Consider the following 72,089-nt stretch of genomic DNA (forward strand, 5'->3'; position numbering starts at 1 on the left):
TTTTCCCACTGCAACGGGCGTATAATTGTTTTCAAATTTCTATCATTAAGGATAATTACCGTAGCTCTTCGATTTTAAGATGAATGCTTTGATGCCTACAATATACGATAAAAAAAGAAGCTATGCACAGCTGTAAAGTGGAAATAGAAATCAATTTATGTGAATGATTATCCACTTATTAAAATATAGGCTTTATAGTTAAATTGCAAGTTAGAAAAACTAGTAATACGGGGGACTATGGTATTCTAAAGTACCTCCGTTCTCACTGACTTCATGTAAAATGTACATCTTAAATTTCAGAAATCTGATTTATACCCCTGCATCTCCATGTCTAAGGCACAGAGAGCTGAATTCGACACATAATGACATTCTTCTAAACACACACAGTGCTCTTAAGAGCGATAACACATCATGAATCATTTACATAATAAGATATGATCGGGTAATCGTACATAAAGTTTTCCATTTTGTTTTAATATATAGGATAAATGAGCTGCTTGTAAAATTTTGCATTTCATTAGAAACACTAATCTACCTTTTGTCTGTCTGATTATACAGGGTGATTCTAAATAGTGTTTACAAATTAGGAGGGATTATAGTACTCATCCAGATGAGCAATAATTACCATAGAACTTTGGGTCGCATTCCGCTCTGAGAGGCAGAAAAGAGGAATATTGGAATTCCAACCTGATCTTACAACAGTATTGGAATACGGAATACGGAATTCACCGTATACGGAATGAATGTACAGTTTTACAAGCAGAACTTCTGTGCATTTATCTTGCCGTCAAATGGATCCAGGATCATGGGACAACATCCTCAAAGTACCTTATTTGTTCTGATTCTCTTTCTTCTCTTCAACTTTTGAACAGTATTACCAGCTGCGATAAATTGGTTATCGAAACCCTAGTAACTGTTAGTTCACTTAGAATTAGAGGTATTGGTATCTGCTTTGCTTATGTGCGTGCTCATCATGGTTTCTACGGAAATGAAAGAGCTAATTTCTTAGCTAAAGATGCCTTAAACTTACCCACTGATATCAACATTAGCATTCCAAAGAGCTATTGGAAGTCCTTTCATTATAAAAAGCTTTTAGCTATGTGTAATTAGGAATACATTTCATCCTGTAATGCTGAAGTCACCAAAAAGTTCCGTCCTTCTATTTACCATAGACTGAATTCCGAGTCTTTCCTCTCGTTAAATTTTAAAGTGTCTCAGTTTGTATCTGGTCACGGTAAATTTGCAAGTTATATGTTTCGTTTTAATCTACGATCAAACAATTTATGTGAATGTACAAAAAGAGTTCCTCAGGATGTGGAGCATTCGATTTTCTCGTGCCCTACATTTGATAGCCCTAGATTATGCTTACAGAACGATTTGAAAATGTTCGGAGTGACTTGGCCAGTGAACTGATCTGTTTTCGTGAAGTCCAGACTGCTGTTCTCTGCTTTTGTTCGCTTTATTTATGCATGTAATTTTTAATGTTTATTTATACATGTAACCTTTAATGTTCTAATTAACTTACATCTGTAAGCCCCGTGTTGTACATATGTGGTGCACGGGGAGTCTGTGTGTTCTCAAAGTAAGAAAAAAAAAAAAAAAAAAAAAAAAAAAACAGTATTGAAAAGCGAATGAATGAGACCAAAAGGTGCTCAGTAAGTTTAATGAAAAACTCACAGAAAGTGCACAAAAAGGAAAAAACCGAAAACTTGGCATTCCAGTGTTACTTCGTGCTCACTTTGAAGGCAAACAATCAAATGCACAGCTTTGATTCGCAAGATGTCAACCTCGTAAACGATCGCAACAAGTTAATTATCTAATGAATGGCTGAATACATTGATATCAAAGTATCAAGCCCACCAGCGGCCGAGCGGTAAAGACTCTGAACACTGGTAGTTCGGTCCGAGGTTCGAATCTTGCGAACGGGCTGGCTGCATGGGCGTTTTCGTGGTTTTCCCCATGTGTAACGTGTATACGAGCCAGTTCGCTTAGAAAGTCCTTCACGAAGGCATCCCACCCTTTAGGCAGATAGCCCTCGTGTGCTTTGCCATAATTAAATAATCCAATCCAATCAAAGTATCAATTTTTCCCCTTTGCCATCTTCTATCCTGCCCTCCTGGACATAATGTTCTGCGCTCATTCTACTTGAAGCACCCTTCTATGGGACACGAAGTTCTGACTGCCGGAACACAGCATGAACGTTTCCAGATGACCTGAATGCAACGCTGAATGCCGAGATTAGCATGAACGTTTCATGCTAATCTCGGCATTCAGCGTTGCCGTTGGAGTAGGTTGATAATATTCACTTAGTAATATTATTCTTTATTTGTAACAATTTAGAATCACCCTGTATAGAAAACTGGGCTCTTATGATCCAAGACCTTACAATTCGCAATTATTAACTTACAATATAGCGGAGCTGTAATCTAAATTAATGTCCATTTTGATAATATATAGTTGAGCAGCTGTTAAGAGTCTGGCAACACGACACTGAACTAGTTATTTCTGTATAGTGTACAAGTGATAAAGCTTTGACTTCAAATATTGAACCTTGATGAATGCTCCAAATGAAAGGCCCATTTTAATTACGCAAATGTCTCTAATTTCTAAAAAGAAATGTTATGCCCTAAATGAAGCTTTTAATTTGTGAATACTTAAATATTTGAAGAAAACTGTTATACTGTATTGCTATTTTTAATGTCTTGCGAGACAAAAAATGTTAAACTGTCCAAAAACTCAAGAATTTAATTGTTCATAAATATTACACACCAAAGAAACTAAATTATCACTTAATTGAAAGAAATTAGTCCTAACTCGGACATTATTAGTATTGGAACTGGAAAAATACGGTTTCCTTTCTATTTGTTTTAGTATTTTTGTAGTTATATTTAGTTTTCACTCATTACAAAAAATGTTAAATTAAATAATTTGTTATTATTAAGTAAGTATATAAAATGAATTAAACATTCGTTTAATTCCTTTTGTATACACAGACATTGCTAGCACAGTTACTTAAATATTCCGACTAACCGTTTGATTTATTTCAAAAAATAAAACTGTGTCTTTCTACAGCAAATGAAATACTCTGAAATCAAAGCTATTATTTTTTTGGCATATGGGACATTTTCTCCCCTGGTTAAAGATTTCGAGACTATTTGATGTTGAAAGTGATGTCGAGAGGTAAATTTTGTGTAAAATATTTATGCTTGCTTTTAGCTTTATTTGAAGTGCTAGTCTAGAAAATTTGAATACTATTGAAGATTCTTGGCATTGCCAATCATCATTTCAATAAAAATTAGCATTTCTCAAATAAAATGGTGAATTTGGCACGCAAAGTAAATATATAAAATTCTATTTGAAATCCCAATTTATACTTGGAAGAGTTGAATAATAATCTGTAGTGCTATAAAAGAGAATTTATTGAGTAATCATTCCATTTAGCATTAAATAAATTCCTGAATGAAACGAAGCTCTGTTTTATGTCTAGCTTAACTTCATTTTCGTAAAAAGCTTCCAAAACTCTTGAATTGCTAGTTGAATGTCAATTGAAACTCCATGTTGGTTTAAGCACGCCTATTTTTTAGAAGGGGAAAAAATTCGAGGTAAGTTTTTAAATTTTCTTAAACTGTCTCCAAATCCTAAGTTAAGTGTAGTGTCTTCACTTATAACACAAATCAAAGTTCCGAAAAAAACCGGAAACGCACTTGGCAGCGAAGAAAAATCTAATTGACAAATATCTAACACATACTTAAAAGCCACCGCTTTGCTTCAAAGAGACAACGCAGTTATATTAAAAGGAATTCCTTTACATTACTAGATTTTTCGTTAAAACGATTTCCAAAATTTTATACTACAGAAAGTGACGAAAAAATTGGTGGTCAGTAATTTGACAATAAATTTTGTTAAGCATTTAGTGTCGGTTTATATTTCATTTTAAATACCATTATTTCTTCGAATCAAAGCTTGTTTCTAAAATTCGTTTTCATATTTCACCCAATCTGAAAATGTATATTTTGACTTAAAGAAAAATTTACCCAGCTTTTCTTTCAGTAAACAGAGTATGTTTGCTTCTCTTTCGTTAAATAATTATCAGTGAAATACATATCCTGCATGTGTTATTCATTTTAATAAATTAAAATTTCTTTCTAAACATCTGGTATAGTTATTAAAATATCTATGGTAATCTGTAGCGCGACGAAAATGCTCTTTTTTTCTCTTTTCCTCCTTTTTTTGTTATTGCTCGATACATAATGTGCAACGTACTTTAATATTCATGCTCACATTTCAGTTAAAGAATTATTCGCACATCATAAGATTGCCATCTTCAGTCATCTTTCTACAGTCCTAGAAAAATGTTTTGCATGGTTCCTCAAAAGAAAGTCAATAATACATCTACGTATTACAAGGCCACTTCTATGTATGTTTGTACAGCCTGGCTGTCGGACTCAAATGCAGAAATCCACAAACTTCATGTAGCGCAGAAGTAATATGAGAGAAACGAACTGATAAATGAGGACTTAAAACTCGACCGATTATTTATGTGGAATACTTAACTAAGCAAGCATTTCTTCAAAACTGGACTTGCTGTAATGATGCAAATTTTTTAGAAGTTCTTAGTTACCAAATCATTCCACAAGATGATTGGATCGGATCTTTTCCTTCTCATGTGCTTAAAGATCGCAACTTCGTAATCTAATTTTGACTGCTGAATGTTTTTATATTTTATTTTACATTATATTTTTTTCTTTTTTGCACGGTATGACTTTTATCTCTCGTCACTTTTCATCTGATTGGCACACATGCAGTACAGGAGACAATGGGGTCTCCACTTTTACCTTATTTCTTCAACGCTCTCGCAGTTTCAACATCTAAATCAATTTTTGTATTTTTGTATTTTAAGTTAAAAACTGTTGTCACTCTATTAAAGTTTATAAATTAAATTAAGAGTTTCGGTGGATTCTTTTATTTGGAGTTAGGGAATAGGGTCTTGAAGGACTATCGAAAGGGGCTAGAACAGTCTTTAGAATGAAAATATATATATTACGTATGTTTTCATTCTAGGATATTGTCAATCATATAATATGATGTGTGTTCATAATAATCTGTTCACAACACAGCTGGTGTGAGCAGTTACCAGTGACGACAAACCATCTAGAGAAATATTTGGAAACCAGACTCCCCCTGATGTCTATTTTCCTCCAGATCTATTTTTCTGTTTGTCATCTAGATTGATACACTTTTTTTTACAAAGATATCGCACCACCTAGACGTTTTTCCTTAGTTTTTAATGTAAAGTCAACATTTATTTTCATTTCTTTTAATTGCAGTAAAATTTAATAACAATTTACATTTTTTTTTATTTGTGATATGTAGTAATACAATAATAGTTTGTAATATTTCAAGTGCTTGTACAGAATTCTGCAGATATCAATGAATTTGAAAGTTTTTTTCAGGGTTCTAATATCTTCTATGGGCAGCTTATCGGGCAACAAAAAGCGGTCTTTACTGTACAGCCTTCGTGATCATTCGAAGGATTAATACATTATTTGGACTTAAACAAAACAGTCAAATTTCGCTGGTTTTTCTTCCATTTGAAGATTAACTTTGCTTTTTGAGGAACGAGTTAAAAATTCCCCTTACGAATTATAAAAATGAAGTAAAATTTCCACCGAGAATGGAAAATTATGAAATGAGTTTAATAACAGCAGTTGCAGCAGATGATAATGCAATCTTAATGATAGGAACTATTCACGTAATGTTATCGTACGTGAGCAAGTTAACCATCCATAACATTGAATATTGCTAAATCAACTATTATTAACTATACTAAAATACTAAAACAATTGGTAAATCCTAAAAATATTCTAAGCACATTTATCTGTTGATACCCATCGATACCTCTAGAAATCCTAGACTAATAATAATAATAATAATAATAATAATAATAAATAAAAAATAAAAGAATAAAAAACATTGTTCTTTTTTGTTTTGAAATGTATCCTTATTTTCTACATTGATTTAGATTACATAACGAAATTAACTTACGCTCGGGAAAAAACTGATTAAAAATCCAGTGTTATAGTAATTATATTGCCTTAATTATAACATAGTTTATTCTGTTAATTATAATATGTTCTGTGCGCTATCAAGATGCTGTTCGGTTAATTCCGATTTTTAATTAACAGCAGATGTCTTCTGTGTTCTGTCTGCAATCTGTGTCGATTTTAATTCTCCGTATTTTTTAAGTAGTGTTAAAAGCGATAATACTGAGTGTTATTACATACACTTAAACAGTGTTCGTTCCGGATGTATAAAATAGAAAATGAATTTGCAACTGTATTTTCTCCCTTAAACTATTCCCGTATTTCAAGGGTTCATAGAGAGCCATTCTGAGAAACAGTGTTGCTTTGTTCCATAATACACATAACATACAATATCACGGTCCTGTAATCTGAATTGATATTAAAGTTATTCTCATTCGCCAGATGTAAGAGGATCATTAGGAAACTCATGTATAGGCTGTGTTAACTAATAACGATATTATTGTGTTAACTAGTAACGACTGAAAAAAAGCTAGATCTTAAAAGCAAATGTGTGAGAATCAAAGAAACAAATTATATTTTCCCACGACAAAGTATTTTTTGGGTAAGAAACAGAAGCTCACAAACATATTATGTGGGTTTGATAAATAGATAATTTTCTCTAGACACAGGAACGCGATCTAGCAAATGAGAGCACTTTCCTGGTTATGGTAAAATTTTCTTCACGTCTCCTAGCTCTGAATTCCTAATCATACAACCGACGAGGAAACAGTGCCGGATTTCCAAAAGACGTGCACAGCAATCGGGTCATTTATGTCCGAGCCGTCGGTGAAAGTTAAAATTGTGTATTCGTTTCACATGCACGCTAGATCATAATTTTAATTACACTGCAGAAACATATTGCGACTGATTATACTATACTGAAATGAAGACTTATACAAAAAACTGAGTACAATGACCTAAAATACATTCCAAAGTCACCGATTTGCCTAATAGGTGGCAAATCAGTTTTCTTAAAAGATGGACATATAATGGGGAATAATTCTGTGGAATCAAAATTTTATTTTAAAATTTTTATATCAGTTTTTTAAAGAGGAAAGTGGTAGATAAAAATTCGATAATTATGTAATAAACATAAAATTAAATCATTCTTTAGGATACATAATCGTGCCGAATTTTCAAAGGAGGTGCAGAGCACTCGGGACATTTACATCCGAGGAGTAGGCAAAAGTTGAAATTGTGTATTCGTTTCACACGCATGGTAAATCATAATTTTAACTATACTGCGGAAACATTTTGCGACTTATTATAGTATGCAGTAGCACACAGTCACAATACAAAAAAAAATGAAAACAAAGACCTACAATACATTCCAAAATCACCGCGTTGCCTAATAGTAGCGGAGCAGCATTTTCAAAAAAGACCTACTAAGTTGTAATTGAATGAGATCTGGATCGTAATTTAAAGTCTGGCCTCTACTTCAAAGAGTAATCGCCAGTAGATATCTTGGCTCTTGGGCTCTCATTTTATTTTTTGAATTCAATCAAAGATACACTGACTTGTGTGCCGCGTCATGGTAACGAAAAAACTAAAAAAACACAGGTGGCAAGTCAGGAAAATCATTCTTTGGTGAAAGTTTAAGCATTTAAACACAGATGCTGAAATTAGTCCATTTAAGCAATAATGCCTTCGTAAACACATGAGTAGGTGGCGGCTGAAATCTTACACCCAGATGGCAGCTACGTGAGCGTTCATACAGCAGGAGAAACAAGAACATCTTAAAGTCACATGACTTGAAGTCAGATTCAGATTGGTCCTTGCATTAAGCAGGGCGGTCATGATGATGAGACGCAAAAAGCTGATATCTAAAATACTTGTAACTTTTAACAATTTAGTATTACTGAAAATAATTTTTCTATCCCCCTTTTAAGATTTTTAAATAGTAAAAAGAATTAAAAACTGAAACACTGAGACGTGATAATTTTCTTTTGCAGGTAAACTTTTATGCAGCCACGTGTGCCTCGTCATTTAATGGGAATTTAGCTGGGATTATTCTGATTGAACTTCAGAGGGTAAGTAATTTCCACGTTCATAAATATTTAAATTACACAGTTCCATGGTTTTGCAAAATCAAAGTCCGTTGAAGATAAGCGAAAACCACATTTTAAAATAACACTAAACTTGGCTAGATATAAAACGGTGCCCAGGTCGCTTTGGCAAGATGATTTATGAAAATCACAAAGTCCTTAGTGCAAAACACTAAACACAAACTTGATAATAAGTGAGTAAATAAGATACGAAAAGATACAAAATATTTACAATATCACCCCCATCGTGGGTTGTGATGGATTGAGTGTGGGCGTTTTACTACACTCTCCTGAGCGGGATCGTAGCTAGTACAGAGGCTGTTCACACATTTTTTAGACGAAGTATATTGTATTCACAAAGCTAAATTACATAAAATTCTTGCGTTTTAAATGTTCTGTTTGACATCCCTTATTCCGAACTATCTTTCGACACCACAATTTCCAGGATAATAATGCCTTTTGAAGTGGCAGAAGAGATATTCTATCCCATTCCTCCCGCACAGCTTTCCATAGTCCTGTTAGGGTTTGGGGACAACGTTTGGATAATGCAGTTTTTAAAAGTCCGAAAGCACAAAAATCCATAGGTGACACATCGGGAGATTTAGTAGGGATATCAGTAAAAGGTATGCCCTTGATACCAGTTTTTTGTTCTATTTCTTATAGGAAATTTACAGTGGATTTTGATGTGTGACTGCTAGTTTTGTCCTGATGGAGTCTCACAGATTGATGGCACTGTGGGTAAAGCGATGGTGTTTCATTCAGAAAAATTGGCGATAAAATATGTTCCTGATAGTATCTGGAGTTAATCTTGACATTTTTTTGCACTCTCTTTATTTTTAACTTGCCATTATAAGAAAAACCAGCAACAATCATGAATCCCTTAGAAAAACTTTATTTCGATTCTTTTAACCATGTACTTAAATTTTTTTCTCCCCTTTTATGATACGAGGGTAAGTTGAAAAATAAGATTCCCTTGTCGACTGTGGTCAGAGTTGTGTATGAAAGTCAAAAAATAGAATGAGACGTTAAAGATATGACATACCTTTATTTTTCCACATAGGTACCAAGTACATTGAGACATTTGTCATATCGCTTGATAAGCTTCAAAAAGCCCTCCATTAAAAAATCAGGGCTTTGCATATGGAAGAAGCGTTGAACGGCTTGTTTCATTTCAGTATTGCTTCTCAAGCGCCTTCCCCCGACATTTTTCTTCAAAGCCGGAAACAGATGGAAGTCGCTTGGTGCGACAACAGGACTGTATGGCGGATGGTGTAGACGCTCCCAACCAAGAGTTGCAAAATGGTTTTGCGTTGCCGTCGTCGAATGTGGTCTGGCATTTTCATCCAACAGCAGAACGCCAGATGTGAGAAGGCCAGGCCGCTTTTTCCGAATCGCCTCTTTCAATTTCGACAGGGTGTCACAGTAGAGCGTAGCATTGATGGTTCCAACCTCCAAAAAGTCCAGCAACAAACTCCTTGGGCGTCCCAGAAAACTGTGAGGAGCACTTTACCTGCAGAGGGAGTTGTCTTGAACTTCTTTCGGACAGGTGATGACAGATGTTTCCACTCCATAGATGCGGCCTTCGATTCTGGCGTGAAATGGTGGACCCACGTTTCATCCCCCGTCACAATCCGAAACAGAAAGTCATTGCCATCTTCATGGTAACGCACGAGATGTTCCAGGCTGACCCCCATGCGTTGTTCTTTGTGTGTCGAGGTCAATTGTCGGGGCACCCATCGTGCTGACACTTTTCTGTATCGAAGAATGTCGTGGATGATGTTTTGAGCTCGCTCATGTGAGATTCCAAGTTCTTGCACTACTTCATCGATGGTGATACGCAAGTTCGCTCTAATCATGCCATCCACCTTCCTGACATTTGCATCTGTAGTGGCCGTGCGCGTCCGTCCAGCTCTCGGTATGTCCTCCACTTGCTGACGTCCATCACTGAATGTGCAACACCATCTCCGCACCATTTGCTTCGACATCACACCTGGCCCATAGACTTCCAGGAGGCGGTTATGAATTTCTGTTCCTGATACTCCACGTGCCCATTCATAGCGGATACCCGCTCTCACTTCCTCCTTTGACCACGAATTCAAAACGCACCTTCTCTCCATACCTACCGGGGCTCAAATGAGAGGCTGGTCTCCGCTTTGCGCTGGCACTGCAACAGTGCCATCTGCTTGATTTGCAGCAACCTCTACCCAATGGTGTATCGGTGACTTGCTCGTTTTCCTGCTGTGTCGCCTTTCGCCCATAGCCGTTCAACGCTTCTGCCATATGCAAAGCGGGAATTTTTCTTGGAGGACTTTTTGAAGCTTATCAAGCGATATGACAAATGTCTGAACGTACTCGTACGAGAATAATAAAATAAAGGTATGTCATATCTTTAATGTCTCATTCCATTTTTTGACTTTCATACAGAACTCTGACCACAGTCGACAGGGGAAACTTATTTTTCAACTTACCTAAGTAATAAATGGCTCTTTTTTTTGTTACGATCATTTACATACACCCATGCTTCTTCTATTGTGACAATTGTTTTCCATTTTTCTTTGGATAAGTGTTTCTAATATAGAATTCTGCAGCGTGTACTGCGTTGAGCGATATGCTTTGGAAGAAGATGACGCACATTACGTTTTTTTCGCTTTCATTAAGATTGAAATCAACGTTTATAATTTTGTTTAAAGTGGACACCGAGCATTTTAATGATTTTGCAATTGTCCTTTGACTAGGGTATTTTCTTTTAACATTAAACAACGTACCTTTGCAATAGTCGAAGATATCCGTTTTTTCCTTGGATACTTGTTTGGAATTTTCGTCCCACATGAGGCTCCAATTTGACGTTTTTTTTTTCCTTTCTTGTTGATAATATTACTTATCGACGCTTTAGATATCACAAACCCATGACTCTCACGTCGGTTTTGGATAACGGAGTATGCATACTTCTCTTCGTAAAGAGCGTAAATGTAGCCTTCGAACCACTGCTTTGTTAAATTCGCCATTGTGAATAAAAACAAAACTTTCAAGCCACAGACGATAATTTTGACTTTTAAAAGCATAGTACAATTGCAATTACTTCTGACTGACTGACTGACTGATAACTTACAGCCAGAATACCACTGAGATCAGTATTTTATCTGGCTCAATCAAATTTATGCCGGATGGGCACAATAACATAGAACTATCTTCACATAATGTCCGCAGTAAGGAGGAGAAAGACGGATAAAGAATAGGAAGACCAGCAACGCAAGAGCTCACAAGCAAGTAACCGGCCCGGTAAAGGCGTGACTAAGTGGGAGTCATAAAATGAGTGTAGAATGTGAATAAAACTAGAGAATTTAAGAAATACACAGTACAATAAATGAGTAAAATACAAAATTAAGAATGCTAATAAACACATTGGGTACATCATTTACAGGTGGGCACTAGGTGGGAAAGTTCGGGTCCCTGATAAGGTGGGCCGCAAGTGGGCGCAGTTTGGCGTCCTCATTCAATATTTCGTATGTAAAGATATCAAAATTTCTCATATGGTCACAGTTCAGAGCTTTCGTGAAGAATTTCCTGTTGATCTTATTCAGGTGCTCTTCTAGAGTGTCCAGTTTTAAGTCACAGTGTAGTGTAGCATTGCTCACAAAAAAGTGAGCATGGGTGATAAGCCTTAAGACTTTGTTTTGCATGATTTGAAGTCTTTTTATATCCTCCTTGGTAGCCGTGCACCAGGCCGGCGACGCATAAGTCATCAATGGCCTAATTGCCGTGATATAAACTAGCCTCTTTTTCCTGAGGTCTAAGCTAGAATAATTACCCAATATAGGACTGAGACTATTTACAACAGTGAAAATTTTTCTTCTGACCTCTGTTATATGATCTCCCCATTTTAATCTTTCATTTAGCATTACTCCTAAATATTTCGCCTTACTAACTCTAGGAATCTCTTCAGAGAATAAGAAGAGCTTACTGTTAATAGTCAACTGTGTATTTTTCCTCCTTATCAATAATAATTGCGACTTGCTGGCATTAATAGCAATTCTCCAAGTCTTACACCACTTTTCTACCACTGGTAGAAGCACCTGTAATTTCTTGATTGCATGGTGTGCGTTTGCGGACTTTACGGCTAATGCCGTATCGTCCGCATAGCACCCAAGAAAGTAATTTCTGCCAATGTGAGCCCTAGGAAAGTCATGAACATAAAATAAATACAGGACGGGCCCTAAAATGGACCCCTGTGGGACGCCTGCATTCATGGTGCGTAAACTGGAGATGTCCTTTCCAATAGCCACAGTGAATTTCCTATTAGTGATGAAAGACATAATTAGCTGAATCAGCTCTCTATCCATAGGGAGATTTATAAATAAGCCCCTCATGCCAGACGCGGTCGAATGCCTTCGCCACGTCTAGCATGAGTAAGGCGACATTTTGTTTCTTGTGAAGCGCATCCCCACAAAACTCGACGAGCCGAACCAGCTGCTTCGTTGTTGAAAGCTTTCTCCGGAAACCAAATTGTTCCGGAGGCAGTAATTCAATATACACTCACGTTTGTGAAAATTGCAACACCAAGAAGGAATCGTCATAATTGAATGCAATTTAATACACAGTTGAGTGGTAGTGGTACAAATAAATGATTAAATGTTCAAAGCAAACAAACAAGAACAAGAGATCAGAATCAGTATTTTGTGTGGCCACCACGCGCCGCAATAAGTGCTGCTACACGACGTGGCATGGAGTCAAACAAAGTTTGAATGTCTGACTGAGGAAGAGCATTCCATATCGTTTGTACGCGTACCCAAAGTTCGTCTGCAGACGCAACAGGACGAGGATCACGAGCAAGACGCCGACCAATGACATCCCACACATGTTCAATTGGCGACATCCGGGGAACACGCAGGCCAAGGAAGAAGCTGTACCTGCTGTGCTGCAAAGAAGGATTTAACAATCCGAGCAGTATGAGGGCGGGCATTGTCCTGTTGAAATACAGCGCCTGGCAAGCTTTGAAGGAAGGGAACAGCTTCGGGCTGTAGAACTTCACGGATATACCGGTTGCTGTTCAGATTGCCCACAATTCGTAGCAATTGAGATCGTCTATGATATGCTATGGCGCCCCAGACCATAACTCCTGGTGTTCGTCCACTGTGGCGTTCGATAATGCACTCCGGAAGGTGGCGTTCACCGGCATAGCGTCTGACACGAATGCGGCCATCATGGTACCACAAATTAAAGCGGGATTCGTCAGAAAACACGACATGCTGCCAATCAGCACGCCAGTCTCTATGCTGATTGGCCCATTGTAGCCGCAGGCGGCGATGGTCGTGCGTTAGGGGGATCCTGTATAAAGGAGTCCGTGCGCGCAGTCCACACTGCAGCAGACGTCTACGAATTGATGAAGCACACAATGAAACACCTGTAGCTATTGACCACAGTGCTGCCAATTGTCTAGAGGAAGCTGTACGGTCCGTCCGCGCCATGCGGACCAGGTGTCTATCATCGCGAGCTGACGTCACATTTCGGGGTCCACTCCCGGATTTCCGAGTTGTCCGACACTCGTCCGTCCACTGCTTCCAAACGCGCATCACTGTGCTGCTGTTACGCTGCACACGAGAGGCTACTGCACGATACGACAATCCAGCTTCACGAAGGCCGATGATTCTCCCTCATTCAAACTCTGTAAGTTGTTCAAATCTCGCTCTCTTTCGTCGACGAGGCATAAGTACAGATTGAGTTAACGTTTACCACTAGCAGATAACCACCGATAACCATACACGCCTCGCTACAGCCGTCTATTTATTCGGATGCATCAGCCGTTCAGAGGGCGCTGCTCAGCAAACGCATGCGCTACGGATTTGCAATTCTAATCATTTGCATATCATGCGCTACTTTTCATTTCCTGAAAATTTCAGCTCACGCGCGTAAGTCCTTCATGGTGTTGCAATTTTCACAAACTTGAGTGTAGTTTTTCAATCTGCTGTAGATTAATCTCTCAAAGACCTTTCCTAGTCCCGGAAGCAAGCTAATGGGCCTGTACCCATCTGGCTTAGTGTTATCCTTGCCGGGCTTAGGCAATAAAATAAGTTTTGCGATTTTCCATTTTGTGGGAAAATAGCATTGACTAAGACACGCATTGAGAATACTCGTGAATTTTGTCACAACATTGCAGGGCAGATTTCTAAGTGCGTGATTATTAATACCGTCTATGCCAGGGGCCTTTTTGACTTTAAGCTTCTTTGTGATTTCTTTGATCTCACTGGGAGTAGCAGTGGCCATGTACCTCTTAGCAGTGTGGGCATTAAGCCAATCCCTAACAAAGTAGCATGCCTCATTGACAAAATTAATGTCCATGGGCGTCATGTTAGGTCTGAACTGCTCTTCTAAACGGTCCGCAAGGACCGTCGATTTGTCTTTATTGTTGAGAGCAACAGAGTTTTCAGTATAAATCGGCTTATTGCATGTACGCTGCCTTTTTAAGTTACGCATGAACGTCCAGAGACTGCCGTCATTCGGACTAAGATTCTGAATTTTTTCTTCCCATACATCTCTCTTATGCTCATCTATTTTCTTTTTAATTAATTTATTTAATTTGTTCATATCTCTTTTAACGTGAGGGCTCCATGTAAGGTGCCACGCTTTCCTCATCCTATTCCGGTCCTTAATCATCTCTCTAATTTCCTGTGGCAGAATGCCAGCGTTATTATTTCTTCTCCCGTGTCTAGAGGCATTTTCAATAGCATTATTGATTGAATCAGTGAGGGTATCAACTGCATCATCTATATCTTTCCGCGAGTTCAGAGTATCAAAGATGGGCGGATTCTGACTGAGAAACTTCTGGAACTTATTCCAGTCAGTCGTGCGGATCATTTCATTTTCTGCCTCTTTAGTAGTGCCTAGGTAAGCAATGACCGGTATATGGTCAGAGCTCAATTCGTGCTTTACTTCAGTATAAATAGGGATTGAAGTATTTGTCAGAAGAATATCAAAAAGGTCTGCATTTCTTGGGTTCTGTGGTCTATACGTATAATCCTCAGTAACATGCAAGGCAACTGGGTGATTATTTATAAATTCATAGAGGACCTTACCATTTTGGTTAGTTTTACGGCACCCCCACTCGGAGTGCTTTGCGTTGAGATCACCCGTTATGATATACTTATTAGTGTCAGAGAGAAGTTTGGAAAGAACACTTTCCGTCAGTAGTTTCCTGGGCGGATGATAAAATGAAATGAAATTCAAATTACCATATTGCGGTAAGTACACTGAGACTGCGACCATCTCATGTCCGTCGTTTCTATCTTGGCTAATCAAACAGGACTGTAGCGAGTTTCGCACATAAATTGCGGCCCCCCACCACGGTGACTCAAACGATCGCACCTATATGTGCGGTAATTAGGCAAATTTATACGCACGCATGGCGTGGCAAAAGTCTCTGTTACAAGGGCAATATCAATATTGTGATTGTTAAGGAAGTTTAAAAATTCCGTCAACTTGTTCTGAATGGCATGAGCATTCCAGAATGCTAATTTTATGGGATCTCCTTGTGTGGTGTACCTATCCATTAAGATCTTGATTTATGGTAGTTTTGTCCTTATGAGTAGGTGCATTTTGTCCTATTTGCTGTGTTAAAAGAAAGCCGGAGCTCTTAATGACCGATACAAGCTCGGCCAGGTCTGCAAAAACAGTTTTTGCTTCCTTGATCGTGTCTGCATACAAACCAGTAGACAGGGCTTGTGCAAATGATTTATTTTCTATAACCCTACTAGAATCGACTTTTGGCTTATCTTGTTTCTTTTTAGGGAACATCTCACAACCCCTAAAGTTCGAGGTGTGAGATTGTTTACAGTTCGCACAACATGGTGGCAAGTCAGAGTTTTTATTAGGGCATTCAAAGGACAAATGTCCCTCTCCGCATCTCACGCACTTGGGTGCATAGTTACAGCCAGTTTGCGTATGATGAAATCCTTGGCACCTGTAGCATTGTAGCGTGCCCGATCTACCTTTATAATTTTCGACTTTAATTCCTAGGTCACATAAGTGAGTTTCGTTGTGTATATCTTTGGATTTGGGTTTCTTAGGCAGAGTAACTAAAAATACCGGAAGTTTAATAACATCCCCATTTCTTCTGCGCGTAAGTTGTTTAACTGATTCAACTTTGTATCCTAAATCCTCTAACTCCTTTTGTATTTCTACCGTATCTGTATCTCTTAAAAGACCTCTTATCACAACTTTTATGTCTTTATCCTCAGGAAGCGTGAAAGAGTGATGTTCCACTTTCGTGTCTTTTAAATAAGTAACAGTCTGCCTGTAATGTTCAGGGTTTCTGATGAAAATTTTAATCCCTTTATTATTCTTATTAGAGTTAAACTCAATGTTTCTCTGTTTAAGTGCCCTAGCTATGTTTTTCCAAGTAGGGTAATCTACTTTAATAGTTATGGGTGGTATCCGTGACTTTTTCACAAATTCCGTTTCTATGTTTTCATCTGAGCTTTTATTTTGTTTAGACGTACTAGCGTCCGTGTCCATACTATTGTTATCCTCACCATTAGTGGCATTTTCACTAAGTCTCTCCTCCATGGTGTTCATTTGAGTTGCGCCAGCCTGGGGAATATGAGCGTCAGTTAGCCCAGTCGGGCACGTGACCTCATCTGGATAACTGAGTGGTCGCGCTGCGTTTTCGGTTCCAGACCAACTCGCTGCAGCCTGTTTCTCAGTTCCTTCACGAGATGGCGCCACATTATTGTGGCTGCTGACCGCAAACTCAGAACTCAATGTTTGTGTAATTTTACTACCTATGTCCTGACTAGGCGAGATTTTTAAACTTTTGGGAGCCTTCGTTTTGGGATTTCGTTTCAAGCTAACATCACCTTCATGTCTGGTACTGTGCTTGTACTGTTCGACAGTAAGTGCGGAGTCATCATCAGCTATGTTCGCAAGAACATCAGATTTGTTTTGCACCTCAGGAGGGTCCGATTCAGTATCGCTCAGAGTGCGTTTCGTTCTTTTGGTAACAGCAGTCCAATGCATATCGTGTTGGGAGACATCAGCATGATGGGAACCAATTTCATTAGACGCTAACCGGTTAGAACAGACTTGCGCTAAGCCACGTGCAGAGTTCAGACTTGCTCGTACTTTATCCGATAGGTTAGGGAGAAGATTTAATAGAAAATCCAGATCAATTCTTTCATCCTCAGTCAAAGGTAAATCCTTCTCTTTGAAGTTAATTCCGCATATCGAGCGAAAATTAGTTTGACCAGTGACATGTTGATCAAGTCCTTAAATCAGTTCAGTCATCAGGGAAAAATGGATGCAAAGAATCAGTAAAATCGCACTAAGGCCTTTTTACTACTCTTTGGTCACTTAAGACCGATGAGCAACCTTTTATGTGCTAACAACTGATCGCAGAAGAAAAATCAAATCGACTTGGTAAAACCGAGAGCCGTGCTAAGACAACCTTCACGTGCGACTGCTCGGACCAGCTCTACACGATAGACTGAACTAAAAGCTTCTCGTTAGCCTGAATATAATGCACAGCTCTTTTATAGAATGTAAGGAATTTTCTTCGTTTTATTGTTGTTTCCCTTTTTCTTACAAAAACTTGATTATTTCTTAATTTATCCAAAGGAACTAGACAAATGTTGAGTTCACACAAAGGATAGTATAGATTACAGGAAGGTCCCTGGGAAATTTATTGAAAGGCAAACCACAAATGCATTGAAAATCCCCCCTCCCCAAGGTGGCGAACCTATTGAAAGACGTCCCTGCACATGCGTAAATTCTACGAATCGTGGTTCTCTAGCACCGGTCAAATGTGGTACTTATCAGTTCATGTTTTACCCTCATGCGTACTAGGAGTCGTGGTTTGCCATTAGTATTTCGTCACTGGGTGACAGTATGGATTTATAAAACCTGGGATCATTTTCCTGGAAGGTAAGAACTCATTTTTAAGTATTTCACTGGTTATTTTTAAGGATCAGCAAACGCTATTGCATCATAAAATGTTAGTTGTACATTTTTCGCTAGTAGCTAGGAATGGTAACTAGAGACATCAAATTTTGAACAACGTAATCCTTCACTCCAATATGGGCATCTGAAAGTCCAAAATTTGGAATTCGTTTTATTATCGAATTTTTGATTACGAAACTCAAGGATTTCAAAGCGAGCAATGGCAACACTTTACGAAAAAAATGCATTTTTATTTATAGCTAGCGAGACTGTGTATCGGAATTTCTAAAGATATGCTCTTTTAAAACTATTTTGTGGTATTGCTGTTGAATTAAATTTTATGGTTTAAGTACGAAGAACGTGATATTTATAATAAAGTAACACAGAAAACGTTAAAAAAGTCCCTTTGTGCGTAATAAAAACCTGAAAACTTTAAGATTTTTGTTGTTTACTTATTTATTATTTTTTACTTTTCATTAAAAATATTTTACAGCCAATTTATATTATTAGTGTAGGGTATACAATATGAGTAGCTTGACAGATACATAAATAGTAACGCGCCGTCTTTCGTTTCATGACAAAATTGTGAAATCGCACAAAAGCATTATTAGGAAATTTGCAACGCGTTTTTTGTTACCAGTCATTAAGGAGTCTCAAAAGTTAGAAGATTATTTAGGTGTGGTGGTGGTGGTGTATTCAATTATGGCAAAGCACACTAGGGCTATCTGCCTAAGGGGAGGGATGCCTTTCGTGGCTGACTTTCTAAGGGAAAATGGCTCGTATGCACGTTACACATGGGGAAAACCACGAAAACGCCCATGCAGCCAGTCCGTTCGCGGGATTCGAACCTCGGACCGAACTACCAGTGTTCAGCGACTTTACCGCTCGGCCGCTGGTGGGCGAAGATTATTTAGGAATATATTTTTTAAACTTTTAAAAAAATCTAAAAGATTTTAGATTTTATACTACGTCCAAATGGACTTTTTCCATTTACAGACACAAACGTTTCGAGGGCATTTGGGCTAATGTCCCTTTACACTAAAATTATTTAAAAATATCATATCTTCACAATTTCCGATAGAGAGTCTCGCTCTCTGGAGATAATTTTCTACCCGTTTCGTTAATGCTCGCTTTGAAATCGTTGAGTTTGTTAACCAAAAATTCTTTAAAATTTCACAAAATATGAAACAGATAATAAAACAAATTTGAAATTCAAAATTAGGATTATAAGTTTTTAAAAAATCGAAAATTTCATATTTAAATTCAGTGAAACTCGTGTTGCTGACCACTTGTATAATATTTTCTTAGCCTATCAAGAGATACAACGAGCGTCAAATACAATAAATTGCTGCCGTCTAATTTTTTATATTTCTACTGAGATTATATAACTTGTCTGAATATTATCGCACACATTTCTACATTATGGGACCAAACTAGTAAAAATAGTAACTTAAAAAAGTAGAAATAAAAATCTGAAAGCTTTCAGATTTTCTGTTACATCCAAGCGGGCGTTTTTTTAACGTTTTGCGTGTTACTTTATTGGTTAAATATCATGTTCTTCGCACTTTAAACATATACAATTCAATTCAACAGCAAAATCACAAATTAGTTAAATATAGCAAAATCTCGCGCGCTAAAAATAAACATGTTTTTTTTTTTTTTTTTTTTTTTTTTTTTTTTTTTTTTTTTTTCCGTACAGTGTTACCATTGCAAACTTTGAAATCTTTGAGTTTATTAGTCAAAAATTCTATATAGTTTTACAAAATTTTGCATGGATAATAAAACAAATTGGAAATTTAAAATTCGGCTTTCCAGGTGCACAGTTTCGGACGAAGATTTACGTTTTTGAAAATTTGATGGCTCTAGGTACCGTCGTTTTTTCACAATGCGAGAAACATGTACGTATAATTCATGCAGATTCTTCATTGTTTTATTTTCTTGAAATATACTACAGGACGATAATATTTGGTGGCAACAATTTAAGAAAGCGATGTGCCGTTTATAGTGGATCGACGCACAATAACGTTTCGAGACTAATATTCCTTTGAGTAATTATGCGGCTTATGCACAGAAACATAACTTTAAACACCTCGAAAGAAATATTTGAGGTGTTTACAATATCAATTAACATATTTTGTCTCCTTGTCAATTGAAATATTCTGCTATTTGATTGAAATGTTTGTCGCAGCCCACTTTAAAATTATACCAATTAACATTTTCTGATTATTTAATCAAATACTTCTAATGCTCGCAATTAATTTTCTCTGTGGACGCGTTCTCTTGACTGTAAGGGCATCAGACAAATTTGTATTCCGAATCACTGCGGTTATAATTTTTAACCATTTTAAAATATGCCACTCATCATAAAATTTTCACACCTCCCGATGTGCGCGTACGTGACGAAAAGAAGCGTACTATAAAAAGTCGACGTAAAGTTAATAGCAAATGAAACTTAATTAAAATCTCGCGGGACTTTGAAAATAAAATGTTATTTACTAAGTAAGTATTTAAGCGTAAATTTCAAATACCACAAAATAAGCGTAAAGCTATGCCCAAAATCAGTAAGATTTCTTTCCTGAGTCAATTAGGTTCACCAGCCTCCACATGATGATGGGTTTAGGTGACATGGCATTATGGTATTTTTTTTAACTATATCGCTTTGCAATTTTGAATAGGTCATTTTAAATATAAGATTTTGTGTTCCATATCCTTAATTTCTTAAGTGTTAATTTTTAAATTACTAAAAATGTCGCAATTCCTTAGCTCAAAATTATTTTCGGTGTTTGGCTTTAAAAAATTCAACTTTTCAAACACTTTAATCTTAAACTGTTCGAAGGAACGTATTGTAAGCTTAGTATTTCAAACAACGTGTGTTTATTTTTTATCTTTAAACCCCACCAAAAACACATTATGTATCAGATTTTACTTGATGATTTGGAATGATTTTGAAGTCACTTGGTTTAAATTTACATTTAGCGGGCGTATTTAAATAATTGATTCGTATTCAAAAGCTAAGTAATGTAACTTTGTGTGTACCCTGCTATAGCAAACTCCAAGAGATCGCAAATCTGGCTCGCTTTATCCTATCTAAGAAAGATATAGGTCCTGGCTAAAAAAAGTGTGAAACTTGATTGATGAGTTATTCAGAAAGAGTGATTTGCATTGCCACAGCTCCAAGAAATGTTAACAGTAATAGTAATTTAAAACGAAAATGCATTAATTAATTACAGGTATTACTATGTGCGAATACTCAAACTTATTTTGTTGTTTCTCATTTACACCTTGCATTAATAATTTTTACAAAAGATTACTTAACATAACATAAAAGTCATGATTTAGCCAGTCCGTCCAATTACATATTTGGATGAAAATGCGCTATTAAAATCATGAATAAATTTTCGCTTTGAACAGAGTGCTATTTGAAAGCTTAATCAAGTGAACTCAAATAGAATCAAAGAATCCATTCAAAACATTTATCTCCATTACTGTTTCCTTGACTCAGTGCATAGCACAATACTATCTCCCGATGTATGTTTATTGTGTGCACTAGTTTTCCAAGAACCGAGTACTGCACCTGCCTCGTGTAGCATTCTGTTTGGAATAAAAAGAAACGTGAAAAGCAATCGAAAATAAAAGAAAGGTAACCTGAAGGTGTCTTTCCTTGTTCTAATACACTACACAGGCTGAATTTATAGGTTACTAATTTTCCAGTTGAATGCTGCAGAAATTCTAGAAAAATGTTTGAAAATCCAAGAACTTTTCAGGCGAAGATATTTAAAGTTCGTTATATCCGATTTTTAATAATTAGGTGATATAAAATAGGTCATATAAAGGTTTTATAGTCATATAAAATAATATTAAGTCTATACGAAATTGCAAAAGATCTGAATATAAACGTGATCTTATCATATAAATGTGCGAGCAATAAATTCACGGGGAACAGCTTGATATCTCTTATTAGGCAGTTTACTGCAAGGGAGCTGTGATTCGATCGGTATTCTGCATTCGTTGTGTCCACAGATAAGGTACTTAAATGGTACGTATTTATTTTAAAGTTATTTGCTTGTATCCATATTAGGAGGGGGAAAAAAGGAAACTGAATGATTCTGAAGCTTTTATTTTGGATTTCGCACAGAATAACACCAGTCGTGAATATTTCAAGCTTCTAACATGCAAATAAGTATGTATTTATTGACCCTTAATTATATGTAATAAATAAGTAAAAAATAAAATGATACGGTGTAAATAAAACCAAATATAATTATGTTATATAATAGTTATACAGTAATGCAGAGTGAGTTGTGCTTAAAAATATAAGAAACCGAAAATAAAAGCGAAGTATTTACGCAAAATTTATTCAAGATATAGATCCTAAAATAAACCAGTTTAAAAGATAAACGGAAACTGCCGGCGGAATAAACGCGTTTATAGTCACGTTTTAATACTATTAATGATTTGTATGCTTATGTAAAAAAAATTAGAATAAAATTCTTGCAATTGTCTTCTACCATAAAACAGACATCAGATTCAAAACTTTGTTTTCATTTATTAAATTTTAAGCGTTATTTAAAAGCAGGTTCACGTACTTATAAATCCTCATTTATTTTCACGGAACCACTCTCTCTTTTAAAATTCATATCGAACACATTTATCGCCTTAAATCGATAGTTGTATTTTATCGCTATCAGTTAACCAACTATCGGCAATAAAATTAATGCCAAGTATTCAATTTACCTTTCCCGCGGTTTGACAAATAACTATTTTTTAGACTGTTATCGTTCTAGGTTACAAAAAATCTTTAAATTTTGTCTCAAAATTGTTACTGCTCAAGAACTTTAAGGATTTTAAAGAAATCATAATGCACTTTTTAGGTTTAAGCTTCACATATGTGGTCCGATAATTTAATGACGATAAGTAAAATTAATAATACTCGCTGAATTTCATTTTAATTCCTCTTTTAGTCATTTAATAGAATCTAATCTAAATATTTGACAGGCGTTTCATCCTTTTCGCATGTTTATTTCATTTATCATTTCATACAATTGCAGGACTCATCTGTTTAACAATTCATTATTTAATCGCTTATTTATATGTGAGTATTTGTACAAAAATTGATAAATATAGCAAAAATGTTAATGTGTTTTCTAAAAACTTAACATTAGGACAGCAAGAATAAAATATTGCGGAATCAATACGTCAGCTTATTTTCATTTTATTGCACCATCCTCAATAACAGAGTAATTAATTTCAGTTCTTCGCAACGGAACAGAATTAGTTGCACTTGATTATTTACATTTATCAAGCGATTGGATTATTTCGAATGATTTATTTCTTCTGAAATAAATGCAGGAAGGCATCCGGCCCAGCAGAGAATGGCACATTTCGAAGCACCCTGCTCTTCACTATTCACTCTCTAATTAAGACACAATAATTCATTTGCGCTTCCGTAGCTGAGGATGGTGGTTCGGTAAAATCATCGAAACTAGTCCTGTGAAAATTTTGAAAATATAACGCTGATTTTTGTTGTTTGACTTCTGAATTAGTATTCACTCTCTGTCAGCAAACATTGTGATTTTAATCATATTCTTTATCTGTTAGTTCGTGCACTTCCATTGGAGTCAGTCTGGTCAATGCAGATATCGCCGAGATATCGCGGGTAGCTCGACGTATCCGGCTCAGTAACAATTTTGCCATAGGCCGATGACGTAGAGTAGTCTGGACAAGTGGCGGAAAGGTCAAAGGCGAGAAGAGGGACGTGACCATGCATCATCACAAAGGCTCTAAGCAAAGAATGAATCTGTAAATCTCTCTTAATAATTCTGTGCTCTAATCAGTTTAACGTCATCTGCGTAATGCTAATTTACGTTGGCGTCAAAAAAGTTGCGTCAACTACGTCGCGAGCGTACTCGTGTGGATGGGCCTTAAAGAGCCAAGCCAGATAGAAAGCGAACAATGGAAGGCAAGACAGTGAATCTAATAGCTGATGTAATCTGCTGTGAGGGTAGAATTTGAAGTGAAAATTCAAACTTCAAAATTCATTTGTGGATCTTTCATGAGTTTTGCCAATTTCATGTTTAGGTAGTTTGAAAAATGATACTTTCTAAATATTACCATCAAAATGATAGCATTAAATGAATAAATGTATTCTCTATTAGTAAAAGATGAAGAATTGACGACGATATGAATTCTCTTGGAAGCACAGATATTGATTCTAGAATTTTTTTTAGATAAAACACGTTTTGTCAGAAAATAACGAAAATTTGATTAACCAATTCGGGGATTAAAAAACTGTTTTGCGATCCGGCACAGCGAATGGTGTTTATATTTCAAACTTTTCGGTAACTTCTGCCATTTCAAAGGAATGTATTGCCACTACACAAAACAAAATATTTTTAATTCCCACTCGAAAGTGTATTGTTACCGGCAAAGCGTTATTACGTGATTCAAATTTTTTCTGTCTCCTTACGGATTAAAAAAATACCTAAGCTATTTAAAAGTAATAAAAAGCAGTTCCTTATCTCTATTGTCAATTTTTCTCTCCTGAACTCACAAAAATCTTTATATAATTTTTCAGTTTTGGTAATATCAGTAAGCAGGCTGCGCAAGGGGATGATATTATAATGTGAAGAATCTTTGAACACGTGAGTTCGTCGCGGGCAGCGAAGGATAGACACAGATATGCGAAATTTAGACCCTATATGTATCGGAACATGAAGGTGTGCACTCCGAAGCTATGCTTTTTGGAAGTGGATTAAGATTTTTTCCATTTAATATCAAAAACAACTTTTTATCAATTTTTCGTATGTTTAGCATTAAAAGAATCTTCAAATTTTACAGTATGCAGCATCGGAAAGAATTGGAAAAATAATTTTAAATGTGGTTTTCACTGAATCTTTAACATAATTTTCTAATTTTATCGATATTTCAAATATCGCTAGATTTTATTGCGATAAAATTCCACAATTGAAAACTGTAGCTGTTATAAAAATCTAAAATTTCTGCAGAATATAAAATCAATCTTAACGCTTTTTTAAAAGAAGATGGATAAAATATTTAATTAGGTATTTTTTGGAATATTTATAACTTGACATGAGGAGGAAATGGTGTGCGGAATATATCGAATCATTATTTTATCACCATGTTGCTTTCCTTGCCATACACATTTATTACGCGTGCTTATTTATTTATCTATCCTTATTGATAAGATTTGTTTCCAAACTAATTATGCTCCTTAATAGTCTTTTGCTATTTTTATATTCTGTTTGTTTAATTTTGTTAGAAAAAAGGATATTTTTCCATCATTTTATTTCTTCAATTTATATATCCCGAGGTGTAAAACAGTATAATTTTAGTTAATTTTCTGCGGTGGAATTTCTTCTTAATTTTATAATTTTATACACATTTTCATATCATTTCCTTTTGATCCTATTATATTCTTTTTTAACGCATGTAAATTTCAATATCTGGTAAAGAATAAGTTTTGCAATTCCCATAGGTTATGAAAATATGTTTACCTGAAGAATGATAAAAAATATGAAATTAACAATTTTCTAAATTCTGTTTAAATTAGCTCCTTCCTGAACTGGTCTTCGGCTGGCATGCGTCATTCACCAGCCTAGTAATAATTGAAGAAAAGTATCTTTAAATAAATAAAGAAATTGAAACGTATTCCTCAGTTGAATTTCACTTCGTCCCAGTCAGATTTAACATATATATATATATGCGGTTTTATAAAGTTTGTTTCTGCATCGTTTGGGCAAAATTTTGATCACTTTGCGACGAAATCATTGTATTGAAATTTTGCAAACAATTTTTCGGATTTGTAGATGCTGCAAGAATGCAGTATTATTACAATTATTTTAATTTTAATTTTTTTTAAAGTTTTATAATTTTCTCTTACATTCTTGCTTAGCAACTAAAAAAATGATCAAAAAATTTCAAACACGCGTGTCGAATACTTTAATGAAATTTGCACAAAGATGCAATTAAAAATGCAAAAGTATAAGAATGGTTTACTTTTAAGTTAATAAGTAAACATGAACTAAAAACATAAATAAAGTGATAAACAGAAAGATCATAAAATCCAATTTTTTTTTTAATTCTTTCGATTTGAAAAAAAAAAAAAAAAAAAAAACCACCTTTTCCTGCTACTAGTCGACGAATGCCATATTCGTGATTATAATAAATATCATGATTCATAATCTTTTGTCTATTGTCACCAACGGTCTTCTTGACATGTCAATGTTGTCTTAGCAAGAAAAACAAAAACAGTCGTTTAAAGGTTATACCAAGTACAAATATTTAATAAATTATTTCAAATGTAACTGAGATGTGTTGTTTCTGAACCAAAATACATTTTTAATGTTCAAACCAAAGTCTCTTGTTATGCAAAAATTCGTTTATGATGATTTTGGTTTTCTATATGTTTAAGCACGGTAGATTCAACTAACGTAATCAAAAATGTTATTATTGTGTACACAAATGATATAAATATTACTGCTCTTTTAACATAAATTTGTATCCTTATTAGGATGAAGAATTATACCAGCTACATAAGAATTTAGGCTGTATTGAAAATGCCGGTGAAAGCAGTTGACTTGATCATCATTGTAAACGACTCTTCCTAACTTGAAAAACTAAATATAGAAGTCGCCTTTTGGTAAGGAACTGACCGACGACAATTTTATTTTGCAACTAAAACTCTTCTGATAAATCCAATACACAGTTTCTGACATGGAAAAGAACAAAAACCGGTTTCGTGTGAGTACCATTCTAGATAAGATTCTTTTCTTCAAAAAATCTTCCAGAAAATCTGCTCCCAACAGAGAATGCATACAAGAACAAATTTGCAGTGAAATTACTTGCACTGGAAAAGCAAACCAAAGCACCGTTTCTCAAATAATAAGAAAAGAAAACAACGAGAGTACCTGTAGAATTAGAAGCACTTTGTCAAAAAACCAGAAACAAACGAGTGTGTATGAAGCGGTGTGGATGAAGGACCTGATTTATGAGAACGTTACTGCAGAAAAATATCGTTTCTCAAGAAATCCGGAGTTGACACCTGTTTCTCGGATGAAATGGGTAAGAAACCCAGTTTACGAAAGCGCCATTGAAAATAAAATTCTTTCTTTAAGAAACACGACACAAAGGTCTTTTTCTGAAACGGAAGAGATAATTGAGCATATTTATGAGAAAAATATGGCAGATAAATTTCTTTTTACCAGAAATCCCAGCCGGATGCCTGATTATCCAATGAAATGGATCAGAAACCCAATTTACGAGGAGGCGATAGAAAACAAAATTCTTTTGCAGAAAAATTGGAAACAAGGGACTGTTTCTGAGATGAAACAGTTGAAAAATCCACCTTACGAGTATGAAATAATAGAAGATATACGTTTCCCAAAAAAGCTTTCCCATAATACTGTTTACATCAGGGAAAGGGACGAAAACCCAGTTTGTAAATACATTACTTCACGTAAAGTTCGTTTACCAAGAATCTCAAAACAAAGGATTATTTCTAATTTAGAACGTACTGGAAAGCAGATTCATAACGGAGCTAATGTGCATAAAATCTATTTCTTCAGAAACCAAAAGCAGATCCATGATATGGCGTGGGTTGAAAACCCAATTTATGAGCCGAAGTGCAATTCCTAAGACAAGAGGAATCGAAGGCTCGGATTATAAGAATGTTATTCCAGATAACGTTCCTTCCCAGAGGAGGCTGAAGAAAGTTAAGATTACCGAGTGGATCAGAAAGCTGATTTATGAGAGCACTGTTAATGAAAGAATTCTTTTCTCGAGAAAACTAACACAAACTACCCTTTCTATGAAGAACTGAATCAAAAAAACTGGTTTTATAAAAGCTGTGTAAAAGAAAAAGCTCCTTTCCCAAAAATTTAAACAAACTTTTATTACTATTAATCAGTCAGTCTACCTTAAAACGTTCTTTACGAAAGCATCCCTGGTCTTGGGCAAACTACTCTTGCGTGCTTTGCCGTGCTCTAATAACCTAACCATTAAATGAGCAGCAGCCAAAATATAGGCAAGCACGTTATTTACAGCAGCCTTACACGATTAACCACCCAAAACATTATGACTCATTAACGTTTCGATCCAGACTCGTGGTTCGTACGAAATTTTAAGAATGACTAAAGAGGGATTTTACGATCCGACTTTGCCAAATAATAAAGACTCTGTATCTGAAATCTTACAAGAAAAGGAAAAATTTACTTTATTTTAAAGTGCTAAATGCAAGTTCGAAATGGACGACCATGCCAAGAGAAAAAAGACTGCAAAAACACAAAATTCGTTGAATGTAATTTTTCATTTCACAAAATTCTGAAATTTTTTCACCTAATATCCAGGTACGACTATATTTCTGAGCAACGTTGCATCTTGAGTCTATCTTCAGCATTCTCATAATTATTTCAATCCAAATTTTGTGCCAACATTTATATTTGGCGACAGCTGCTGCCTTGTAAATGTATATATATTAATCGATTGACACAAAGTAACTCGAGGGTTATCTGCTAATGAGAGGGATGCGTTCGTGGAAGGCTTTCTGGGAATATTTTGGTCTAGTATATAAAAGATCAACTTGTAAAAGTTGAGAAACTACATGAAGTAAAAATGAACTGGGTGAAAGCCCATATTGGTGTTTTAGGTAACGAGAGGGTAGACATGCTGGCCAAAGAGGCTGCTATGGGTAATATCGAGGATGTGTAATATGAATATGAGGAAGTTTCCAATGTAAATCCTCCACGACAGCATAACTTACCTTTGGCAGACAGCCATCTTGTGCTTTGCTAAATTCAAATAAATTAACTTACTTAATTTGCTATTTTGTTTATTTCAAGTACAAATTTTAATTTTATTTCCCATTTAGTTCCGTTCAGTGTGTAACTTCACTCATATGATCATGTGCAGATTAAATGAAACTTTTTATTGTATATTTTTAATAGAATCTTTAATCTATTCCTAAATCGATTAATGAAATGCATGGAAATAGTAGCTCAATAGTTTTAAAAATATAATATATCTGAGAATATTTAAGGGAATTCTCCGAGAGTCTTAATATTTTATTCATTTTATTCTTATTAATCTTCCATTATAGTTTAATATTTTATTCTGATAATAGTTTTTCATTTTCTAACAAATAAATTTGAATCTTTTTAGCATTAGAAAAAATCCTCTCCAAAAGCAATTCTAAAGGTCATTATTAAGCAACTAATTAGATATGTATTAAAGCAACAGAAATAAGAAAGAAGTAGAATTTCCTCATGATGCCCATACCTTTCTTTAACAGCAATTTTTACTGCTACATCTACTAATTCAAATCTTACTGAAATGTGTTAGATTAATTAACAGCATACTGTATTTCTAGATTTCAAGCTTTGAAATAAAGAATCAAATTGCTGTTTGGTTTGCAATTTGTCAATCAATTGTCAAAATTGTCCATTTTGTTTAGTCTGGATTGTTAAACAATTTACATCTGTTTAACAATCCAGACTAAACCAAATGGACTACCCTTAAATTTGCTGACATCAAAAACAGAAATTAGATGTTGGTGAAGACTATAGTATAATTTTTGAAGTAAATTTACTTCTGGCTTTTAACTTGAAATATCTGGGAAAAAAATGCTACTTTATATGGGACTAAATAATTTAAGAAACAAGAAGAGTGACAAAATTGGTTTTAAAAATATATATAGAAAGACATGTTTTCAAAACTAAGGTATTAAATTTTAATAGTATTTAATACCTGGAAGAGCAATTTTTAATTTTTAATGCAAATAGTTCAAATATGTAGAAAAGATATTTCATACTCTGTATCCTTTAAATGCAGTAATGTAATCAATTTTAGTACAAATGCTAACAGCAGTGTCAGATATTGTACACGTCAGTTAGCACATATGCTAATAAAAATGTGTATCTTGTAAAATTTATATCATGCTGTTAATAAAATTTATACTATCATTAACACTGGGGCTAATTTCAATCTTTGGTTTAGAAATAAAACTAAAAAAATCTTTCCCTTTTGCATTACTACGGGAAATTATTAGGATAGCCAATCATAGTTTTAAGCAATATTTATTGTATTTTGAATTTGCATTATCCGATATATCTAATTATACATTGCAAAATTGCGACTGCAGTTTATTCTTTGAAACATCAGTATCGCCACATTTCAAAATGAAAAGAAATAAAATTTGAAATCCGAGGGGGGGAAAAATATTTTCTCGAGTTGAATTATGTGCTACGTTAGAATGTATAATCATTTCCTTGCTAAACTGGAAATCTGAGTATTACTACAACATTATTATATAATTTCTTGCTCCGAAACTTCGATTTGACGAATATGGCAGCCTCCATATTATGAAACTCAAGAGTAACTTTAGTCATATGAGGAGCGTAGCTCGTTATTGTCATGAAACCAGATGACGAGCTATACTCGTCACAGGATTAAATTACTGTTGAATCTGATAATAATAATAGGGGGCTACCCTATTTCTTGAAACGAAACTAGCACCCCAGTTAGACTGAAAGCCAAAAGATGGGGACATTTTCAGAGCACATTCTTACAACTCAAATGAAAATAAAACCTTTTAAAAGAGGACGTAGTGTTACAAGAATAAAATTAGAAGTGAGACACCTTAACAGTATAAATAATGGAGGATTCCTTTGCACCTACCGGAACGTTTTCAAAAGTATCACACGCTTGAAGACTATTGGGTATATCTTATTTAAGATTAACTTTACTTTTTCGTCATTTTTGATATTACGCAAGAAATTATAATTCTAATTAACAATGTACCCGAGCTATAAAATGAAACTTTTTTTTTCAATAATAATTAAACGGTTAATTTAGAAGTCAAACAACAAAAATGAGCGTTATATGTTCAGATTTAATAATATAACTTTGATTTTGTGATTGAAATTTGAAAATATAACGCTGCTTTTTGTTGTTTGACTTCTAAGTTAATACTTGTTCGGCGTGTTATTGTATCTTAATTAAACGGTTATTTCGCGCAAAATTTTTCGTTCATAAATCTTACAGCAGAGGATTAATGAAACGTATAAATTACACAGTTGTAAAAAATAACACTAACGCATTTTGTGGCCGTAGTACTGATAGAAGGAAAAAAAATATTAAAAGATAAATCAAACTGAAATCTATAGTTTATAATAATCAGATATTCGAAAATGATCCAAGATTAATTATTGCATTAACAACATTCTTTTTCGCCTTCTACGGCACAAAAGTCCAGGGTGAGTTTGGTTTTCTTCGCCCCTCGTTTCCGCATGCCTTCGCAGTACAACTGGAAATATACACAACGTGTATTCGGAGGTCCGGAGTTCGAATCCGGTGGGGGCATTGAACATTTTTCACGTCTCCAGCATCAAAAGATCTTAACAATTTTGCAAGTCACCCCCGAACCAAAAGGTGGTGGATGATAATTCACAATCACCAGTATTTGACGACTGGTTCCCCTAATCACCAGTCGTCCTTTAAAAGGGGGAGGATGTAAGGTATTTTCTTCGTCCTTTCCGCATGCCTTCGTGGTGTAATTGGAAGCCTACAACCAAACCATACTCCTCTTTCCTGCTATTCTGATTATTTTTTTATTGTTTTATAGTTAAATAATGTAATTTTAAAAATATTCAGATTCATTCAGCAAATTAACAATATTAATTAATTAAAAATTTCTTGAAATTTAACTTAAGAGAAAATAGGTTTCGAAAATAATAATACATCACCATTCACCGCTTCTTCCCATACTTTACAACTGCTATGCATTTACATTATTATATATACAATATAATTTATATTAGTATATTGTACAATGTGAACATGGTATATGCTTTAGACATAGCATTTCCAATGTTACATGATAATAAAATAAAAACATCCTTAATGTATATCGGAAAACAGTTATATATAAAATTTGGAGTCCTGTGTATATAAATTTTTCGAAAATTTAATAATATTATAAAGAAGCAGACATATTCTTTTCAAATCACTCAGTTCGTTATAAGTATTGCTATATTACTGTTATAATTTGCATACAAATTAAAAATATGTTGTTTCATGGAATGTTAGCAACTCGTAACACGAACTTTAAATCAGTTATTGGAAAGTTGCCAGACTTTAAATCAGTTATTGGAAACAAAACTTTGCCATAAAAATATAATAATCTCTTAAAAATGTGCTTCCACCATATGCATAATTAAAGCTAAAATTCTGCGAAATTCAGGTGCTCGAATTCTGTTTCGGCAAAAAACATATAAATTCATTTGAGTAAGTAACCTAAATCTAAATTTTCTTGAATTTGAGCTCTAAACAATTCGCGAATCCATCAAATAAGAATTCGAGAAACACAAATAAAGAAAAATATCACTGAATTTCTAAAAGTTGCTTAATAAAAAAAAGAAAATTTAAAAACCTGCATTTAATGAAATATAAATTTAAGAATATGATTTAAAAATATTTCTGCATTTGTTAAAATACAAATTAGAAACATAACACGTATAATTTAATCTTTTGAGCCCCGGAGCTCATTCCTTCGATAAAATTGATAAAGAATTCGAACAGCAATTCATATTTTAATGAACATTTCAAAATTCAACAACCGTGATTGAGTTGTCTATCTGGTAAACAACACGAATCGTACGAGATGCAGCAATTTCTATGCTACTTATGCCTTACCGTGAGTTGTTGAAACCATTCAGAATTTATTTTTTGGTAGATTATTTATGTCCAGTGTTATCGTCAAGATTTAAAATTTAGTTTCGAGCAAGGGCAGCGCACCGATTGCTTGGAAATTCCCATGCATTTCATAATATTGCAGACTCGTATACAATCAAACCGTAAAGGGCCGTTCCCACTGGGATTTATCTGAGTTAACGGAGACAGTTGATGTAGCCGACGCATCTCCAAAACCATTTTTTTTTTCTATAGGGCAGCAAGTTGAAAAATCTGAACTGCAGGCATAGCGGTGCTTGTCCAAAGAATATGTATTGTCAATTATTGAATTGAACATACACGTTCTTCGGCTAGTCGACACATGGAACTGACTCCGTTAGCTCAGATAAACCCCAGTGGGAACGGCCCTGTACAGCGAACCCAGTTTATACTAAACCCCCAGATCTAACAAACTATCTGGTCTCGTCCAATTTCCTATACATTTTACACTTAATGTTACTTTTTACGGTTATCTACGGTTTCAGTTGTTCAAAAATCAGATAACACACTTTGTGGAAATCTTGGACTGAAAAATTTTGTATAAAACATTTTTGCGGTCTTTCTGCAACTTTCAACTGGAAAATTATTAACTCTTAAATTCCCCTCTTTGCGGTTAGAATAGGAAAAACTACCTTTGGATTACTTCACCTTTGGCTGTGTTCTAAACAAAAGGCTATGAGAGAAAAATATAACACTCCTACTCGGAAAATAAGAATACACAATATACCTTAGGAAAACCTATTGTGTCATGCACCAAGCCAAAGAAACTTTGATATATTGAGACAAAATGCTTTTAATTCCATTCTAGTTCTCTGAGTAATCAAACAGCACTCTGTTCAAGCTCGATGTTTATTTATAATTATAAATATTCGTTTTAAATAGAAATGTGTAATCGGAAAGACACGTTTTTATGCTAAGTAATGTTTCGTGTAAGATTATTAAACTGGGTTGAAACCGAAAAACAACGAACCAGAAATTTTAGCTGTTTCGCATAATAATAATTAACTTTTAATGCATTTTTTAATTAAAGTTACTATTAACATTTGTTAGGAGATATGACAATACTAATTATAAAGAAGCAGACGTTCTTATGTAATTTATCAATCAATTTCGACCCTTCAGATCGGATAGAGTGAACCAAATTCTCGGCACCTTGAAGTTTGTTAAAGAGGAGTTCGACGCCACTATAGCGTTCATGGTCACTAATGAGATGACATGTAGTAATACTGAAATTGTAACAATCTAGTTTGTTTAATAATAAAACTCAATAAATTCAACTACAAAATCTAGTGCAGAAATTCCTCCAAGGCTGAAAAATTTGATAAGACGTGCACGAATTCCTAAAATTACATGAATAACCTCGCAAAAAGTAGGCATAATCATTTCCGCTAGATTATTAAATGCTTATACGATTACTTAGAATAAAAAATGTTTTATACTTACCACGGGTGAAGAGATTCTGCTACTCCCTGAAGGATTCTGCTAGGAAATTAAACACTTTTCGGCAGTAAAACACACAAAACTCCAACACGGCTGAGAGCAAATACTCTTTTGCATTGAAGGATTGGATATTTCATGAAGGTTGCATTTCCTCCGATTTCTGAGGAAATCAGAGAAGATGATTGCATTAGCGGAAACCAATACTATCAAACAAAGGCATTGTCACTTGACCTTGTCACAGAGGAGACAGGTGTTTGCTCAATGTCAAAGAGTAGAACGGGTTTAGAATCTTGGATGCTTGGGCTCAAGACCGTACCCCAAGTCGAAAACATTTTCTCAATAGGTTGCGAAACAATAACTTTTATAAGGCGCATAAGTGAAGCCCCATACCCGATAAGAATATTGCCCCTAGGAAATTGTCGAACTGGTATCGGAAAAAAAAATAGGAAACGCAGCTTTCAGAAATTAGTTTCCACGAGGCAAACAGCTTTTTATAAGATTCGAAATATCCTTTTATTGAATAAGAATCTAAAATATTATTGCTGCTAATGAGAACGTAAACATTATTGATGATTATAAACGTTAATGAATATATGCCAGTTATGTTGAAAAATTGAGCTTTTGGCCCTAGATATGGAATGTTCCATAATAGGTAAATCCACATAAATGGGAGGTTGAATGGGTAGAAAAGAAGAAAGTGACCCATTGTTATGGTGTTTTAGATTATTCTTGCCAAAACTCGAAAGGGGGCTGAGACGTGACCTTCGGGAACTTAGATGGGCTGGTCCTAGGCCAAGTAGATATCTACAGGCCTGCTCCACCGATTCGTGACGCACAATCGAAGGCGATCGTTCCCCGGTAGAAGCAGCCGACTGATTCATTTATGTAGTACGCAGCGTTTTATTTCAAACTAAGTTAAATTAATTTTTACAACTAATATTTCGAATTTTAGGAATAATAACTATTAAACGGTATATAGTATTTAAATATCACGATATTTAAATACTAAATACCGTTTTACCGATTTATCAAACAGAAAATAAAAATAAGATTCGAGTGATATTGTAAATTTAGCAGAGCTGATTTAAATAAACTGAAACATATTTGAACTTTAATACGGAAATAAAATGGACACAAAATTATTTATAAAAATTATACGGTATGTTAATATCAATGAAAATATAACATATGTAATGAACTAAACATGAGATGCTTTCATTTTGTAATAAAAAGAAAAAATATGTTAAGGCTCTCAGATGATTTTATATTGCTTAAATTGTGAAGACTGATTTATACTGCTTGAATACTAAACAAACATATATAGTATTTCATAATAAAATTAATATCAATTCATTAATTATAATATAATAAAATATGGCTTTATAATTGTTTTTCGGTGCAATAATATTGAAGCAAAATGAACTCTTTCTTTTCTTTATTCCCATAAAGATTTTTCAAGATTCAATCAGAGATCCTAAGATGCTTTTTAATAATAAATGCACATGTGGACATTAAGTGAAATACATAAATATTATAATTACATTAATATATTAAAAGTATATCTGAAGTTTAGTCTACATATTGAAAAAAAATATTCATTCTAAAGATGTTTTATAGCAAAAACATTACACAGACTATTCAAAAATATATTTCAAATTCTCTTAAAAAAAGCAAGATCATAACTAAGCAATCAATCCCAATGAGCATCATATCATGTTCCAAAATATTCGTATGAAAGAAAATCTGATTAAAAATGCACTCTTAAATACATCTCAATAAAAATACACAATATTAAGCAATGAAAAATCCTGTCAGTCATTACGATAGTATAAGATATTGATTAGCCAGTTGAAATTATCATTTCACATCTGCAATAAGTTGTCATTTGAATTTTTTAAATATTAATAATGGAACATTACTATTGTAGACTATGATGTGAGGTCCACAAAAATAAACATCATAAACTTGAATAAGTTTCTACGACTCACTGATATTACAATATATAATCTATATTATTCTATATACCAACATGGATATAGTTTACAGATGCTAAGTATTCAATTAATTTAGACATTCTTCTTTTTATTTTCTTTTAAAATTATTTAAACTCTTTGCACACCACATACTACTACGTTAATTTGTATTTCTTTAATTAATTAGATTGATTTATACTGGTTAAATATTAAAAAGATATGTGATATTTCATATCAAAATTCATAAACATATTAATTTAAATAAGATTTCGATTTACATTTATGATTTTACATGCAATCCTATTGAAGCAAAAGCCAATTTTTTTTTCTTTCTCATAAGGACGTTTCAACATTCAATCCAATATCTTAAGGTACTTTTTAATTATAAACATACAAGTGAACATTTTGGGAAATATATGAGAAAAAAAGTTTTATTTTAAAGATGTTTTAAATCATGAACATTATACGAGAAATCTTGTAGCATATCCAAAAGTATATTATAAAATTCTCTGAAAACAAAATGAGATCATAACTATGCAATCTACCCCAATGAGCACCGTATCATGCTATTAAAAATTCTTATGAAAGAACATCTGATTAAATATACACTGTAAATTTATTTAATAATAGACAAATAGTAAAATATGCATGCAGTATTAAGCAAAGAAAAATCCAGCAAATCATTACAATGTTATAAGATATTAATTATTAAGTTAAACATCATTAATTCACATCAACAAGAAGTTTTCCATTCAAATTTTTGAAATATGAATGCCAAAACAGGCTTATCATTGTAGCCTCTGATTTGAGGTCTACAAAAATAAACATGATTTAGCTAATTGATTTGGCTTATGGCAAAGGATTTCGATTAATGTGCCTTGAACTACTACATTGTTTTGGTTTTTTTATCCAATCTATTAATGCTTGACAGTCTGAATCTGATTTAAATCCAAGTGGTTGTTCCATGTAAATTGGTTTATTCAAGTATTCATTTAAATATGCAGTTTTTATATCAAAAATCTTATTATGTAGATTTCGTAAACATCGTAATTTTCTTATTGATGGATCTTTCAACTAATTTCCAGACGTCATGAGCCTAATTTCCAGACTTCATGAGCCTCCATTGAACTTAGTTCTTCTATCATTTCATACATCAAACTACATAATCTTTTTTCATTGTTCTCGCTCGTCTTTTCTTCTGCTTTAGTTTCGGTAAAAATTACTTTTAAATCATAAATGTGTTTATCTTAAAGTTTATCTAATTGAAACTATATCTCTCTTTTTATTGCTTTTGATAATTTTAACAACAATCCTTTAACGTCCTTCTAGTATGAAGTAAATTAATTTTTTATCTCTTATTTCATTCCCAACTTGAATGCTTTTACTTTTCAGAATTACAGCTGTATTCATGTTAAGCATCTACAGATTCGTTTTGACTCATTTTTAGTTGAGATAATTCTTTCTACATTTGATATGAATATCTTCTGTTCTTGCCGCCATTTCATTTTTTATTTTCTCTCATCATTTCTTTGTATTTTCTTCATTCACATATTTTAACGCTTATGGAGCTGTCATAGTTTGATTCATTAGATTTCTTGCTATCGCATTATTATCATCCCATATTTCCCAAGTTTTTGTTTCACTTTTAAAATTAACATCTTCCTTTTTGTTGGTTGTGGTGGTTCATCAGCTTCTATCACACTTCTCCATATTTTCAAACTTAATTCACTTTAGATTCTATTTGATCATATAAGGTATTTATCAATTCTATTTGCCCGTATAAGGTAATTATCAGCCAGCCCGTTCGCCGAGATTGAAACTCCAGAAGAAACTATTAGTTTTCAGTTATTTTACCACTCAGCCACTAGTAGGCAGCAACATGTTTCTATGGCTCAGTTATGCACAGTTTGCAAATACTAATTATTTAACTTTAAAATTACATAAAAAAATTCACCTAAATTCCAGAATTATTTAATTTACTCATTTTTCTTTTTTGGTCACTGGTTTCCTTTAAATTGTTATTTTGAACCTTACAGTAATTATTCAGCAATATATTGGAAATGCATGTGGCACAACTTTTCAACAAATCATGCAATGATTTGCCACAATCACAAATACTATCATCCCAAATAATCCTGTTTTCAGCTTTCTCTGTGATGAGACTTATTAATATAGAACGTTGATTTTTGATGAAATATATAATTTCTCATACATTTCAGATATTAGAATTGAAAATATTTTAAATGCAGAGGTATTAATGAAAAGCACAAATTCTGTTGGCCAAAATAAACCACCTCGATCAATAGCAGCTAAGTACGCAAAATCTTCACAATATTCAATTATCAATTCTTTGTCAAAAATTAATTTTTTCCTGCAGAGATTACAATTTATATGCTTTAATACAGATCTACAAACATATCCAGAAATGTAAATTAGACACATTGTATCTTTTTCTGTAACATTAACATCATTGGATTGATGCAAAACATCAACAAATTCCTTATCAATAAGTTGATCATCATTAAAATCTTCAATATCATTACAAGAAAAATGTTGTAAAATAAATGAACCTTTCTCAGAAGACTGCATTTTAAGCAAACTAATTAATTTTAGTTTTCTTTCCGACTCTATAATCTGCTGTAAGGATACATTATAATTAAAGCCACTCATTTGTCGAAATTGACCGAAACGTCCCTCAAGGTTATCTGTCTGAAATTTTCCTAAAAGAATAAAAGGTAATTTAAATTCTTTTAACAAATACTTTGAAAGTTCATTCAATGTTGCTGTTGTATGGAGAAGAGCAACTTGGGTTTCTTTTGACAGTTTCCCAATTTGTGACTTACAGGTTTTTGTTGTTGGGCAAAAATCGTTCCATGATATAAGCCACGAACAAAACTGTGATAAATATTCTAAGCTTTAATCTTCTGGTGTCCTTATACGCTGCATAAATACACCTCGAAACTGTAAGGCCTTTTTAGAGTGTTTAACATTCACAATTTTCCACCACTTTAAAATTATATCAATAAAAGTTTAGTTCTTAAGACATCTTTTCCATACCCCGTTCTATTATTCTGTGATTCAATTTGCAGAGCAGCTAAAGTCTCTTCTTCAAAAAGTTTAATAGCAGTACTTAAATTCTGCTTCTCTAAAGAAGACGGAAATAAAACTTTTCTTGATAAAGTTGGAGCCATTTTAATATTAGCATTTTTTTCTATTTCATACAACTTTTTAAATGTAGAACACTGTAATTGTAAACAATATTTGAGTTTTCAAATGACGGTATAAAAAATTTTTGCTTTGAATCTTTCTGATTGAACCAGTTGTTTCGTATAGATTTCAATAAATGAACTCTATCAAATAATATAAATATAGGAAGATTATGCACGGTAGGGTTTATAAATGAGGATTTTAATGTACCACCACAAAGCATTTCGAACATATTTCTGTTAATTCTATTATTGTCTGATATTAGAGTTATAATTCGATAGTCACAAGACTGTACATGCTCAATTACTTGTTTTGTAAATATTAATAATTGATGTGATGATAAGTTTTTTACGGGAAACATTGCTACAATATCTCTGTTTTTTGATAATATAGAGCTTATCATAAATTTTTGCAGAGTTGTGGCCTCCATCTGCGAATTATCCGAAAAACTTAAAATACGACCACTTTTATACGAAACTTGTTGTTTTATATATATCTCATCTAATAATAATTGACAATTTTTTTAGAATCATTTAAAATTTCACATTTTTTTTTTCAAATGCATCCAGTGACTTGTTTGTAATCCAGAATCTGCTCGGCCAATTTTCAGAGATAACTTCCTTAAGTATGATGGATAAGGCAATATAAAATACTTACTGTTACGTATAATATTGTAGCTGTTTGGATTACAATAAAATATATAACAAGACCAGGCAAGGAATTCTGCACTATACGAAGGCTGTTTCATTTGCATTAATTGAATCTGTTAAAAAAAAAAAAACTTAAATTTCTCAGAATGTGGATTATTTTCTGTTTCTGCACATTTCAGCAGTAATTTTGATGTTTTATCTAAATTTAAATTGCAGTCATCATGAATATCAGAAGCAGAAAAACCATTCAAATGGCTAATCATTGTCTCAAGTTTAGACCATTTATCGCATAGTTTTTCTTCTCCAAATATCCATTTGAACTTTTCAATGGGAATTTCATTTTCATTGAAAAAAACGCTTACATTTAAATCTTCCAATATTTTTAAAGATACAAACACTTTTGGACAGTTTAAAAATTCTAATTTCGATAGCCAAAAGATCTTACCTTTGGTTATGAATATGCATGAAGAGGGAAGATCTATTTTTCTTGCAAAACCATTTATTAGGTTTTCAAAATCGCTAATAATATCATTCTTTTCTGCTGTTCAAATTGTTTATAACACCGAATATCAATTTCTGCTTCTCTTTCTTCCGGTGTTTTTCTTTTTGTGGGAAATTTCTTCGATAAGTAAGATGGCTGCTTTTGAAAAATTGTTGGACAAGCATCTTTTTTTTAAAACTGGAATAGTTCTAGGATTTACTAATACCGTTCCATCATCACGAACAGCTTTATCTTCTCGAACGATAAATTCTTCTTCGAAATGCTTAATGCATACACTACTGTGTTTGCCAGCTACAAAATCTTTGCGATTAATATTTTTTATCCATTTCTGAGCGAGTACAAAATCCGAAGGAAATTTGAAAGTGGACACATGTTCATTAGTGCTATCGTAATTTGATCGGCATTTAGGTACACTACACTTTCTTGGCATTCTAAAACACACTTTTTCTTATAAATTCGAATTCACAATATAATATTTTACTTTCCGGTAAAATACAAAATTTTTCAGAAGAAAAAATACATGTAAACAAATATCTCACTAGCACTTGTCCTACGGCGAAGCAAGCTCAAGCTACAGAATTGAAGGACTAAGATTAAGACGTCAGATCATGTGATCATCAGATTGGAGCAGGCCTGTAGATATCTAGTTGTCCTTGGCTTGCACCGCGCTTGCCTACGATCTTGCACCGCGCACCGCCTCCTGGCGGTGAACCGGTACTTTCTTACTACTAGAGTTGAGTTAGTTGAGTTATTTAATTACGGCAAAGCCTCGAGAGCTATCTGGCTATGGGGAGGGATGCCTTCGTGGAGGACTTTCTAAGGGAAGCTGGCTCGTATACACGTTGCACATGGGGAAAACCACGAAAACACCCATGCAGCCAGCCCGTTCGCGGGATTCGAAACTCGGACTGAAATACCAGTGTTCAGCGAATTTACCGCTCGGCCGCTGGTGGGCTTCTTACTACTGGTAATTACCAAATTATGTAATTCATCGTACTAATAAAATGGCGAAATATGGCCAGAAAAAATTACGAGTGATGATATTTGAAACGAGAACTAGAAATCTCGAACCACGATATTTGGCGTGTTGTAGCACTGTTTTCTTCTGATTTTTTCTTCATTTTTAAATGACGCCGCAAATAACAAAAGAAAAAAAAATTGAGGACAAAACTAGTTTAATGCGTAACACATTTTAAATAGGTTTTAACATTTGAAACTTTAGCAGAAAGACTTTACTGCTGTTTAAATACTTTAATTGTTAAAAACTTTATTTAGACATGTAGTCCTGAATGAAATATTATTCAACGCTTTAAAGCCCAAGTCAGTATTTTTCAAAAATTTTAAAATCTTCAAACAATTATTTGTTTTTCTCTTGAAGAATGTTCATTTTTGTATCTTGTATTGTTGTATATATGTGTATTGTATATGTATTTTGTCCATATATAAGGATTATAGAATTTCTTTAAAATTCTGTCAGTTTTCCATTAAGCGTTGAATCATCGCCACACACGCTCTAATCCAAACTTCCGAAGAACATTCTCAAAAGTTCTTGCAGTGAACAACAGAAGATAACTATAATTTATTCCATAGCCACTGCTCTGCCTACCAACAGCAACGCGGTTTATTAAAAAAAAAAAAAAAAAAAAAAAAAAAAAATCTAGTTTTAGTAATTCTACTGCAAACCTTTCTAATTTAAATTATATATAGCAAAAGAATATACCAAAAAGTAGTGATTAATAATTATTTTATTTAGTAAACGTATTTTAAATGTCTATAGCATCGTCGAATTAAAACTTGTTTCCATGTCAGATGTATTTCACGAAGAAATCTCAAACTTTTAGAAATTTGAATAACTAAATCCCCGAAGAATTTGATAGTCCGATATGTATAAGCTGCATTCGTTTCTTTAAATGCTAGCAAACGGTTATCGCAGATTTTTCTCAAAGATAAAATGCAGTTCGAGAATATCATGCGTTTGTTTGGAAACGGAAACGAAGGATTTGTGAGTTTTCCTGCTCGACCAAGCCTCAAATTTAATCTTCTTATATTAATCTCCATAAGACATAACTTTTGCGACTTAACTACGTACGGAAAATCGATTTGATTGTGAAAAAAAAATGATCTGCATTTAGTCAGATTTCTTTTTAGTTTATTGTTTTTAATCAACATGTCTGTAATCAATATGTACACTGATTTTTTCATGCCGGAAGTTGCCTGAGATTTCAGCCTTCATTATACAAGTTGCAATGAAAGTATAACATAATCATTGAAATAAAACATTTTAACAACGATTGTAATGTCACATGATATATGTATTCAAATTCAAATCTTTGAATAAGATATATATCACAGATCGTCGATTTTCAGAGGCCTCACTCATGTTCCTAAAATGATAGTCAATGTAATATAAAAACTGAGCTCAAAATCTGTCGAAACCCTAAAATTTCTCCAAATTCTTGCAATAAAAATTAATTTCATAATAATGCTAATTAACTGAAAAGCAGAGTATGATTGCTTCGACGGCGTCTTATTTCAGACAATTGGCTTATGGATTATTTTTTTTCGTACTATAGATTTAAAATGGTAGAACCGGGAACATGGTTTCTACTGCCAGACATATTTACGATGGTGTGCCACAGGGCTCCGGACTTTCTCCTCGTTTGTGTGATATATATATTTAGACCTATGATATTCCAAATGATTGACAGACGATGATTGCTCTTTTCGCTGACGGCAAGTGAAGTATGACCAAGCATCTATAATTACAATAGTCCTGCTTTTAGGACAGCATTACTTCCATCTTATGGGAAGCTGGTTCACGCTCTGGAGGATCTCAGTCAGTATTAAAAAATCCAAAGCAATTATTTTTCGAAAAGGTCACTTGAACTTAACTCCACCATTTGATAAAGAAACAAACTGAGGTGAAGGAATTAAAAGTCTAGGCGTTATCCTAGATAAAATTAAAAGTTTCGCAAAGATTCAACGGAAACTTTTGAAAAATCAACATCACACTTGCAACAATGTGACTGTTTGTGGATATGCAAATTGTATTTCTGTCGTTCAACTGAAGAACGGCGCAGACGCAAATTTCAGCTGAAAAATGCTTTAAAAGAAAGACTAAAAAATGTCGGATAGAAATATTTAATTAATCAGAATTTTCTAAACATTTGCAGTTAAGCTGAGGAAATCAATTAAGAATAAATTGATATAAGATTTAATAGGTAGATTATCAATATCGTTTTGTTCGATGAAACAGCATTTTCCCATTTGCGTTTCTTTAGATAAAGTTCTAGCTTCGTCTCACTCTAAAAAAAATATTAAAAATATTTTTAACGAGAGGGTAATGTAGAAGATGAGACAGTTTTATAGAGAAATAATTTTGAAAGTTCTCACCGAAGCAACTTTATGGAGAAATTCTGTCGGAGTATAACACAGTTTCAAGAGAATTAATTTCTTAATTTCCACCATACTAATATTATGGCAAGAATTTGATACTAAATAAATATTATGGCAAGGATTTGTAACAATTTCAGGATTTTAATAGCTTTCAGTCCAGTTTTAAATTATTTTCATTATTATTAGAATCAAACACGAGTAACGAGTCTGAAAATCTGCAAACAGTCATATTAAACTAAACCGATTACTGTGAACGTTCTCAAGATGATTACTTCGATAGCAATTCATTGCAGCACGAATTTAAGCAATTATTTCAATCACTGTTTCAGTCATCTCATTTCACTTCATTTCAGCTGGAAAATGCTGAATTCAGCTGAAAAAAAATTATATTTAGACATATTAAAAACTTAAATTTATTACATTTACGGGCATAATATATTTCAAAGTTTTTCTATTCCAAATTTCTTCGAAGCATATCGTGATTAATTTAAATCCTTGAGCTTTTTAATCATCGAAAAACGTTCATTCAATTCCAGCAGCAATCTTGGTTTCAAAAATGAGTGCAAATGATCTCTGAGCGTAAATCAAGCATAAGAGAATTTTCCATTTAGAACATTTGTGAGAATTATTCCTAAATTTAAGAAAAACTTATATTTTGAAGTGTTTACCTTTCTTTACTCATGTCAGAATTGTCGCTTACATCAGAAAGTAGCACAAATTTAACTTCTGCGCGACAGAGCTTAAAAGTACGAATTTAACTCGGCTAATGTAATGTTCGTCATTGCCTCACTCCAAGGTTGTTCCTGCTAAATCCATATGAGAACTAAATTTAGATAGTGATGGTTGTGATACTGGTAAGCTACTTAAGAGTTTAACTGGAGTGTAGACCTAGATTTGAGGACCAAACTTAGACAGCGATTGTGCTATTGGTGATTGTGCATTACAGTTTAACTGTAGTGCAGACTTATCAGATGTTTAACTGAAATAAACTTTGTGTTTATTAATTTGTTAATTTAACTATAACAGAAAATACTCATTTGGTCGTCCTATTTCTACGCCATCTAAATGTGACTGTGGTAAGTGACGTTGACTGCTGTACCACGGGTATCAAGGGCACGAAAACAAATTGCAGGGAAGGCATAGATGTTTTTGTAAATGAGTAATGTCTTTGCAGCATGAGGAACTCTATATATGCGACCAGCAGAAAATCCTCTCCAGAAGTTGGCGGTAGGAAAATAGAGATGGGAGGCTCTAGGACATGTCCCCTTGGAGTGTTGTCCTTCAAAATTCGCGGCGGAACTGAACATAGTCGAACTGTTACGTGTATGCTCTCCAAGGTACCTGTATGCAAACCTCCAACGTAGCTGATCTCTGCTCAAAGTACCTGTAATGTATGTGTATGTAACGACAGGCGCAAATCTGTCTCCTTGACAAAATGAATTTCGTCGCCTTGATCTGAATCAGGCAACCAAAATTAGTAACGAAAAAAACTATTTTATTGCAACAAATTATTGTTTCAGATTTGTATTATATGTTCTGTTATAATCCAGAAGAATGGCTTAATGAACATTTATTTGTATTTTCATCAAGATTGTTTTCTGATTAGAGTTACATTGCTATTAAGAGCAGAAGTTCTTCAACAAGTTAAGGCAATTTTGAATGTTAGTCGTTAGCTTGAGTGTTCATGGATAGTTTAGGTTTGTAAGAAGCTTTAACCATCTTTTGCAGATTAGGTTCCCGTGAGCATATTTCACAAGTGCACATCTGTGTAGCCACCGAGGGTGTGGCTTCTAGGATGGACCAATGGGCATCCGGTAATATTTCTGTCATGTCACATGACCTTTCGCGTGCTTTAAGTTTAAGCAAGGTGGTGTAAAATATTTTGCCACGCAATTTTTTGTACAAAATAATTAAAGTATGGTCGATTTCTTCTGAAAATTGTCATTGCGAAGTTAGATCAAATATAAGGAAATGTGAAGATTTCACTACCTGGTTGAAAGAATTTAAAATAAATACAAACACATTTTGGATATTCCGCAAAAATATCCATGTGAAATATTACTCAATAAATGGTAAATAAGTTGAGGAGAGGAATATGTGATAAACATGTGAGCCCAAATGCTATCTTTACATAAAACTATGCATATGAGAAAAATATTTTCAAGAATTATATATGGAAATAGAAGTCAACACTTTTTACTGCAGTCCATATGAAAAATTATTTTTAAAAAACTATACACTCGAATTTTCCTAATCCACAGAAGTAAATGCATAATATTCGAAGCTAATTATAGCTTGAGTCATTTTCTCGATGTAAAGAGCTGTTGAACATCAATCCAAATATTGTGATGAAAATCGCGAAAGTGAAATGTCAGCGATTAAGTATATTATTTAGGTATTGAGGAAAACATTCCGAAATCTGTACACTCACTTTGAAACAAATAAATCGGAAATTTATAGCTCTTGTCCGGACGACTGAGTACATTTTGTATAGTTTGTTTTTGCATTATTTCGTTCAAACTTAATATGTTTGAATACCTCATAATCTAATCTTGCAGTGACTATAACTTAGAATAAAAGGATAGGATTCAAAAATATGCTATCGATATAGAAGTATCAAAATGCAGCAGTAAATGCAACCCTAACATCAGCTTCAGGTACTATTGCATTCATAACCTGTACATCTATGTTAGCCTGCAAACAATAAACGATAAAAAATAAAGATTATGTGTGCTTATTGTGCTTTTAATACGAGATTTAGATTCAATATGTAAGCACAGAAGGAAATTTAATTCCTTACAAGAAGCTGTAGGGTTCGACATGCAAGAAATTTCGGCTGAATGTATCATAAAATTCTCCAAATAATAAAAATTAATAATGCACCCTAATTCCGAAGATCAGACTTGTTTGAACCTCAATCTTGATGATTGACTGGATTGCGCTTTTTAAGAAGCAAAGCGGATAAATGCTATTAGCATGTATTCTGAAGATAAAGCTAATATCGAGAAATGGAATGTAATATATTTGCAAGCTTATTTCCTTTTGTAAAATGTTACGTAGCAATGAATGGCATTAAAGTTCAATAATTATTGCTACAATAATAATAATAATGGTATCGATAAATAAAACTACGCTTATTTCAGTTTCATTATTTAGGAGGTTGATATTGAAATACTCGTATATAACGATTGCTCTCATGAGGATTTCAAAGCTCACATCATTTAGAAAGGCAGAAATTCTCTGTAAATTTCTAAAAATATCTAAGCAATATAAACTGGTTTTTAAACTGGCTTATGCACCAGCCTGAATTTTGATAAAGGTCTTGTGATATTTATTCATAGAAAATTTGCTTGCTAAAGAGAAAATTTTTATTATTTAAGACTTTCCAATATATACGTATTTATTGATAATTTTGATGACGGTTAAATAGTTTTACGTACAGACAAACTTTCGGAAAAATTATCAAACCTGTTGAATAAAGTAAAGCTAAAATATCAATAGTTTTTATAAAAAGTATCTGTAATTGTCATGAAAATTTATACACTCTGTTTTACAATGTATGAATATCAATTTTATTTATTCTTCTAATTTTGCACAGAGCTTATTTAAAATATATGAGAGGTTCATAATTTAACTTTTATATTTTCCAACTCAGTCTTAATCAATTAGATTCCAAAGTTCGGCGAAATCACGAAGTTATGGAAATTAGTGTTTTGTCACCAGTTATCTAAACACAATTTATGAATCCTCAAATGGCTAAATTTACCATAAACACACCCCACAATGTACAATATATGTGGTCAAATGAGACCAAATATGTAAATATGTGGTATATGTTTATTATTATTTATTAAGTGTGTTTTATTTGTCATAAGTCTTCAGTGTTAATCAAGTGCATCCTTTTTTTTTTTTTTTTTTCCTGTGGTGTGTTTTCTGTACATTTTTATGTTTTTGTGTTTTCATATATTTAGTACTTAGCTCTGAGACCCTCATCTGTAAATCCGTCCCACAAGTCTCATATCTGTAATGATATAATTAGTCAAGCAATGTCAATAAGTCGCCCCTGTTTGGCCATGTAAGTTACTGCTCTCTTAATAAGCTCCCGGTGTGGTCTCTTGAGAGCACAGGGAGTTGTTGCCATTCCATAGCGGAAGGCGAGGGACAAATGCCTGTTTATCTGTGGTAGCCACCAGGCGTCCCCGTCTTCCGTCATATACCTACCTACTGAAGAAGATCTGCCAGTTAACTTCCCTCTTTAGATGCACTTTGCATTGTGTTGTATTTTAACGTTCTTAGTAGCTTGAAGTTTACCTACTCAGCGATGCTGCGACGAACTGTACGAACATTTTTGTGGAAAAGTCCAGAACTTTGAAGTATTTCTTTCGATAACGTAAAATTCATCCCTCAGTCATAGGAGCTGTGTACATTCAATCTATAACAAACTCGTACACTCGCATCCATAGAGATATATACATGTAGCTGTCATAATTTTTTTATCATCATTATTGTTACTTCTATTTTAGTGCAGAAGCCTATTATTCGCGAAACGGCACTTTGCGTCTGGTCATTATAAGTGTCCCTTTCATTATTCAAATTGTTGCCTAAAAGTATTATTGCCCTGTATGATGTTTCAAGAAATTAAATAAGGAAGGGTCTGCATGAATTTAGGTATGTTCTCAAACTGTGGAAAAACAACGGTAACTAGAGCCATCAAATTTTGAATAACGTAGACTTCCACATGAATATGGGCAGATGGAGGCCGAAATTGGAGTCTATTTTATTGTCTATTTCGAGTTTTCTAAAACTTTAACGAATTTTTGATTAACAAATTCGACGATTGCAGAGAGAGAGCAGTGGCAGTTAGGAAAAGAATACTTTTATTTACAATACGCGAAATTGTCTATCGAAATTTCTAAAGATATGCTGTTTGTAAATATTTTTTGTCCAAAGGGACATTAGCCGAAATACTCTCGAAACTTGTATGTGTGTGTAAATGAAGAAAACGCACATTTAAAGTAATATAAAATCTGGAAGCCTTCAGATTTTTTTTTAAATTTTTATTTTACTTCTGTTTTAATTTGTTGATGCTCAAAATGTCAAGTGGAACCATACGTTAGGAAGTACCGCTTATTTGCTCGAATTTTAATTTTTGAAATTACTACCCCTCGCAGAGTCTATTTGAAGCATTAAAATATGAATAATTTGCGTTTTCGTAGTGTTTAGTTTTCAATTTTTTTACTAATTTCAGTATATCCTAACATTTTAATTTACATTTTACTTCTTTCTGAAATTTAATAGTCCTAATGTTTTATATTTAAATTCCTTTTTAACACGTTTTCAAGGATATCACATTGTTTTGTCTTCTGATTTCAAATTTTAATTTCTAAGGCATAAGAGCTATTTTTATTGTTCGATGATCGCAAAACTGAAAACATTTATTCTTTGAGTCAAGATATGCATTTTTAGTTTAGATAAAAAAAATTTAAATCGAATTTTTCGAAGCAAGCTTTGCTTGAAAGAACTAATGGATTGAAATTCACATACAGTTCGATGTATATTACCTAATATGAGTTATTGCAAAAATCCTAACTACTAGTTTTTTCATTCGCTTCCGTGGTATAAATCGTTGAAAATTATGGAAGTAAAGAACTTGGGGATCTATTCTGCCTGTGTAAAGTTTTCTCGCAAAGCCAATTTTTTGGCTCGTTCTGAAATAGTGCTGGACAGAATCAATTTATTCTCTGGTTTTGCCAATGATTATGAGTTACGGTGTGCCTATGGTTCAAAAAGTTTTATGATTTTAATCTTTTTTATATTTTTTAGTTTTACGTATTTATTTATTTTATTTTTTTTTTTTTTTTAAAATTTTGTAACACATAAATACGACACTAAAGCAAAAGCTGAAATAAAAAGATTTTACCGATTAATAGGCTCATTGGCATATGGCACTAATCATAGCGAAGTAAAGATTAAATTTTTACGACAATGTATCCAGGTCAGCGGGCATGATGTGATTAAATAGTGAACAGATTGATAAGAATGCAGATGTGGCCACTTTTCAGTAATACTGGAGTAGGAGAATGGTAGAGCAATTACATGGCTAAGTATGTCCTTCATGGGCCGGGCGCTGGAACTGAGAAGAGAGGGGCGTGTCTACGCCTTTTAGCTGGAGGATAGATGCTGTATTCGCGTTCCATGATGGAGCGAGGTCTTTACTGCGAGCTGTAAATAGCAGGATCGTAGGCCGGTAACTGTTGAAGTGCACGGTTATCATTCTGTTCAATTTTGAGGAATAAATTTTGACTAAGTTTTTTAATAACAACGTCTATGGGTTTAATGTTAAGATCCGAATGAATCACATCAGTACGGACATGATAGGCTGCATTAAGGACTAAACGCAGGGTCTTACCTTGGAAGCTTTGAAGTTTTTTGATGTGTGTTTTTGCAGCTGTACCCCAGATGACGGAAGCATACAAAAATATTGGTCAAATGATGGAAGTATGGAGAAGAGCTTTGTTTTTGATTGACAGAGGGCTCTTTCGGCCTAGAAGGGAGTAAAGTTGGGTTCTGACGGTCTTCGCTTTATTGAGTGTATAATCAATATGAAGATGCCAGATTAATTTGGAATCAAGTATTTTTCCTAGATACTTATATGAATTTGACCAGGGGACATAGTCATCGAAGAACTTTATATTAATGGTAGGGTAAGGGATTCGGGAGCGTGTGAATATCATGGCAGCACATTTAGCGACGTTAATTTTGATTTTTCAAGTAATGAGCCAGTGCTCAAGGCTATGGATATAACTCTGAATATTATGAACCGGACATTTCAAATGTTTGTATTTTGTTAGGATGTCCGTGACATCTGCATAGAGTACAAACTGGGTGATTTTGGAATGTCGTTGATAAAGATGTTGAATATAGTCGGTCCAAGTAGACTACCTTGAGCTACGCCACTTAGGATTGGACGGGGAGCCGAAATGATAGAATTAATTCGTACTGAGAAAGAACGATTAGTGAGATACGAGTTAATTAAATGTGAATAAAATAAATGCGAGTTAATTAATGTGAATACGTATACCAAGTCGCATGCGCTTGATAATAATACCTGTATGCCAAGCCCTACCAAATGCTTTGGTTATGTAAAGAAAAAGAGCGCCAATAAGCATTTTGCTACGAAAGCCTTCGTGAATGAACTCCACTGTCCTCAGAAGCTGCTGCGTTGTGCAGTGTTTTGCTCGGAAACCAAATTGCTCGTCAATAAGGACTTTTTGACTCCGGAGAAAATCATTCAGGCGTTTAAGTAGCACAAATTCGTAAATCTTTGATAACGAAGATAGGAGGCTAATAGGTCTATTATTTTGAGGATTTGAATGGCACTGGCCAGGTTTCGGAATAAGCACAATAAGTGCTCTCTTCCAGCTTTGAGGAAAGTAGCAATGCAGTAATATATAATTTATGAGCATTACTAAGAAAAATAGATAGCTGGTGTGTAGGTATTTAATCATGCGGTTAGAAATAGAGTCCAATACAGGCGCCTTTCTTAGGATTTAATTTAGCGATATATCCGCTAACTTCGTGCATGGTTGTATATTGTATGTCTCTCTAACATGAAGAGTTTAGAAATCTTTCAACATCTAGGTGGAAGGAATTTGCGGTATTAGCAAAAATCCGTTCATTCTGTGGTGTGAACTGTGTTTGGAGACTGTCAGCAATTAATTCAGCTTTCTCCGTGTCTGTATGAGCCACCACTGCGTCCTTAGCTAAGGACGGAATGTGAGATTTGTATTTGCGAAATCAGGAAGATGCACGCCAAAGACTGTTATCTGCATGGTTAGGGTCTGAATGTGAATTGATTGAACTGGTTGCATAAAGCCTTGATTTCATTTCGGAGAGCACGACGTTGTAATTTTAAGTCAGGATTTCTAATTCTTTGCCAAAGAATATTTCCTACTTTATTCTTTTCGCGAATTTTGAGTTTGATTTCAGTTGGAAGTTTGTTAAAATTGGGACGAAGGGTGGGTTTTGATACTTCTTTAAAAGTATCTGTTAGGATAGAAGTTAGCTGATCAACAGCCTTGTCAATATCATCACTGGATTGAATTTGGAGGGAGGGAAAACTTTTACTGTTAAGTTTATATCGAAAATTGTCCCAATTTGTAGAGACGACTGCCGGAGAACTTTAATTAAAAGAATTACAGTTAAAGTCGATGAGTACGGGGTTGTGATCTGAGGATAGACAACTTTCCACAGTCACGTGACAGTCAAAAGGAATATTTCGAAAAAGAGCCAAATCTGTATAAGAAGGGCTCCCCGTACATCGTATCGTGGGGGTGAATCTGGTGGTATAATTTTAAATCGGGCGCACTGAGCCCATTTTAGGAGGCCACGACCAGCTGTGTTGGAATTTTTACAACGCCAAGCCTGGTGGTGACAATTTAAATCACCAGCGATAATGATATCGGTTGATCAATTGAGCAGTTTGTTAAAATCCTCCACCGAAATTTTTCTCTTGTTCTGGACAAAGGTGGAAGATAGGCGGAGATCAAACTAAGGAGAGTGAATTTTGAATAAAAATTTCGATAATCGTTCTTGAGTCTGCTGAGACTCGCTGTGTCAATTCTGCGATGTGGAATATGATTTTTAATAAAAGCACATGTACCACCATGATTTTTATAAGTAAAATAATTTTCAGGCTTTGGAACTCTCCCTGTTTGGAGTCTGGTCTCTTGGACAAAGATAATGTCAAAGCCCTTCTCTTCGACGTAATCACTAAATTCGTGATATTTACACATAATGTCATTGGCATTCCAGGTACATAATTTTAAGTACTTCAAACCTTTCAAAGTATTGAATTTTAATGTGAGGGGGAATCAGAAAATTGTAGAGTAACATAGCTCTGAAAAATATAGTATGCAGCGTCAGCACCAGAGGGCGTCACTCGTAGCTGACGCAAGGCATTTTTGAATGCTAAAAGTAATTTACTCTGGTCAATGCCAGGCTGATTAGAGATTTGGATTATTGCCAAAAGGATTTCAGTGCAATTTTGAGTCTGATAAGTTCCTTGGGGAACCAAATAATTTGGAATTGGGGAGAAGCAACCTATTGAGTGCCCGTTAAGATATTGGAGTATGAGACTCCGGGACGAACTTTAATATCACTATTAAACGCTATTGTTGGGGGTAGGACCAAAGGAGTGGGTGGATTGAGTCGTGGGTTTATTTAGGTTTTTCTTGGCTCCAGGAGAGAGTGGAGACGAACGGCAGTACGCGACATGATAACCCAGGCAGTTCGCGCACTTCATCGGTTCAGGCATTCTCTTGTTTCGGGAACTTTCCTCATAGAGCAAAATTTTTTGGCGCATTGTAAAATAGTGGTGAATGAATTGCTTTTATTCACATCTTGTCTCTGTAACACCTTCACTGATATTTTTACGTCTAGGATAACATATTTAAGAGGAACTGGCAAAAAGCCTTCAAATTTATGCAGGCTAGTTCCAGTATAACAGCGGTAAATGTAAAAAGCAACAACTCTACAGCATCTTGCTTATTAAGGAGTGTGAATTAGTATTTAGTAATCTTTGACTAAGCGTCTGATACTCTAAGGCAACTAAAATATGCTTAAAATAAAAGAATAGGGGAGGGTTTTTTTTTTTTTTTTTTTTTTTTGACAGGGATTACGCGGAAAATATTTTAGAGAATATTATTAATTACTTTTATTTAACAATATCATTTGTAACACTTGAAAACGTTCAGTGTTTAATGCCATTAACTAAACTGACAATGAGAAATAAACTTTGTTTTTGTTAATTGTTATGAAACTGACGAATTATGCCTGAGTATTATTTATTGGAATATGTAGCATAATGACCAGATTCAGCTTGCTACATTTTTTTACTACTCCTATAAACTGGCTTGTACTAATTTTGCTTTCAGCGTTTGAATTTGATATTTAACACTCAATTTGGTATTATTGAAATTAAAAAAGTATATAGCACTTTAAGATCTTTAATATTTTGATAATATTCATTTTACTAATTGTTGTCTTCCCTTACTTTTCGGAAGCTGAATTTGGAAAAAAATAAATTCAGTTTTCTATTACTTTTATAGATTTGAAAGGACTTGTAAAATTTGGAAATTTAATGTAAAATTAGATAATTAAAATAATGTGTATTATTATCATAACTTCGTCATTTTGATTTTTATAGGCATTTTCGGAATTCGATAAGAAAAATAAGATGCAAGGGTAAACAATGGGAAATGCTACTGAATCATTAAAGAAACACGTTTAATATATCAATAATTAATTTTAAGTTAATCATTTCTGAAAGTCTTAGGAGTATCTCATAATGCAGATACGTTTTACTAAATCATGTTTTGTATTATTAAAATTTATTTTTATTCAATTAAAGATAGCCTCTATACATGAAATGCTGATTTATTTATTAAGAATGAAGAACATAAAATTATTGGTCTTAAGCGTTTCTTCAAGTTCGTCCTTTTGCATTTATTTACGTTTTCAAAACCGAATCTATCCATGCATTAGATATCAAAATTCTGTTGAAAATAATATTTTACGCTAGGCTACCTATAACAAAAGAAATTTAAATGAAGAGAAGTGTAAATCTTATATTTAATTTTCTGATTAAGGTTTATTATTACTATCATTATTACTATAGATATTTAATTGAAAAGCGAATTACTCCTTCGTTCAAGTTAAGAAGGATAAAAACCATGTCCAAGATGGATTTCATTTTCTGTTGAATGGCATTTTAAAAGCTTATGCTTTAGAAGTCACTATTTCTAATTTATGTAGTCCTTGTTATTATTGATTTTAAACTGGCTGTTGAATTAACATGAGATACATCAAACAAAAACGTTAAAGACTTATATGTATACTATAAGAATTAGCGTGCAATTCTTTTTTCAGGTGGCGAAATAGTTATTACAGCATAGGTTTAACAGACAAACTTTTAAAATCAGTAGTAAAAAAATAAAATGATTGATAAGTTTTAATAAACGCTGAAAATCGTATCAACAAGCTTTAATTTATGTTCTAAAACCACCGCTTTATCTGTAAGAAGGAATGCAGCTTCATTTAAAAGAAAAAGATTACATCTAAATGTTCAACGACCTTTTAAAGATTTCTCAAACTTTTATACCGCATGAAGGGAGTAAAATACTGGTGGTCAGTAATTTAACAATTATTTATATTACGTATCAGATCGGATTATTTTGATTTTAAAATTCATTATTTCTTTCAATCAAAGCTTGTATCGATAAATTCGATTTCAGGCTGAAATCATCCAAACTGGAAGCGCATAGATTGATCTAAAACACAAAGAATAAATTTGCACAGTTTTGCATTTACCACACAATGTACATAAGTTTGCTCCTCTTTCGTTAAATATTAATAATTAAAATATATATCTTACATATTTTATATATATATATAAAATCTAAAATTTAAAATTAGAAGAAAAAAAAGAATATAAAATCCTAGGGAAAAATTTTAAAAGAGTATAAATACAAAACATTTGCAACTATTAAATTTTAGAACGAAGAAAGTGTAAATTGAAATGTTAATCAAATATGTTGATATTTCTTACAAATATTTTAAATGCGAATAAATTTAAACAAATAGAAACTAAATAAGTAGTAAATAAGTACTATAAAACAGGTGAAATGCAAATTAATTATTCATTTTAATGCTTCAAATCGACTCGTAAAGGGCGAAAAATTTACAACATTAAAATTCGAACTAGAGTATTGCCTCACTATTCGTTCCCCTTGATTTTTTGAGCACCAACAAATTTTAAAGTAAATATAATAATAATAAATTAATAATAAGTCGTAAAAATAAAAATAGATACATATATATAGATATGTAGACAACAATGCAGGCGCTAACCTGGAATACATACAAACAAGTGAAATAACTGAATACAAACAAGTGAAATAAACTGAAGTTACAAGTGAAAATATTATGGACATGGAAGCACTATCAATTTTAAGGATTTAAGTCAGAATATCAGGCATTAAACTAAAAAGCTAACTACCTCAAACAACAGCAAAATTTTAGAATTTTAAAACTTCTTCTCCCTTTGGATATTTAAGCAAAGGGAGACTTCGTAAAGCATGTTTCACAGGCGTAGTAAAGACTTCGCAAAGTAATCCGAAGTTCTGCTTTGAGGGTGGTGGTAATTTTTATGGCGTCTATTTTTCTGTAATGATAACTTCGTTTCTAAATTAAACAAGAAATGGTTTTTTTAATCTACCAAAAAAGTTTCCTTGCCGGATACCCGCTTTATGCAAGCCCATTGCCTGAATGTGTCGGCATCCGCCCAGTAAAATAATATGTGAATATACTAGTGATTTTTGGGATCTCAGAATCTAGTCCTTCAAATGAAGCCTAGAAAAAGCGTTTTTTATGGGCCAGGTAAATATTGTATTTTATACTTTTTCGATTGGATTCTGTAGTTACGAAATAGTTTCAGGCGCATTTCTTCTGGTGGCATCAAATAACTTTAAATAGTTATTACCGGGTTTCATAACGCTTCATTCTGTAGTCGTAATTAGCACATATTTGGAAAAAATAAATGATTCCTAACAAAAAATTTATTTGTAACCAATACTTTACAAGAGAAATGTTTGCAACATTAGGTTAACTTTCGAAACTGTGCATTATATAATACACCTTGTAACACTCAGAGAGAAATATTCTCTGTATATTTGTAGAGACGGCTGCGTTTTGGAGCCGTTTAATGTTATGCAATAGTATATATGGAAAGCTTCGAAATTAAAAAAAAAATCTTGGAAATAAAGGCTTTAAACTCAACAAAAAATAATTGTAAGAACATTTGTATCCTGTTGTGTGGGAATTAGGAAAAAACCCTAATAAGGAACTCTATCTAACAGTTTATGCAATTATCTCAATATCACCCTTCTGTAATGAATGTCAAAGGAGTACTAGACAAAACGAATTAAACTTGCGATAAAGGTAAAGTTCCCCTCCAAATTTGCTGCAGAAAATCTCAGGTTACAGATCCAAATGTCTCCCACCCTCTGCTATTATTTTACTCTGTAGAAGACTTTCAGATCGATAGTAGTTTTGCGCCCAACAGCGGCCGAGCGGTTATCAATGAAAATTGGTCGTTCCGAGTTGTGTTCGATTCCAAGGCGAACGTACTTGCTGCATGTGCATTTTCGGGATTTTCTCCATGTGGAACATGTATACGCGTCAGTTTGCCTTAAATCGTCCTCCACGAGGACATTCTTTCTCTTTGGTAGATAGCCCTGATGTGGTTCGCCTACTCTTCGGTCGCCGTCCGGATGTACATTTCTCGCCTGAGAAGCACGTGTAAAGTCTCCAGGCCCGGTTGGAATGATTACTTAGTTTTTAAAACGGATGTTATTTTCCGAAAAGACTTCGTTTTTTGAATGAACACTATATACCAAATATGTTCTTTGAAGTAAAGTAAATTATTCAGCGAGATAAGATTTGGTAACTGAATATCTTAATTTCAAGAGCGGAACAAGATTTTCATAATTATACCTGGATAGCTAGCTGATTTGAAAAAGGGCTGGTTTTCAAATGTGACATTTTCAGCTGATTTATGATAACAAAAAAAAAAAAAAAAAAAAAAAAAAAATTACGTAATTTCAGGATATAGCAAAAACATTTGTTTTAAATATCTTGTCGATCTCAAAGAAATTAAATTTGCAGTAGGTATAAAAAAATAATAACGCTTTTGTTTCTGCTTTTTCTTTAGCAATAATTTCGAGATTTTTTTTAATACAAACATTATAATATTAACGTTTAAACACCTGATCTGTTTTTAAGAGCAATAAGCAAAACATTTAGGAGTTATTTAAGGGATGAAACGGTGATAATATCAATGTCAAATTTGCACTTCACATTTTTATATACATTCCAGATATTCTGAAAGGGAATTTTAACGTGAAATAGTTTTTCTTTATGAATTTTCAGTCGATCATGGATTTATTGACTTAATTTAAAAATTCTTGCCTTCCTGTCCTTGAAATACCAGTACACTTTGTCTGAAATAGGATTAAAAACATTATCCTATTACAGAAAGATGAAAAGGAAAGATGACACATAGTTAATAAGAAATAATGCAATATTATTATTTTATTAGCTTACAATATAGTTGTTCAATATGGTATTTAATAAGTCATTATAAGAATTATTTAATAAGTCATTATAAGAATATAACTCAATATTTTTTGTGGAATATAATTTTTGAGGATATTTTCTTCCCTAGGAATCCCAACATTCAATTGTTTGAAGCATTAAGTTCTAAGAAATTGTCTTGCTTCAACGCAGAATTAATTATTCACATGAATTCCCTAACCAAAGAAAATGCATTACAAAGGTGTATTATTAAACAACAGATTTTATTAGAATAAATATTTTTATTTAATTACTAATAATAATATACAAACAAATATTTAAGTTCACTATAGTGAATAAGAGAACTGGATGTTGATGTTTGTTCTGTATTTGTTGCTAGCAACCAAACAAGTTAGCGGCTTGGTATCTTTATAATTTTCCCCACGCGTTATGTGAATTCAAGCCAATTTCATTTTGAAAATTTTCCAAGAAGGTATTCCCTTAAAACAGATAGTCCAGGACTATTTTAACAACTGTAAAAAATAATCTATGAATATTTTTCTTTAAACGACAACAGGAGCAAAATGATTTTCTCTGCAGAAACATATGCACCAGAACTGCTTATCGGCCGCCGTTAAGTTAACTATATCGTTCGTGTTCTTTGCAGTACTTTTTTTCTCAAGGAAATTTTTGCCAGTAAAATGCACTATTTATAATCTGTCATTTTGTTCTTCTGTTATGTAAATAACCAACTTAAAATACATATTTCGTAAGCTGAGAATGCCCAATAGCGTGCGAGCGGTAAGATAATTGAGCATGGTAAATCCTAGCAGCTGCATGGGGGTGCATCGCGAATTTACCAGCCTCTTTCCCTCAAAATGTCTCTTCTTTTAGGAAAGTAACCCTTGTCTGCTTTACCATAATCAAAAATCGTAAGCTTAACAAACCTTTTATCCTAGACGAAATGAGTTGACGATAATAAATTTTGTGTTCGATGTATTGAGTTAGCATCCTCGTTTGTTTCTTTCTATTCAAAACTGCTTAGCGCATGTTACCTTATTATAAAAAAGGGTTCAATTTGGTTTTTAGCTTAAACAGTATTTTCAGTATTAAAAATAACACCAATCACGTCAATAGTATTCAATGTTAATCGTAGGTTTGTATTCATAAATAAATATAATGTGCACAAAAGCGGCAGTAGAATAAATTTATATGAAATGTTATATCATAAAAATTTAGATTAGAATTGTCCCCAGCATTTGGAGATCTTTTTTTTTTTTTTTTTTTTTTTTTTTTTTTTTTTATCGGGAAGGGGGCGAATTTCAGAAGATAGAAACGTGTTTTACGTGTTTTCAGCTTTCAGCTGAGTTCATTCATCAGAGAAAAACTCTGCATATAAAGCTGTTTTTTTTAAATGTTTCACTATACAAGTAATACAATATGCAGCATAGAATTTTTTTTTTTTTCTCACATGCACCCATATTACCCTTTCCTGGATTCTCCTTTCCTGGATTTAAAGAACTCACAGAGAGAGAGTAGAAATATTAACAACAAATTTTATTGGTATCTTACTGATTGCTTTGGGAACAGCTAGTTTTTCAGTTACTCAAGCTTTTTTTTTTTTTTTTTTTTTTTTTTTTTTCCGGCGCATTCAAATGTGAATGGTTCTCAGAAGCTATTAGAGCAAACAGGGCCAACGGGTTTAGTTATACTACATTACACAGAACACAAAAGTGGCGTCCGCTATGTTAGAGGAAAGGCTTTTTGATGGTGAAATCTGTCAATGCCTACATCAAGGGTTGGCCTCTTATCTGTTGATCTACGTCTGTAAAGAAATACCGCAGAAACATGTGTTCAAAAAGACCATTTTTATGCTTCTAAATACTTTCGGTCTGACAGCAAGATTTTTAAAAAAAATCAAGTTGTTTTCAATATAGGAAAAAAAGTAATAATCTAATTTAAATTGTTTTTCACAGAATCAAGTAAGAAGACAAAATATTATTTTCTTAACATATATATTTTCTCAAGATTATTTTGCGAGTAATGTTTTTCAAGTTACGAAAATCTCACCTAAGTGCATGTATTTTTAAATCAGATTTATTTAATGTATATGGATTTACTAAACAATCGCACTTTCGAACATATAAAATATACAGTAATACATACATAAAAAAGAAATAAATTTTGAAAATAATGCAATTTAAGAATTAGTGTATTAAAAACAATTAAAATTTTGTTATGATCTCACTTTATATATATATATATATATATATATATATATATATATATATATAAGCATTACTTACATGCATTTATTTTAGTTTTGTAATATGCATTTAAATTTATTTTATTTCGGTATATGCATTTATTAGCCTTTGTTGTCATATTTTGTCGAATATGGCAAAGCAAACAGGATCTGTCAGTCTAAGGATAGACAAGTCGCCGTGGTGGGCTTTCTAAGTAAAACTCACTCATATCCATGTGACACATGGGAAAAATTATGAAACCCAACCATGCAGCCAAATTCTTCGTTTCGATTTCAGTGCTAGTGGAATTAGTAGTAATCAGCGGTCTTAGCCAGGTGGGCCATTGGTGGGGTCTGATAGAATTTGAAAATCTGATAAATAGCATTTAATAAACATAATATTAGCAAACAAACCAGATTCATAAAACAAAAAGTAAAATGTTTATATCGGACATAACCAAATCTCGATATAACACATCATTTCACCGATAAAGTGAAGTGTTATATTACTGAATTCAAATACTAAACGGAATATACATTAATTATATATATAGAAAAATTTTAGCAAATTTCGCTGGAAATGTCTGTAGCCAAAATCCTTATTACACACATCCTTATTTAAAATTCATCGCATATCTCGTATTTTTACTCTTACCTCAAAACATATTTAATTTGCAAATAACTTGATTTTTTGTTTAAATTTAATAATTTTATTTTCCTACAGAAATTTCTCTCGATCTTTTAAGTTCTAGGATAGCAAGCACAAAAACATTTTCTCTAAACAAATGTATACGATAATAAGAAAATGCACTTCAATAGCAACTCATTTCGATGGTGGTAAAATTTTTTTTAACATAAGAATATTTTTACTTAAATTAATTTTTTCATTAAACAAAAACGAAATAGAATGAGACATTATAAAAAATGCATCCTTGACATTTCATATTCTGAAAACAAGAACATTGCTATAAAAGCAAAGAAAAAAAATCTGATGTGTATACCACATGACTTCCTTGTACGGAATATTAAATTATATGCATTTTTTCTTGCATTTCATTTAAACTTATTGGATTGAATTAAATCTACTTCGCCGACAGCGCATAAACCACAATAGCAAAAAATGCATTCTTTAAAATTAACTCTAGTATTTGTTCACCATAGCGCTAGATTCTGGCGCTAGATTCACTTAACAGTATTATATTTCGTTCATATTATAACTCATAATGCACAAAATTTATATCATTTAAAGAATTATCTAATCGTTGCCACATGTTCTATTCAAATACTATAATAAAGCTAGAATGATGTATAAAAGAAATTAAGCAAACAAAACAAAAAAGAAACAGTTTTTCACAGACGATTGAGTATTTCTCATTTAATTAATTTAGTTCTCACTTCGCGGGAAGGCAAAAATACATAAAAACTCAAAATATCTATATTAAAAATTACGAAGTAAATCTTAAACACTTATTTCCTCGAAAAAATTCCAGAAAGGATGAAGCATAATTTAATTGGCAATAATAAATGAAGGCATTATCTTTGTTGTTGCGAAGCTATGTTTCTCTAGATTGGCAACAAATCCACTAGTCTGCTGTTTCAAATGTAAACAATCAATGGTCGCCATAAAAAAAGGCTTGGCGGCACTTAAACAACTTTAAAATTGTTGATAATTCTAAAAATATTGCATGCAGATTTACTAAAGGCATAAAAGCCTTAACCAGAAGATAAAAACAACATAATTCAATCATTTTTAAAGCAAAAAATTTACAAACATATGCGAGTAAAGAAACTGAGATCACTGAGCCAGGTAACAGAGTGGATATATAATATATATTTATATACGTTTGTCTCGTATAAATATATTTATATACGTTTGGTGCGGCGGATTGCAACCAAAATACGAGTTGTACATCTACATGTTATAGTAGTCCTATATACAAAATTTCAGCGTTCTGAGGCTACTCGTTTTTGAGTTATGCGAGATACGTACGTACGCACGTACGTACATACGTTCGTACAGACGCCAAGAAAAATTATCTTCAGAATTAATTTTAAAGCAGTTTTATAATTTTTTTGTAGAAAACGAGTCTTTTATTCTGTCCTTAAATACAGATATGACGCAAAAACATCGTTAAATTGCATTCGATAGCGGTCAAAATGCATATTTTCGTTGAAATATGCTGCCTGAAACTTTTCGCGATTACAATACTTCCTTTTTACTTCGTACAAGGAAGTAAAAAGGGAACAGCATATTTCATTTAACGGGGACCAACTTTTACGCTTAAACTTTTAAACACAAAATATTTTAAGCATGTTATGCTGTAATCGTTTGGTTTGTTTGATTATGGCAAAGCACTCGAAGGTTATTTACATAAGGGGAAGTATGCCTTCGTGGAGGACTTTCTAAGGGGAACCGGCTTGTGTATATACGTTACACATGAGAAAGAGACGAAAGCATCCATTTAGCTAGCACTTTTCTCTTGGATTCGAACCCTGTATATAACTACCAGTATTCCATTGTGGGCTAAGTTGAATAACAGAAAAGATCAAAATCTCATAACAGACGCAAAATGATAGCCTGTATAATACGAAGTTATTGCCATTTCAATAGCATAAAATGTCTTTCGCAATATTGTATTTTGTTTTATTTAGCCGCATGACAAAATACACGAGGATTATTTGGTAGTTTGATTTGGATTCAAACCCCTGTGAGCTGGCTCATCACATCTGTGTTTTCGTGACTTTACCTATATGTAACACCGGTACGACATAGTTTCCCCTAGAAAGTCTTTCACGAAAGAATACCCTCTTTGGACAGATCGCCCTTTGCGAGCTTTGTCATTAATCTAACAATCCAAACGTAATCCCAAGCGAGGATTCGTAGTCAGAGCACGCCTTCGTGAAGGACTTTTAAATGAGATTGGCTTATATTCACGTTAAATATAGGCAGCAAAAATCCACGAAAACTGCCATGTAGCCAATCCATTTGCTGGGATTTAAACTTGCTTCAAACTGCCAGTTTCTACTAGGTCGCTGCGGGCGTTTGTTGTATCTTTACAAAAAAACTTTGCAAAGTAATCGCGAACACATAGTTATTGGTTTTTAATTTGGTTTGGTTTTATGTGATTACGGCAAAGCCTCGAGGGTTATCTTCCTAAGAGGAGAGATGCCTTCGTGAGGGACTTTCTAAGGGATACTGGCTCGTATACACGTTACAAGTGAGGAAAATCACGAAAACGCCCAGCCCGTTCGCGGATTCGAACCTCAGACCGAATTATCAGTGTTCAGCGACGTTTACTGATCGGCCGCTGGTAGGCCACAATTATTGAGTACCAACGGATTAATTAAGTTAGGAATTTAATAACTTGTGCTGCTATCAGCATTGACATTTGGAGAGGTTATTTTTTAAAGAAATTCTTTTAATGTAATTAACTTAATTCGTGAGCTAATTGTTCCTCTGACTAATTTTTGTGCGCAGTATATGTAACCCTTTCATACATTAACTGTTTTACTTAACTTACACTGCATTAAATTTAAGCGACTTTATACCGGTAGATTTCTTTCACAAAAAGTTCCAAGAAATGCATATTTTTTCCCTAGATTTTAAAACTAATTTGTATTTCAAATCTTAATAATAAATTGTTTAAAAACAAATATTTCTAGAAATTCCTTCGGCATATGAATTTATTCGATTTATTGAAGTTTTCGAGTAGAATATCTTCTTTTCAACATCCAAGAAATTTCTATATGTCAGTTCGCGTTTATAAGGAACACATAGCCACATATACGAATAAAAAAATCAGGCATGCTGAAAGCACAGTTTTCATATTTCAAAGTGTAAAAAGGAAAAATATACTATTAAAAACACCGGCACTTGAAATACGAGGGCAAATAAGATAGATACTTGCAGCATTTTATATTTTTTCATATTCTTGACGACCAGAAATTGTAATCAACTTTTAATGCAAAAATAAAATATTTGATAGTAACTCTGTATGCTGTAGCTGCTGAATGTCTGTATTCAAGGAAGTGCCTGAGTCTGGTTTCTGTCCGTTTGATTATTTGCTTGGATAAATATGCAGTTTCGTGTATTATTAGAGTAGGTGCAAAATGAAATATTTGATCATTTTTGCTTATAGACGCGAAAGCACCAGCAGCAGAGGGTGAAATATGCCGAACACTGATAGTTTGATTCAGGTCGAATCACATAAATAAATAGGACGGACTTTTTTGAAGATGAAATGTACGAAACTGCTAACAAATCTATATTACTTACCATGTTAGACTTACAATATGTGCTAAGATTTGAAAGTTTAGTAGGAAGGCTAATCTGTTATTTAAATATTTTAATCGTTTAAACTTTCCTTCGGTGCTATAGAAAAGCGACGCTGAATTTAACATCAGTGAATGTATCCCTAGATAAAGAATATATAATTTATTCAAAATTATTTTGATTCATGTCAGATGTTGAATTCTGAACACACATTTTAAATCGAACTTCCTAATTAGATTCCTAAAATACTTTTCGATGAACAGGACCATGATAAGAGAAAACGGCAGAAATTCAATCTAAGCGAAAGCCACCGCTCTGAGTAAAATACGCAAAGCAGTTTGAATTAATACGTTTCGAAGAAGAGGGCATTAAGTATTTACAGATCATCAGTTGTACAAGCAGCCTTCATCCTCAACGAATTTTGCTACTACAAATCACTTCGAAGGTCTTTCATGGGTTCGTAAATTCCTGAGGTTTCTTACTGAAAACCTCGGTAAAACATTGCAGGATTCGTCTGAAGTTTTTAAAATTTAGGTAGTGCGATAATGTAAGGAAAAATTAATGAGTAAAAAATTGGTTATGAGATTTTTTTTCATAATAAATATAAGCTCAAACCGTAAATATAATTTTAAAAATCCATGACATTATCGAACGAAACGTATTCCTATGTCAGATGCATTTTATGAAGAAATATGATTTTTTTCAAAATTTGAAGCTCTAAATTTTCGAAGTATTTGACAGTCCAACCTAGATATGCTGCTTTCATTTGTTTAAAAGTTAGTAAATTTTATAACAGATTTTTCTTAAAAATATATCAAAGAGAAGAAATAGTGCTCTTAAAAACTATTTAAGAGTAATCACAAAGAAAGTTTCTTAAAAATCTAAATAAGTCTTGATTGAGACATTCCTGTTATTTATAATCGAAAATGTAACAGAAATCTGAAACTACGACTTGTAATAAAATAGTTGTTGTAGTTACTAATCTCGCTTGTCAGAATGAGATCAAGCCCATGAGATTCATCGTGGCAAGGATTCAAGATTGCGCTTGTCTTTGGCAAGAATCTCTGACACCATACGGATGACTGTACGACTTTGCCCAGTTCGGCGCCTAATTTTGAACGTGAGTACCCCATGGAGGTAAGAAAGGAAGGAGTAACCAGACCGGCATTAGAAGTGAAGCACTGCTCCGAAGCTTCGGTCACCAGATGGGGTATTTTTTGTTTACATTCAGAAGCTCGCTTGGCAGCGCTCTGATATTATTTCGACACGCGAAAGTTCCATACAAATCGAAAAACGGGACACTTCCTCGTAAATGAAACATTCCTAGTGTGATGGATAATAGCAATTTGTGTAGTTTATTGATATTTACGCAAAAAACACATCTTGGTTATTTTTCGATAACTAACAACAGCGATTTTGATTATGAATTTGTTTTATAAAATTCTAAGCTGTTGAACTACAAAAATATAGATTTTAGCAAAAATGTTATCCTTAAAGAATGAAAAAACCTCACCGTACCTTTAAAATTGTATACATCTTTCGATAGCCTTCATATAGCATTCTGTACTTTTATGTTCTAAACGCGAAAATGTTTTAAATAGAATATAATTTTTTCATATTCACATACTATTGTAACATGTACCTTTTAAACTTAGTGTAAATTACTTTACTTCAAAAACATAGTGAATGCACAGAAATTAAAGATTTCCACATACCGGAAATGAAAAATATGAAGTAAGTATAGGTATTTATGCATGTGCTTGCAAAAGGCATTTGCCTGCCTTTAAGAAAATACGCAAATATTTATTAAATTATTTATAAATATATTTTAAATGAAGGATTTATTCATCCATAAACAAGTGGGAAAGTTATTGCGAAGAAATCTAATTATTAAATGCATCTAAATTTATAATGATTACTGATATTATCTAAATATATAATTACATTAACACTGAGGTATAAACATAAATTGAGATCTTGTTGACAAATATGTTATAAAACTATGTAAGCAAGAATTGTTCATTCTGCAAAGCAATATGTTAAAAGGTATTGTAAAGCAAATTCTATGAGATGTGTACTTGAGAAAGTAGTAAAGAAGACTTTTACAATATGTATTGTTGAAATTTAGTATTAAAAAATCTGATAAGTATTATTAAAAGAATTATTCCCCTTACATTTTATAAAAACTCAGTTACAAGTTTAAAATAATATTTTAAAAAACTTCCTTTTTTTTATTCCCTTTCAGAAATATTCAGAGAAAGTTAAGTGCTATTTAACGTATTTCTCTATTAAAATAAATGGTGCTTTAATTTGAAATGAACCCAATAGAGCATTAAATTCAAATTACAAGTTTAAAATAATATTTAAAAAAAATTCTTTTTTTTTTATTCCCTTTCAGAAATATTCAGAGAAAGTTAAGTGCTATTTAACGTATTTCTCTATTAAAATAAATGGTGCTTTAATCTGAAATGAACCCAATAGAGCATTAAATTCGAATTACCTTAATTTTTTTCCTAATGTAATTAACGAAAAGTAGTGAAAATATTTCATTCAAATTAAATCGTTCTGAGCAAACTGTTCAGTGAAACGTATAGCTTTTTATTCCGTTCGGAATGAAATGTTCTTTAAAAATGTATTCTTTTCATATACTGTGGACTCTGATATACTGTAGGAAAAGAAAATATATGCATTTATATGTTTATTTGTGACGTAATCACAAAATGTTTACATCCGATCGTGTCAAAAACCGCGACTGATTACAAATATGTTGTTTAAAAAATAAAATTTCTAGGAAAAAAAAAAAAAAAAAAAAAAAAAAAACCTTACAAGAAAATGCAAACAAATTATTGCACTATGTGAGTCAATTTTCCGTACCTATTTGAGGCACGTCAGTTATGTCAGACTTGTGGAGATTAGTATTAAAATATTAAAACTGAGACAAATATTTCATTTCTCTTTCGAAGAAAATGTATGATATTCTCGTTTATCTCTGAGACTCTATATTATTACCGAACTATTGCAAGATGCAACTTTGCCGGTTCATCAAGTGATGCCCGACATGACGTAATGAGCACTGGAGTTGGAATGAATCTCGGAGGAGAAATCGGAGGCAAGGGGAAGAAAGAGGAGGTTGGCCTAAAAGGACCAAAAGCCAAAGAGTGAATCAGACAAGTACCTGAAAACCAGACGAGAGTTGGAAAGACTCGTGTGTGTGTATGTGTGTGATTATGGCAAAGCCTCGAGGGCTATCTGCCTAAAAGGAGGGATGCTTTCGTGGAGGACTTTCCAAGGGAAACTGGCTCGTATACACGTTACACATGGGGAAAACCACAAAACGCCCATGCAGCCATCCCGTTTGTGCGATTCGAACCTCGGACCGAACTACCAGTGTTCAGCGACTTTTACCGCTCAGCCACTGGTGGGCTCTAAGATTTGGAAAGAAACACCAAACGTTATGCTATGATTAAGTACTAAAATTACGGAAAACAGTCAAGATACTATATACAAAAATAATCATATAAGAATACATACTAAAACACGATACTACACGATAAAAAATCCCCATGTATACAGTTGGATAATCTGAGGATAAAAAAGGAAAATATAAACAATAGAGTTAAAAATGTACAAATTAATTCCATACAATTTCAAAATCAACAAAGTTGAAATCAGATATTTGAAAAAGTATAGTCAACCACCGACCGAGGTGCTACGAAACAAAATTATAATCGCCATCGATAACAGTGTGTTCAGCAAGAGGTCTAATATTTTTGTCTTCGTGATGTATCTTGTAATTAAAAACTTATAATATATAATGGTTATATAATAGTTAAAGAAGTTGCATTGGACGGCTTTAGTAAAGAATTTCTCATTGGTCCTTTTGACGTATTCAGAGGTGGTGTCAAAAACCGTTTACTAACTTTTAAACAAATGAATGGAGCTTATACAGGCTGGGCTGTCAAATACTTCGGAATCTGTGTTTTCGAAATTTTTAAAATATTTTATGTTCCTTAATGAAATGCGTCAGACATTGAAAAAGGTTTTCATTCGATGACACCATTGATATGTAAAATTGCATTCATAGTTTTAGATTATAAACATTATAACCAATGTGTTACTCACTAGTGTTCTCATATACTCCTGCGCTTCATGTATTGGAAAATTGCAAACGCCAACGTTTTGGGGTTCAACATGACTCCTTGTTTTGATCAAACTGCTTGGCCCCTTTCAGGCAGAGCGGTGGCATTTTGGAATAAAATATATTCTCCTTCTGTGTACTGCTTTATATGTGCTTGAATTATTTTTTCAGTTTCCTTTTCACCGCAAGAGTTTTCAGGAAAGTAATTCAGAAATCTGATTTAGAATGTGTGTGACGATGAAAGGTGGGGTGATTGATTCAGATACTTAATTATTTTCTGATTATATCTTATTTATGTCTGCAACAAGTGTGAATAATTAAATAATAAAGGTATGGAGATATTTCGTCAGAACACATTGGTATACAAGTAAATAAAATGGTTGCACTAATGAATAAAATACTCCTTATAGTTACCATTTGGACTTTTCATATGCAAATATTTTGCTGAAATCTAATAATAACTTAGATTTGCTCTTTGAATGTAATTCTTTGTTTATACCTTTATAAACTTTCTTATACACAAATGTTTCCACAAAATAATTACCATGCAACATTAAGCATTCCCTTCTCTTTACTCGTATGCAAGTTCCCTCGGCTCGAGAACTCAGTAAGAGACTTTTCACCACAATGCCCACAGTTGTATAATCTGAGGTTACTGCCAAGTACTACCTAAACTTTAGAAACTCAGTATAATCACATACGTGTCAAAGTATCGGTTATCGCTGATTTCATCTGAGCTGATAAAGCCAAGCAGACCAATAAAAAAAGTGCAATATTCACAATCAATTTTCCCATTTTTAGCTCTTGTCTATTTTCCCCTGTCTGTTAACTTTTTGAATATCTGATGTGGAGTGAAACGATCCTTAAGGTAGTAGGTGCTTCCATGTTTATAATCCTTGATCCTTTGGTATTTAATTAGGAAATTTATCTGCGCAAGACCTAGTGTAGAAGTATGTCAGGTTACAGGATAGTACTGCTATGTGCAGTAGAAATACATCTGCATCAAGGTATGGAAATCGGCCCTTTAATCTCTCTTTCAAAGTATTCATGTGAACGCTGATTGCAGTTGAAATTCAACTAGTTTCAAAAGAATAAAACTTTCAAATTTATTTTGAGATGGTGTGAAAACCGTGTTGATATGTTATCCAGCTGCATTGACTTATGAGCAGCCGAACAATAATGATGTTGAACACTGGTTAATGAGCAATAATGATGCTGAACACCGAACAATGTTTCTTGATATCAAAGGTGCTTTCGACCACGCCTGGTGTCCTGGGATACTTGTTTTTTTTAAGGAAAGCTGGTATTCCGTGTAATATTTACCACCTTATTAAAGATTTTCTGCATGACAGATCTGCATTGCTCTCCCTTGGCCACGTTTCTTTCTCCCGCATTTTGGAAAGAGGTTGCCCTCAAGGCTCGGTTTCCGGACCTTTATTGTGGAATTTAATTATGAATGATCTACTCAATAGACTCTCACATTGTCCGAGTTGTAAAACAATTGCTTTTGCTGATGATCTACTAATTTGCTTTCAAGAGAAGTGTCCCATTACTCTCTTTAATACGGCTCAAAACACCCTTACTATTATTTCCAATTGGTCCAGAGAACAGAAATTGGAGTTCAATCCTAGTAAATCTAAAATTATGATAATTAAAAGAAAGCATGTCAGCTATACAAACCAACAACTGTACTTGGATAATACCTTACTCGAAACGGTGAATGAAATTAAATATTTAGGCGTTATTCTTGATCATAAGTTTTGTTGGAAAAATCATATTATGTATTTATCCAATAAGTGTGAAAATATACTTAGAGGACTTAATCGTGTCTCTTGCAATACTTTTGGTTTAAAAGTTAATGTTATTGATATGATTTATAAGCAGGGTATTGTCCCCTTTATTTGCTATGCTTCTAGAGTGTGGGGAACAGCTTTAGAAAAGAAGATTAATTCCCGTATACTTCGCAGAATTCAAAGAAGAATTTTACTAAGAGTTGTGCGTGGCTACAGAACAATTAGCTATGAAGCCTGTTTCGCAATTTCAGGATGTCCTCCGATTGACCTTCATGTTTTGAATGACAAAAAGTTTAAAGATACCATCGGCAAATTTATGTTCAGTGCCAAGGTGTTGTTTGAAGATCTTCCTCATCCTGCCAATCGTTTGCCAATTCAAACTATCATTTATGACAATTCTGTTGATGATAATTTTCCTGTTGTGTGTTATACAGATGGCAGTAAAATTAATAATCGAGTTGGATTAGCTTATGTCGTTTTCCATAATGGTTCTGAACTGGAATACAAACTCTTTAGAATTCCCAATGAATGCAGTGTTTTCCAAGCCGAATTACTGTGCATTAGTGAGTCAATTAAGTGGATATCTAACAACTGTTCGCTAAGTGCTAAATTTCTTATTCGCACTGATTCTCTTTCATCCTTATTTTCTCTTAGGAATATCTTCTCATATAATAAATTAATTGTGACTTCCCATGCTCTTCTTAAAGACCTTAATAATAAAGGTGTTGATGTTATCTTTTCTCATGTACGTGGCCACACTGGCAATCTAGGAAATGAACGGGCTGATTGGTTGGCAAAACAAGCTACACATCTTCAAGTAATTACTCCAATGATACTTCCCAAGTCATTTTACAAGAACAAAAGTAGGGATGGTACAATACTCGAGTGGAATGAACTATACAGGAATTCTACTACTGCCTCTTTGACTAAACTATATTTTCCTTCCATTCCTCACAGACTGAATAATAAACAGTTTTTCTGCAATTTTGAAGTTACTCAATTTCTAACTGGATATGGTAAATTCAATTCATATCTGAAGAAATTTAGATTATCTAGTACAGACTTGTGTTCATGCAGTTTCGGGGGAGTGCAAAATGTCGAACATTTGTTGTTCTATTGTTCAAAGCTCAAGGAAGGACGAAAGGAACTCATTTCTAAGTTAAACTCTGTGAATATTACATTTCCTCCCCCTCTTCATGTTTTTGTTCAACATAAAATGGCTTTCTCTTTTTTCTGTAAATTTCTCTCGGATTTAAAATTTTCAATAAAAAAAAAAAAAAAAAAAAAAAAAAAAAAAAAAAAAAAAAGAACACCGAACAATAATGATACTGAACATTGAGCTCGATTCTAGACAGACCGGCGGACGGCATGGGCGTTTTCATGATATGTCCTCTTTTTAGGGAATATACTAAGTAGTTTTCCTTAAAAATTCTTCCAAGAAGGCAGACAGTCTCCACGCGTGCTTTGCCATAATCAATTTTTACACCTATTATGTTACAGAAAGTATCCTGCCAGTTGGTATATATTTGTCTTAAAGGTATA

At 33.4% G+C, this 72,089-nt stretch overlaps 1 protein-coding gene across 1 annotated transcript; it reads left to right on the top strand.

Moving 5' to 3' along the window:
• The first annotated feature begins 8,033 nt into the window (after positions 1 to 8,033).
• On the top strand, positions 8,034 to 28,887 carry LOC146993782 (uncharacterized). The gene is made up of 2 exons (XM_085826399.1): positions 8,034 to 8,113; positions 26,586 to 28,887. The coding sequence occupies exon 2, from the start codon at positions 26,789 to 26,791 to the stop codon at positions 27,707 to 27,709; it is 921 nt and encodes a 306-aa protein (XP_085682525.1). The 5' UTR covers positions 8,034 to 8,113; positions 26,586 to 26,788; the 3' UTR covers positions 27,710 to 28,887.
• Positions 28,888 to 72,089: the final 43,202 nt, after the last annotated feature.

Source organism: Stegodyphus dumicola, chromosome 11, assembly GCF_044657685.1.
Source record: "Stegodyphus dumicola isolate Sdum_Otavi_A_Nest chromosome 11, ASM4465768v1".
NCBI lineage: Eukaryota > Metazoa > Arthropoda > Arachnida > Araneae > Eresidae > Stegodyphus > Stegodyphus dumicola.

Coding starts and splice junctions, on each gene's coding strand:
- LOC146993782 (XM_085826399.1), top strand. CDS start 26,789: ATGGAAAAGAACAAAAACCGGTTTCGTGTGAGTACCATTCTAGATAAG.